Genomic DNA, 60,948 nt, shown 5'->3' on the forward strand with positions numbered 1-60,948 from the left:
TGTTTTGGTGCATGAGTGTCCCTGATTACCTTGATGTGAGATGTGATTGGCTCATTAAGGTCTGCATTAAACAGATCATCTGAGAGTACAAATCATCCTGCATCAATGACTTTCTCAAAGTTAGTAGCCTCATTATGGGTGTAGTTGGGGTCCATGTGTTGCAGCTGCTGAACTATGGTAAGTCTGGCAGCCTAAGGAAGACCTTGCCAGAAGTACCAGTCTCATTCTTGAACTGAGATCTTTGAGTTAGTGACGAGCCATATGGCTATAGGGTGGAATTGTCTATAGTATTGTACCAGTTCTGTTTCTGTAGAGATGTCACTTTCTGCCGCACTGAGGATAACACATTCAAGGTTGCGGAGGGTGTACCTCTTGCCTTTATCTGCCCTGGATACTGCCTGACAATGTTCATTTTGAAAATGCTGAAGTCCTTGCTCTCATATCCTATAAGTGTTACCCAGAAATGTTTAGTTTCCAGGTTGACATAGCGTACTATCATTTTGCACTTGTCTGCACTAGTGAGTCCACTAGACAATGCAAGGTCTTCAAATAGTTTGAGGAACTCCAAGAGTTCTGAAGTTTCACCACTAAATGAAGGTGCTTTGCTGGATCCAGGTCCTGGCATTGCAGATACCCCTTTGGTGGTAGTTGACATGGGTGGCACTGGCATAGATATTTAAGCATGGTGTGTGGGAGGGATGGGGAGAGTCTGAGATGAAGCAGAGGGCAGAGCTGTAGATTTTGGGACTGGGGGGTTGGCTGCAGAACTAGGGACAGTAACCTGGATCACTGGGATATTAATGGGGTTCTTCTAAGATTGACTTAGGTGATGCACTGAGAGTGTGGGCATGGGATCTTTGTTTCTTCAGAGGTACAGCATTGCTTGAGGATGCTAGCACAAATGGCTTTTGTTGCAGTTTGAGACATAACTGCACATGGGGGTGGTAGTACTTAGAAGTTGTTCTGTGAGAGTTGGTCAAATGACCAGATTTTTAAGAGAGAGACTAGAAGATTAAAAGAAGATCAGCAAATCAGTCTCAGGGTGCAAGGGATTGTTCAAAAACAATTCCTTCATGGTGGACTCCAATATGTAATGCTGCAGGAGAGTTCAGCAGGGAATTGGTAAACAATTCCAGACTGAATATGAGTCGTGTCAGTGTTAAGAACCATGTTGCTCAAGGGAGAGAGAGACTGACTCAGAGGGGCTTGGCCTCAGCTTGTATGCTGTGCCCCTTACCTGAGTATGTGCCCTTCATTTCAGAGGAAGTCTGATGAAGGTCTGATGAAGTCCAGAGGAGCATGGGAGAGTTCTGGAGGAATGCAGGAAGTGCTCAGGAGAGTTCCCACTGCAAGGTAATACTTCTACAGGAAACAGGATGGAAGGATAGGATGTCTGGAGGTCCGGAAGTATGGAGGTCTGGAAGTATGGAGGACAGGAGGACTGAAGGTCTGGAAGACAGGATGCCCGAGGGTTAGGAGGATGGGATGTTCGAAGGACAGGATGCCTGGAGGTGCACAGGACAGGATGTCTGGAAGGAAATAGGGGCTATATTGGATAAAGTCTGATGTAGAAGCAAACAGAGGTAGACTACCCTTAGGTAGAGTCGGAGAGACAGGAAGTGGACCAAAGTCTGGAAAGAGGGTAAGTGCCAGAAAGGCAAGACTCCAGCCTAGGGAAGCAATCCCTAGACTTGGCACTTTGGTCACCCCATTTTAGACACCTCTTAGGTTGATTGTGACCTATAGAGGTTTTCACCTAAGAGGTACTTTTATGGTGATCTACCCAATGTTCTGTGGTCTTTCCCTGTAGTCATTAGGGACCAAAGACCATGTACCATATATGAACTAAAGACCATTGGGAATATGTTGTGGGAGTACCATATGATGATTTGGACCACTTGAATTCCCTCTAATGTAGGGGTGTCTGGGGTCTTCAAATGATGATTTTTTGGCAAATTTTCCTACCTTTGTGGATTGCATCTTTGCCCTGTGCCCTGCCTCCTAGACCCCCTTAGACTGAATGAATCTTTTCTTATATAATTGAACAATATATATCTGCGAGCTTGAGATGCAGCTCCATAGTGGCCGTGTCCCTGACATTGTCAAGTTCAACCTGCAGCTTGCAGACATCTGCTCACAGTAAGCAAAAACTGCTAACACTCTCCGATGACATTGAGCTGTGCTTGGAATGGAGGACAAGGTCAACCTGGAGAAGATGAAGAAGGATATGTATCTTACAGTTCACTTGAATGCCCTTGCAGTCAAAACTCGTATTCGTGACCACCTTCATCAATGCAAGTTTGAGTTGGAGAGACTCAAGAGATCATACAGAGCAACAATCAATGGTGTGTTGACAATTTGACTGGACTGGTGCACATCTCATAATTTTTCAGCTGAGCACAAGCTTCATGCCAATACTCAACAGTCAATCAAGTGGCAAGAGCCTGGCATCCTCAAATTAGTTTCAATGTACAATGGTCTGTGTTCTCAACTACAATCTCTTATATGCCAGTGTCAAGCACCTCCTTATGCTATTATGCCTCACATCATCCCACGTGATGGCATCTTTCTGCTTGATGTTGGGCTTGATGATGACACTATGGTGCCACCAGCATGGCTATCAGATGATGCCATCTGAAATGGCATCCACTTGCAACTTGAGGTTAATTGGTGTGTGGAGGAGGAAGCTCAACTAATGCATGAGAGGGCTGTCATTCAAGAATGGATGTTGGCAGAGTGGGGGGCAATAAGAGGTGCCTCTAACAATGCAGGTAAGTGTGTCCATACAATGTTATCAATGGTGGTTAGTGATGTTGCAGTGACAGATGCAGTCATGTCTTTCCACCTTCAGTCTTGTGCAGATGAACTCATCAACATATGTGTAGTCTGGAAGAAAAAGGTTCAGTGTATTCCTTGCACATGGCCAGTTGGTGAGAGCTGGGGACCCTCTGATGGAGCATTGCTTCAGGCTGCTTGTGATCAAGCACAGTCATCCTTTCGTGATGAGGATGATGCCGAGAGTGTGGAAGGGGAGGAAGGTGATTGTGAGGAAGACCTGGAATATGGTGAGATTGGAGACAAGGAACTGATGGATGCTATTGAAGACATTGCACTAGTGGACGAGTACAGGTATGATTACAGTAATGAGTTAGTGGATGACACTGATGACATTGATGATCACTATATGCCTTCCTTCCCTATTAAATTGTCAAATAAATGTTCACACATAGAATTTATAGTTGTCACTTAGTTTTGGCTGACAGATGTGTGAGAATATATTATACAGTAGCAACCAATGGAGTACTTGTGAGCTACATCTACATACATATTCATTAATTGAGAGAAAATGAAGGTAGTAGCTGAGTGACATACTTGTTCTTCAGGAAGAATTGGACATGGTGTCTTCCTAATAGAAATGGAGTAATTCTAGTTGAATTAGTCTGTTGAAGGAAGAATCAGACATGGTGTCTTTGCAGTAGAAATGGAGTAATTCTAGTCTGTTGAAGGAGGGGTGGTGGTGTGCCACAGTGCAGTCTTCCCTATAGCATGCATATTACACCTATGGTCCCTCCCATTATGCCTGCGGTCTTCCCTATAGCATGTATATTACACCTATGGTCCATCCCATTTAGCCTGTGGTCTTCCCTATAGTGTGTATATTACCCTATGGTCTGTCCCATTAAGCCTGTTGTCTTCCCTATAGCATGTATATTACACCTATGGTCCATCCCAATAAGCTTGTGGTCCTCCCTATAGCATGTATAGTACACCTATGGTCCATCCCAATTAGTTTGTGGTCTTCCCTATAGCATGCATATTACACCTATGGTCTGTCCCATTAAGCTTGTGGTCTCGCCTGTTTATCTTTTTTGCAATGCTGTAGTATGCCGTCCCTGTTCATTTATCTATGTGAAAGTCTGGAGTACTATAGACAAAGGTTGTAGTAAAACTATTAGGTCCAAAGGTAGGTAAATGGCCATGAGGTACTGCAGCTCATGTGGTTAAACAGGGAGGAGCCCCTATGGAACTGCATGAGTAAACCCCCAGGTACCAGAGCCCATACCCATTTTGGTAGGTATGATGAGTTCAGACCTGGACCCAGACCCATGTGGGGTATGGGTTTAAAGTACAGGTCTCAAAATCTCAACCCATACCCATGCAGATGCCTAGCTGAGCCCCCCACCAAGATGCAAGCAGAGTGAGCATTGAGGAGTGGGTGTAATGAACCAACAGGTGTGTGGTTTGAAGTGTACATACCAGTACTAGTGTTAGAAGGAACCGGACTGGGCATAGGACAGTTTTCCAGAGGATGTGAGCAGGTCCAGTGGGTATATAATGAAATCTGCTGTGGTTATGTGCTGGGCATGTTGGAGATGACTGTAGGGTCATCTGGACAAAGTATATAATTTTGATATATTGTTCAATTATATAAGAAAAGATTCATTCAGTCTAAGGGGGTCTAGGAGGCAGGGCACAGGGCAAAGATGCAATCCACAAAGGTAGGAAAATTTGCCAAAAAATCATCATTTGAAGACCCCAGACACCCCTACATTAGAGGGAATTCAAGTGGTCCAAATCATCATATGGTACTCCCACAACATATTCCCAATGGTCTTTAGTTCATATATGGTACATGGTCTTTGGTCCCTAATGATTACAGGGAAAGACCACAGAACATTGGGTAGATCACCATAAAAGTACCTCTTAGGTGAAAACCTCTATAGGTCACAATCAACCTAAGAGGTGTCTAAAATGGGGTGACCAAAGTGCCAAGTCTAGGGATTGCTTCCCTAGGCTGGAGTCTTGCCTTTCTGGCACTTACCCTCTTTCCAGACTTTGGTCCAGGGGTAAATCTGGAATGGAATTGATCTTACTGAGGTGTGGAGCACATAGCGGAAGGGGATCTGGCAATGGGTCGGATATGGGGTCTGGACATAGGCTCAGAAGGCGTGGGAATATTATGGAATGTGAGTCTGGATTGTGGGATATGACAGTCAGTAGATGACACAAAGATAGAGATAGGACTGGGTTTTTGAGAGAGGGGCTTTCTAGGAGGCATTCAGTTGTACTTGGAGCAGGAGTCACACTATATGATTCACTATGGTATGAGTGTACATGGGCAGTGTTAAGGTTGCATGCTCAAAGGGGGTCAGATCACAAGGGCTTGGCCTCAGCTTGTATGCTGTGTCCCTTTCCCAAGTATGTGCCCTTAATTTCCGGGGGCTAGAACAGTCATCCAGAGTTTCTGGGATTTGACTAGGGTGGACAATGGATGTCCAGATGTGAAACATGAGGTAAATCCAACAGACATCTGGATATTACTTGGACAGGCGGATAAGACTAATCCAGATGAAGTCTGGACTAGAAACTAACAGAGGATAGACTACCTTAAGGTAGAGTCAGAAATGTAGTCTAGGATGCAATCCTAAGACTTGGAATATGACAAGAGACTTATCTTGAGTCCAGAGGACACAGGAATGAGCAGGAACTAAGATGATATTCAAACTGGAGTATCTCCAAGAGTTACAGGAGGTTTATATACTGTAGGTATCATATAGGAATCAGTCAGCAAAACACAAAGGCTATGTACAAAGCATATGCAAAGTCTATTAGTAAGTAGGATGGATCACCAATAATGCATATCAGAAATGAAATGTATGTAACAGATCAATAATCAGAAGGGAAACATAGTTAATTGGAGTCCAGAGACAGGGGAAGTCTAAATGGGGTTGGGCGCTGATATAGGGTTTGGATTCCAGAAGGAAGATAAAGATAGATCAGATCATTGGAGATCCAGATCTTGGATCCAGTGTAGAGAATGAGATTCCTCCAGGCATAGATCGCCTATATTACGACTCATGACAATTGGTATAGTGTACAACTCACCATCTATGGCTTTCCCATGAAACGTGCCAGAGGCACGATACATTCCTGCACACACACTTAGCACACTCTTCCCATGCTCAGTCGCACTATGTTGCACAGTGTCCTGGAGCATCCATCCATTGTCCAACCAGTCCCCTGGTGTGTCCCTTTCCATTTATTCTCATGTCTGGCATCATATGATATCTTATGTCATCATGGACCCTTACTTACATCATTTACATACATAGAGCGCTCCCTATTTGCTTCCAAGCCCTGGGAGTGCACCTAGGCACAGCTTACCTGTTGCCTAGGAAAGTTTTCATACAACAACCACCATCATGTCACTTAGTTTGGAGAGTTAGAATTTATCATCTTCAGCCAGCATCCATCAGTCATCACCCCAGTCATCACTCAGCAGTCTTAGTTTGCACCTTCATGACATTCACCAGTTTCTTATATGTTCACACACTCCTTGTGCTCTATTCCCACACTTCGCACACCTATGCACTCCATATTCCCATGCATGCACTCCCAGTGTGCTTCACCAGAGTTGACCCAGTGTCACTTCATGGATCTTGCTTTCCTTGCTTCCCTTAAGGGTTGAACATATCACTTGGCACATTTCAACCAACACCTTAGAGAGTTAGCAGGTTTTCTCTCTCACCAGAGTGAGAGCCCTCTTTCTTTCTATAGCTCTGCAAGCCAGCAGAGTTGTTGAACATTCACCAGATATCTGGAGAAGTGGATTTAGAGTTGAGAGTCCAGAATGGCATATGACAGGTGGTTTATATACATTTCAAATACTTTGTTAACGCTGGATCCAGCATGAAAATAGTTGAAGGCAAAGTGAAAATACTTCTGATAAAGGAACAGAGGTGGTGTGATATGAGAGTAAGGAAAGGTACTGAATGTTAAGATGAAAGGAGAATGTATCTGTGTGACTCAAATGCAAAGAGTAACACTTCTTCACATCAGTGAGTCACATGGCTTACTGGACAGGTCTGAGCATAGTTGATATGAAGTTATGGTCAGGGCATAGAGGATATGTGATCCTTACATAAACATGACATACAGCCTCATAAGGCTCACATTGTCATATCCGCATATCCAGATCTCAGATCCAATCCACATCTTATCCCCCTCCAACATCTCATCATCCAATCTGTCCACTGATCTGGTCCGGTCCACAATTCATCCGAATCCACAACCAGTGCTCATCTCCTTTCAGTAATCCCCTAACTCTGGTATTTCAGCTATCTGTATATCCATCCTGCTCCCTGATCCATTACCTATGCTTCATTTCCATTTCATGATTTGTGATCTGTTTCTACTTACCAATAGACTATCCATATGCTTCGTACATAGCCTCAGACTCTGCTGATTGATCATTCCGTTAGATACCTATAGTATATAACCTCCTGTAACTCTCTGTAGCACCTCAGTTCAAATATCAACTTAGTTCTGCTCATTCCTGTCCTCTGGACCTGAGTATCTCTACTCTCATCATCTTCTGAGACTTAGGATTGATTCCTATAGTCTATCCGCATCTGCCTCTGTCTAAGACAGCCACTACTGCTAGTTTCTAGTCTGGACTTGTCTGGATTAGCCTTACAATACTTATCCCACATCCGGAAGTCATCTGGATCCACTACACTACTTGTCTGACCCTCCAGACACATTAGTCTTGCCTTCCTAAAATAAGGGGCAATACTCGAGTAAGGGGCACAGTGCACAAGCTGAGGCCAAAGCACTTCGGATCCAGTTAGCCCTTGAGTATGACCTTAACACACATAAACTGTAATGATTGTTTAATAAAAACATGGCACATCAATCGGAGCATTACTAAAGTATGATGTTAACATCCTCCATGTTGCACTCCCAGTTGCATACTCAGAGTCACCCATGCCAACCCTAGCCCATTGCTCCAACATGTCTTCAAGCTCTTTGCAACACTCCAGAATGTTGAGCAGTATGTCAACTGATTTCCATAAATTGATAAAGTGGGTCCTGCATTGCTCAGCAGTTAGATCAAGAACCTTGTTAGTGCTGGTCTCACAAATGCCAGATATAACACCCTTCAACTGTTGAATCATCAGTGGTAAAAGGATAAAGAATTAAAAACATACCACTGCTGCTACAAGAAGCATAGCATTGACAGGGATTGTTTGGTGGAATTCGTCCATGTTCTTTAATGCTTTCTTGCTGTTGCTGTAGTTAAATTTGAGACAAGCATCCTTGAGAGCCTGCGCTGTAAAATTCTTGAATTTTCCCTGTGAGAATCAATTTTAAATGACACAATTACCAGGTGTTGCAACCTACGTCAGACAACTCAGGGAGCCAGAGGTAATCACCACTCTTGAGGAGCTTAGTGGCAGCTGTGGTGATCTGCTTTTGAGTCTCATCCATTCGCATTGTTGAGCCCTGCAGGAAGATATTGTGTGCCCTTTTTGCAATAGATATGATAATTTTTTTGAGCTCTGTGTGGAATGTGAACAGATCATCACACAGCTCATTGATGTTGTATCAGCAAGCACATTTGCTATCAATAAACAAAGAACTTACCAGCCAGCACATCTGTGTGTCATATTGTGGAAAGTAACCTTGAAAAAATTGATGTGAGAAGGATAGATGGTGGTGTAGGGAGAATATACCTCTCTCAAGTTTAATATTCTTCTTGTGGTATGTCCATAGCACGGTGTCCAAGACTTCTCGTGCAAGGTTGAGGGCTTCCTGGGACTCTGGAATTGGATAAGCTAGAACAGCCTGAAACCACATCTCTAACTTCACAATCTGCAGAAATGCTTGCCAAGTGGGCAGATAAAACCCTAGCTTCAAAGGGTTATCCTGGTTTGTCTTGACCATCTGTTTGCTGTTTCCAGATTGACAAGTATCTTTGGGTGTAGAACTACCAGAACATTCATGGCTTAAAGCTAGAAGAGTGTCAGATGGAGAGCGTGACAGAGGGTGTCCACAAGAGGTGGGCTGTGTGTGACTGCAACTTGAGGAAGTAATTGGTTGAGATGGGTGCCAAAGAGGAGACTGCATGCATGATGAAGTGCATACATATCTGTCATGCTGTGATAATTGTTGATGTGGAGACTTTGAACAAGAGGAATGATGTGCAGGTGAAGGTCTATCCACTCGAACAGCAGAAGCTCCTCCAGATGATGGATATCAATGAGTGGACTTTGAGTGCCTGACATGTTGGGGAGAGTGTGGGCAAGGAGATTTAGAATGAACATGCTGGGATGGGCATCAATGAGAGGATTTTGAGTGATGGACAGTATGTGCATGTTCCTGCCCATTTGACAAATGGGTCAGTGAAGGAGCTTTGTGCTACCATTCTTTGCATGATGCTCAAGAACATTGTAAACCTCAAGTACAGACAATTAATGTGGGAATGGAACAAAAAAAATGTAAATACCTCATGCTGCTCTATATCTGTGGGCTCGTCATGTGGATCTGCATCTCCTCCAGCTTCAACATCAAGTAAAGGCCAACCCAGATTTTTGTTAAAATCATTTGCATCACTTGTGTCATCCGTTCACTGGCGCATGCACTGACCATCATCTCTGTCCCTGCAAAGAGAACATAATATCAGGGAGAATGCAAATAACAGACAGAAGAATATTCATACCTGCATACCACTGTCAAAATCATCATTGTGGTTAGCACCATCATTGGACTCATTGCATTTGTGAGAGCTGAGCACAAACTCCTTGTCATCATCTGTGTCCTGCCTGTCCTTCTCACAACCACTACCAGGTTCTGTGGACTCCCTCTCATGACCTGTGTCTCACTGACCTGCATTCCATCCAACCATTTTGTGACCACTGGACTATGTGTCCTTCTGTATGGGCTGTCCCTCTCTGGCCCTCTCATGACCATTGGACTTGGGTTCCTTGAATCTGAACCTTTTGGAAGAGCGAGCCACATGTGGGTTTGGATGGGAAGTGTCATATGCCATTCCAGACTCTCAACTCTAAATCTGCTTCTCCAAATATCCAGATCTCCAATAATCTGATCTATCTTTATTGTCCTTCTGGAATCCAAACCCTATATCAGCGCCCAACCCCATTTAGACTTCCCCTGTCTCTGGACTCCGGTTAACTATGTTTCTCTTCTGATTATTGATCTGTTACATACATTTCATTTCTGATATGCATTATTGGTGATCCATCCTACTTACTAATAGACTTTGCATATGCTTTGTACATAGCCTTTGTGTTTTGCTGACTGATTCCTATATGATACCTACAGTATATAAACCTCCTGTAACTCTCAGAAATACTTCAGTTTGAATATCATCTTAGTTCCTGCTCATTCCTGTGTCCTCTGGACTCAAGCCAAGTCTCTTGTCATATTCCAAGTCTTAGGATTGTATCCTAGACTACATCTCCAGCTCTACCTTAAGGTAGTCTATCCTCTGTTAGTTTCTAGTCTGGACTTCATCTGGATTAGCCTTATCTGCTTGTCCAAGTAACATCCAGACATCCATTGCATTTATCTCACATTTTAGATCCGGACATCCATTGTCCGCCCTAGTCAAATCCTGGAAACTCCAGACAACTGTTCTAGCCCCTGGAAATTAAGGGCACATACTTGGGAAAGGGGCACAGCATATGAGCTGAGGCCAAGCCCTTGTGATCTGACCCCCTTGAGCATGTGACCTTAACACATGGCCACCAACACCATGGCCAGGTCTTGAGCTTTGCAGAGCAGTTGCCTGTAGATCCAGTGAAGAATGTCTGGGCTTCTTCCTTGGAGGCATGGTACCAGACAACTTCAATATGTATGCATGTAGTTCTAGTTATGGCACCAATGAACATGACATAATCCATGTTACATAATCATGATTGCATGTCAATAGTAATCTGAGGAGACATCCATGATTTGCATACTAAGGGAGGTAGCATAAGAGAAAGAAAAATAAACATATAGGAACACATGAGTGAGTTCGCCTGAAGAGGAGGCATCAGAATTGCATGAGTCCATCAAGTCCACTGGCTTGTGCTGAGCCACAATGAATGACAGGAGGTGCACCGGTATGATGAGTACTTGGGGCACTCAGGGGAGCTACTAGAAGGTATGGAGAGGGAAATGGGTTTGGTTCTTCATTGTTAAGTTTCATAATGAATTTGACAAGCATTTGGAAGATGTGGTTGTAGCTTACTACACTACAATTCTCACCTATGCATTCTGAATGTTCACACTGTGGGAAACACAACAAGAAGAAAACTGTAAAGTAGACTTCTAATGTTGAGCTAAATGTGCTATGCCTAGCTGCTATTCATGTTACGGTTCCATCTTTTTCCTTTCACCTTTTCACTTATTCACAATTACTAATCATTCTTAGACATTCTATAACATTCTATCATACGATTCTCATTTCTTATTTCTGATTCATTATCTACTTTTCATCTCCAATTCATTTATTAAAGCTCTGCTTTAATCCCTTTATATATACTCTATCTCTTATGCTTGTATTCTCTAACTTGACCTATGCAGACCAGGGCCTGCAATATACTGCTTAACTTGCATGACTCATGAATAGGTTCATGCTTTAGATCATTTGTTTCCATCTAGTTGTTCTTACGAATGCCGAGCATAACAATTCAACCCTAAAGGGTTTCTGGACTAAGCTCAGTGCTCAGAGAGGATAGGAAACCATGCTAATAACTCTCAGTCTCAGACTGGTGCTGGTAGGTGGTGAAAATTATAATCATTACATAAGCACCAAAAGTGCGAACATAACACTAAGTAATATCTGCCTATACAAGCCCACAGTAAATGAAATCCCTACAATGCACTATGATAAAACGACTGCAGTACATATGAATGAGTAGTCCCTTTTCCCCCTGGACTCAGCTCTATTGGAGAGTCGCTCTCACATTATTTTTGTAGACCTTGTGCAATCCATTCTGTTGCTCATACTTGACAATTGTGCACAATTCAGCCACTCTGAAGTTCCATACCACTAGGATCTTATACTTAGGATCTTGCAAGAACATCTGACCCACAACTGGTAACTTGGTGCAGTCCTTCTCTTGCCCTATTTTTCTTGTGTCTGGCCACTCTATCAAGTGTGCCTGATTTTGTGCATGTTACATCTACCACTCCAGCATCCAGCATCCACTGCACTCACATGTACCCTCTAGTGTTAAACCCACACTTGTGATACTAACACTGGTCAATTTTTGCTCACACTCACAGTTGATTCTTTGACATAGGAACTCAAGGGTATACTTACTGCCTGCACTCTAGTTTTAGGCTGCTACAGATTCTAATTCCTTTGCTCAATTGCTTCCCTTGCATATATTTGAAGGAAGTGCTTCAATAGCAGTCCTCTCAGTGTAGAGAATGGGATTGCTCTAGGCTTAGATCACCCATATTATGACTCATGATGATTGGTACAGTGTGCAACTCACTAGCTATGACTTTCCCACAAAACACACCAGAGGCGCGATGCTTTCCCGCACTATGCGATGCATTCCCATGCACACACTTAGTGTGCTCTTCCCACACTTGGTCGCACTATGTTGTGCAACATCCTAGAGCATCCATCCATTGCCCAACCAGTCCCCTAGTGAGTCCCTTCTTGTTTATTCTTGCTATCAGATTATTTCTGGCATTGTACAATACATTATTCCATCATGGACCCTTATTTACCTCACTTACATACATAGAGCACTCCCTATTTGCTTCCGAGCCCAGGGAGCACACCTAGGCACAGCTTACCTGTTGCATAGAGAAGTTTTCAGACATCAACCACCATGATGTCACTTAGTCTCTAGAGTGAGAATCTATCTTCAGCCAGCATGCATTAGTTGTTGCCTTAGCCATCAGCATCAGTCTCTGCATCACCAGCCTCACTTCAACATCTTCACACCATCTTTCAGTCATTTATATGTTCACACACTGTGTGTGCCCTATTCCCACACTTCATGCTCCTATGCACTCGACATTCTCACGTGCATGCTCCCAGCGCACTTCACCAGAGTTGACCTGGTGTTACCCAGTGGATCCTTGCTTTCCTTGCTTCCCCTAAGGGTCAAACATATTGCTCAGCACATTTCAACCAACATCTAGAGAGTCAGTGACTTTTCTCTTCCCCCAGAGTCAGAGCCCTCTTTCTTTCTTTAGCTCTGCAGCCTAGCAGAGCTGTTGAACCTTCACTAGTCTGGCAAAACTAGTTATGCCTAGTCCATGGCAGAACTCATGTGAAAGGAGGGTGGCAGAACCTGGCAAAACTCAAGTGTATCCGACACTCACAGAGATCTAATAGCACAGTTCAAATTCAATAGAACATGAAAACCAACGTCCCTAAAGTAAGATAGTGTATGCCCCCTCTGCATCACAGATCAATGACAATTTTGATACTGCTGTTGAGATTGCACAGAATCTTGAAGCCTTGGGTTCCTTCCTATGGGCATCTCCACTCTCGATCAAGTCTTGTGATGCAGATGATCTTCTTGCTGGTCCAGAGTGTCTTATTTGACGACATTGCTACTGAATTTGCATCTCTCAAAAAGTTGAAGAGGACAGAAAAAAATGAAAGCTTTGACAAAGTTGAAGTGCTTGAGGGAAATGCTTTTGATTTCAGTGAGTTGGATTGAGTCATCCACAGGCTAATAATCTAGATAGGGTTGAGGTGGTTAATTACATTGGTGAGGATAATGGACGGGAGGCAATATTGATATCGTCATTAAGAATTAGGCACATGATGTTGAAATGGTGAGCTTGCTGTTGCACACAGTGAGTGTGAAGATTACTAGTGACAAGCATGGCTTACCCACTTTGGTTGATTCAATGTTCCCCAACTCCACTTTAGTGGAAGAGGGTTCTGTTGCATCAAAATGCCTAGCTTCCTGCAAATGCACCCGTGGGAAATTCCCACGCACATGTGTGGGAATAAAAGAATAAACTGTGGGAATACTTTGAGCTTGTGGGAAAATAGTTCTCTATGACTAACATAGCTACCTATATGGACTCGAAAGAATCTGGTCATGTCAATGAAAGTAACATGACCAGTCATATATATATGGTTCACAGGGCCTTAAGGGCCTAGACTGCAAGAATCACACTCTGCCATTATATGTAACCCATACATAGAGACCCTCATTTGTTTAAGGCCAGTCATGAGTCCATAAAAAGGCTATCACAGCCTGCCCTTATCATTAGGGCACAGACCATTTACTCCTGTCAAAATAGCTTAAAGGGAAGAGTGCCTATGTAGAACTAGAAGTACAAGTGATCAGGGCAGCGTTCAAGCCCCCTGACAAGATCTTTCACAGGATCAAAACCGCTGCTCCCTGCTTTACTAGCCACTCCCTCCCAATATAGCAACACCCTATCTTAGGAGAAGGTGGATTGCAGCATGTGTGCATAGTGGTGGTCTGCCTAGTACACTACTAGTTGTAGACATATATCTAGCCAAGCTTGCGAGGCTAGATGTCCAACCTGCCTTTAGTTGAGTGCTGTGTATTATCCCTTCCCAACCCAATCCCATCCACCAAATGCTCTGCAGCTGGATATACTGACAAGCATGCAAGTATGCAAACTGACACATGAGAGTCAATTTGTGTCTCAACTCAATTTTCTTTGATTTGATCATGCACTGCATATAGTTGTTTTTCCTTCCCAAACACTGTGTCTATACAGTGGCTCAAAAAACTGTCTGCATGTTTTTGCAAATTTTACTATTTGTAATATTGTGTGAGAATACATAAAGACCTCAGTGACATGCTGATACCATATTGTAGTACCACTTCAGGGCTTTTGATTGAGCACCACATTGTGAGAATCAGGGGAGATATGGTGGAGATACAAGGCTTACAAAATTATGACTCATGCAGACAGTTTTTGAGGCATATTAAAACTATATAAATCATCATTTATGACACCATAGCAATCATGCCACCATTAAATAAATTATAAAGTGATGTCATTATGTCATTTTAAAATCATATCTAACTATACAAACCAAAAAATTTCATATGTCATGGTTATATTCACTATGAAAGCCACCCCCCTTGCTCAAAGGGATAATATCCTCTCTCTTTCCTATTCTGGCCTCCCTGCTTGTCAAATTTTCTCTAGAACTGGAGTATGCAAGTCTACTGTGGCCAAGTTCATCAAAGAGAGTCACACAGACAAGGAAAACTTCTGTGAAGGGCGTCCATCCAAGCTCACCTCTACTGATAGGAGGGCTATTATTCAACATATTGCTACAGGAAAGGCTGATAATGCTGTCCAGGCCACCTATCACATCAATTCCACCATCACATTCCCTGTCTCTTCACACACTGTGAAAAACATTCTCAAGGCAGCTCATCTCAGGTCAGTAACAAAGAAAAAAAGCCTCTCCTCTCTATCACACATATGCAGAGAGGACTAGCACCTTTTTTTTCCACATATATACCTTGCCATCTGACCCAATCCTATTTATTTTGGTCTTATATGACCATATAACATGCTTCCAGTCCATATAGTCCAATTCTGATGGGCTAAGGCAAAGGTTAGTCATCTCTGCATATGTGTGATAGAGAGGAGAGGCTTTTTTTCTTTGTTACTGACCTGAGATGAGCTGCCTTGAGAATGTTTTTCACAGTGTGTGAAGAGACAGGGAATGTGATGGTGGAATTGATGTGATAGGTGGCCTGGACAGCATTATCAGCCTTTCCTGTAGCAATATGTTGAATAATAGCCCTCCTATCAGTAGAGGTGAGCTTGGATGGACGCCCTTCACAGAAGTTTTCCTTGTCTGTGTGACTCTCTTTGATGAACTTGGCCACAGTAGACTTGCATACTCCAGTTCTAGAGAAAATTTGACAAGCAGGGAGGCCAGAATAGGAAAGAGAGAGGATATTATCCCTTTGAGCAAGGGGGGTGGCTTTCATAGTGAATATAACCATGACATATGAAATTTTTTGGTTTGTATAGTTAGATATGATTTTAAAATGACATAATGACATCACTTTATAATTTATTTAATGGTGGCATGATTGCTATGGTGTCATAAATGATGATTTATATAGTTTTAATATGCCTCAAAAAACTGTCTGCATGAGTCATAATTTTGTAAGCCTTGTATCTCCACCATATCTCCCCTGATTCTCACAATGTGGTGCTCAATCAAAAGCCCTGAAGTGGTACTACAATATGGTATCAGCATGTCACTGAGGTCTTTATGTATTCTCACACAATATTACAAATAGTAAAATTTGCAAAAACATGCAGACAGTTTTTTGAGCCACTGTATATGCTGAGCTCGCAATAATACAGACTGACACATGTGAGTTAAGTGACTTGATGATTCTTTCAATGTAGTACAACTCATACATTTGCAGGGTTTTTATTATGAAGTTGCCTTGCCATTTGGCTTGCTTCCTTGATGAAGGACAATGTCCTCCTTGTGATAAGCCCCATGATGTGACACAGTATCCTGATTATTATGATGCCCTTTACTATCTGCAATATAATCTCGCATTCTTTGAAACATCTGAAAAAAATTGTGCCTGGTTGAAAATTTCGCTTAAATCTCATCATTCGTGTTGCTCAACGTGCCACAGGTTAAACTTTCATGGTTGTCTCATATGATGGTGTTTGCATCATTATATGTCAGCAGCAAAAATCATTGTCTATGGCACCAAGTGAATTTGCTGATGTGGGTTACTGTCATTGTATTGTATTGCGTAGGCTTTCATCTCGCAAATCTCTAACCATTGAGAAGTGTATGCCTTCGAGACTAAATGACTATCCTAGATGGTTCTACTACAACGAGGAAATTCAAGAGCAAAAATTATCGGTCCTCTTGGATAATGTCCTAGTCGAGTGTGTTTCTCGACTATCTGTTTCACGAGGAAGATCGAAAATCCTGTCTCAGTGTCTTTGAGCGGAGTCGGGGATTGGCGCTTGCGCCGTTACGATATTAATCAGAATGGAAGATTTTGAAGTGATTCCGTGTGCAATTCAGCCTGAGAAAGCGATTTTGATAATCGGACCCGATGCCAAATCGTGCCAAATTGTCGAAGCGCCGAGGCGCTTCACGTGATTCTGAATCGGATTTTAGATTGTAAACAGCTGTACCCTCTTGTTTCAAAATACAAACGTCTAATTAAATAAACTTGTCCCGCAACTTGCAAGCAAGCACCTGAGCACCCTCTCCGCACTCGAGCAGCATGGCACCCAAAGGAAAAGGCGTCCAACAAGCATCTCCGCTGACTCGGAAAACTCTTAGTAAAAAGCACTCGTAAAAGAGGCGAAAAAAAGCACAACCAGGATATCAAGTGCGTGAAATGTATGTCAGAAAACAGATCAAACATATATATAACTCACCTTAGGAACTGTTAGTTTTAGTATACATGCCTATTCACAAATCCAACCGGAAATCACGTTGAGAATCCGTTCTCGCAGCTGCTGCGGGGTGTTCAAAGTGGGTGGCGATTTTCACGCGATTTTCGAACTCTGAATCGGCTAGTAATCACACGCAAAATCGCTTCATGATCGTTCACTCTGACTACCACTAATATGTGAGAGTCATAGGTGGTCCTCGGTATCGGTCCAGTATTTATTCATTTGGCTAGTAACAACCAGAAACACGTCGTTGTCGTATCTAATTAGAACAGGTATGTGGGAAATGTGGTCCAGGTGCCACGGCGCTGGCACAAATCGTCGACGCGTCAAGTGCAGCGTGTGACTAGGCCGCATCAAAATAGCTCGAGTCCGATAATATGGTCCTGTGATACTCATTTTTCTTATGTCCAACCGCACATTTAATTTCGTTCAAGGTCGTGACACCTGTGCCGTTCAACCTTGAACTACGGTCGCCCACAGGTCACTGATAGCGACCGTAATTTTCAATGGAGCCTCAACGATATTCCGAAATTCATCTGCGTGTGTCGGTCCGAAGATCGAAGCCTAAGGCTTCGCGAACCTCGAACCCCGGCAGAATTCGACAACTCATCTATACCTTTATCACACACAGATGCTGATATGAAGCTACGAGCCCATCTTCCTGTTGACATTATTCGTTCTTCAAATCCACTCGCTGCCCTCGTAAACGAAACTCTCACAAGATGACAAAAATTGCAGAGGCGCCATCTCCTGTAGTCGAGGAGGCCAACAAGAGGCCGGGTGCATCATGGAAAAAAGTCGAAGAGCATGTCATCCCAAAAAATCGCTTGGGCATTGTGTTCTTGGGCTTGATGTGTACCATCTTCTTGGTAGCTTTAGATCAAGTACGGAATTGTGTTATTTTATTCGTGAATATCTGACTCACACACCACGAGACTATCGTTGCGACCGCCTTGCCCACAATTGTAGCAGAACTTGGAGGAGGCAAGAACTATAGTTGGGTGGGAAGGCACGTATATGTTACATATGGTGTTGTTGCGTGGTACTATTTTCCATACAGTGCTTACATGTTGGTGTGCGCCTCTTTGAGCCCGCTATATGGCAAGCTATCCGACATTCTAGGCGAGTACCCTTTGAGTGCCATGGAACGTTGCTTGGAAATCAACTTATGACTGGGATCTGCAGGGCGTAAACCCATGCTATATGGATGCATCTTCATGTTTTTGGTACGTCATTGCTAGTACACGCGTCCGATCTGGCTTTGACCTCAGACTAGATTGGTTCAGCGCTGTGTGGTGCAGCTCAGAACATGACATGGTTGATTGTCTCTCGTGCCTTACAGGGAATGGGCGGTGGCATCTTTCAACTCGTACAGATCACTATATCCGACATTGTTCCATTGCAAGAGTGAATATGTGTTACCACCACCGAGTCATTATTGAATATATTTATTTTCTAGGCGAGGCAAGTATACTGGTCTCGTCGGCGCTACTTGGGGAATAGCAAGGTAAGGCTAAATGAAATACCCCCGTTTAAGCCTCCAAAACTTGAAACTTATTTATTTTTTAGTGTTATCGGACCGTTATTCGGCGGCGTGAGGTCCCATCTCTTGAAGAGATTTGAGAATTGATGTTTTGCCCCACAGATTTTGACTGATCATGTATCTTGGAGGTGGTGAGTTTGCGCGTGCTATTTGTTGACCGAAGGTTCACGATCGACGCTTATTAGGTGCTTCTGGATCAATTTGTGCGCCTAATATGTTTCTAATATTTGCTCCGAAATCAGAAGCTTGCTACTAACACGACTTATGGACAGACCAACTGGCGGCTTGGCTGGGGTTCTTTTATTCTTTTTCTTAAATTTAAATCCGCACCAAGGAAGGCCGTTCCGCGACCATATCAGGGAGTTTGATTTTGTTGGACTTCTTGTAATCATGGCAGGTGTTGTGTGTTTGCTTATTGGTCTCAACTCGAGTGAAACGACGTGTAATTTTATCCTCCTACTCTACAGAACCGAAGCTTATTGTTATTTTCTTTTAGGGAAAAATCCCGAAACTATTGCACTCCTTGCTGTGGGAGGCACATTGCTCATCATCGGTGGGATTAATGAGATTTTCACGAAGAAGTCCCCCATTATCCCTCCTCGTCTTTTCAAGGTGAGTCGTTGAAAAAGCTGCCCATATTTATATCGTCTCTCATGGTTTTCCAGACGCGTACGACTGGCTTTACATTGGTTTCTGTCTTCTTGCATGCTGTGCTATTCTTTGCAGGTGTGTCGTGTACGCAAATTTATCTCGGGAGTAGCAATCATTTATATCATTACTCCAGCCTCTTTGTGAGTACTTTGTAGACAGACCTTATACTTGACATCATCATGGATTTTCCAGCTACCTTCCAATGTACTACCAAGGTAAGCCTGTCTTATAGCCTTGGAGTCTGCATTTTGCTGAGATCGACACAAGTTCTTGGCGCATCGGCAACGGGTTCTGGCGTCAGGTGAGTATTGAATCCATGTATTGTTGTTATTCATGTTGCTAATATGAGCAGAATGCTTCCTTTCTCGTTATGCTCTTCGGTCACGTCATCGGTTTGTGGCATCATTGTGGCTCGCACAGGGTCCTACCGCCCTATGATGTGGTTCGGATGGATTGTCATGACGCTTGGTTGGGGCCTCATGATCATGCTGGATAATACGACCACTATGTACGTATTTAGTCAGTGTCGAAGTCACGCGGTCGTCCTAACTTTTTATTTAGTGTAGCGCAAGAAGTCTACCCCCTTATTGCTTCCCTCGGTATCGGTTGCGTGTTCCAGGTGAGTTTACCGCACCATCACGATACACGCTCATCGCCTCTGCAATAGACCCCGCTTATTGCCATACAGGCAGCCATGCCTATTAAGGACATGGCCACCAGTACAGGCGCTTTTATGTTCCTCCGGTGAGTATGACTTTACAATTTGTTTTTCATAGGTCCTTATCGGTCTCAAGAACTCTTGGGAGTACGGTGGGCATGACGATCGGGGAGACTATCATTTCCAGTGTCCTCCACCAGAAACTGCAGGGCATCAAAGGCCTCACAATCAACACCTCTGCCGCGGCTTTGAATGGTAGCATCAAGCAGATTTCTTCCATTTCTGTAAGCCCACTTCCATGGTCTCGGTTCTAGCTTGACGACCAGTCCCACCAGAATCCAACAGTGCGTAACGAGGTCATGCATGCTTACACACAGTCTATCAGCACGATTTGGTTGGTCAGCACGCCGCTATCTGCATTCAGTTTCTTTCTAGTTCTCTTTATTCGTGCCTACACGCTAAAGCGTACGGTCATCCGCAGCGGCGAGAAGAACCTAGGAGACGCTGAGACGGGTGCTGATCAAGCGGCTGCAGACGACTTGGTAGCCATAGAGTTGGAGACTTTGGAGACTTTGGAGAAGCATAAGAAACCGGCCTTCTTTGGTGATGCCACTAGATCAACAGATTCATTTGACGATATTGGCAAACGAAGGACGGAAGCAGAAGATGAGGGGAAAGATTCTCGCCTTGCATCTCGGACATAGAGGTGGGCGAAACCCGATCATACTTCAAAGCTTCATACTATGTAGAGATCGAGACGTGGAAGGATGTCTGGGTCAATGCCTTGCGGAGTGTCATTTCGACTGAAACAATGGATTCGGAGCAGGCTCTGGTCAAAGCGATAAGCGGGTACCTTCCAGACCATATTCTCTATGTAGAAGTTGGACGATTCACCTTGGTCAGAGCGGACTGATATCGTAGGGTCAGACTCGCCAGACGTACGACGGAATTCTGTAGAAACGAAGACCTGTTAATAGCATCCAATAATCGTCGATACCATAGGACTTGCAAAGCCTCGATTAAAGGTGAATGAAAAGCTTGCTACAAAGTGTGCACAAGAAACACCACATGATAGATACAAAAGGCAGCTGCAAGTCGCAGCGATATTGTGAAGGGTGGACACGATGTAGATTTTGGAAAAAAGTAGCTTACATTGTAGGCAAATGCTATCGGCACGACATTGACAGCCAACTTCCCCAACTCCCGCCACAAAGGTCATGACACCCACACTGCAGTCTAAAACACCAATGCACTTTCTTAACCTCAATAAAAATGCATTGGTCGCTGATTTTGTGGGCAAACCACTCGACGCTCTGAGAACGCCCGCCCTCGTTGCGGACCGCGTGGTGCTCGCAGAGAACTGCAGGAGATGCACGAGAATGCGAGAGACTGGGAAGCAACTTCTAGAGGACACTCGAAGACACAAGGTAGGAGGGGATGAAATTCACTGTGATGACTTCTATCAGACAGTCGAAGGAACGAAACTGCAGCTAGTTTCAGATATCGGCAGAAGTTCTGCGGTCATTCTATCGACACTCATAGAAGCTTGAGGAATCGTGCAAGGTGGTATCGTAGCCGACGCTGCAGTCAAAGATGTCAGTCCAGAAGCATGTAAAATCGTTCCGACTCTCACCTATTTTTCAGATTCTGTACGGTTTTCCAGTTGGACTGAACAAATTGGATGATCTGTCTGCTCTGCATCTGAGATGACAAGATACGGGAGAACCATTCTTATTCTCTTCAATCATTGAAATCAAGTGAAATTTCTGGAGGAATACGAGAGGGCGCAAGAACACCCGAAGAAATAGTCTGCGTGTATCAAAATGAATGCCAGTCTAAAGTATGTTCTTTGAATACCACCATAATAGATCACTCACAAACATAAACGAGCCGGGATACTTCCAGAGCCTATTTCAAAGTATTCATAAGGGTGTTTGCATCTTCGGCAATTTCGGTGATCGGATTTTACACCTACGTCGGATACACGTATAGAGTGACATAACTGGAGGAAGCTATCTCATATTTAACAGGGGAAACGCGTCTTACCAATGACGCAGCAGCCACGGCCATTGAAGTTCTGACAGAGTCAAATAACAGAGAGGTCAACAATCAGTCATTCGTCCTCTCAGTGGGATCCATTCCAACTGTTCTTGGCGCAACCACGGAAGCAAAGCTAGAGATGGCATCTACACTCAATGGAACACTGGAGTTCCATACAGGTAAGCGAACTTCATCAGGGAGGAATCTAGTTGGTATAAACCGATTCGTACAGGAAATTACACCGTGCTCGATCTCCAGCAGCTACACACGACCTTGATCGGCCGTCCACAAATCTCCCAGAATATTTTAGCCACCGTGATTTTATACTACCCCGGAAGAGGAAGTGACGGGCAAGACAAAGCCATGTGTAATGCTGGTGCCATGGCTATGAGTAAAGACACGGATCGTATTCCAGGGTTCGGGAGGTTGTTGGCAAGTCATGAAAGAATTTCGTAGGAGCGCAGGATATCGGTACAAGTTCCCCCACACCCAGAGTCAGGTCGCATAAATCCTACGTTGAAGATCGGAGATACTGTCTAGATTGTCGGGCAACGTATGTTTGATAGCCGCTGCTTACCCGTGGCACTATATCACCGATTCGCGAGGATAAAGGAAGTGACAAAGTGGTTGAGCATCTGGGCACCATGGAAGGGATGGCAGTACTAGACTTAGTGACATGCGGTGTACGACCGATTACTGTCTGAAGTACATAGTAGTAGGTGACGAAGAACTATCAACGATTTTCATTGGCTGACTACGCTAACTCAGGCATGCCGCGCGTCTAATAATGTTATGTAATCGGCAAGACACTGTCTGAATCTGTTCGTCGAATGTCATCGTTTTGCGCAAAAGGTCGTCGCAGGAGGCTGTTCGATTCGACCTCTGTTCTTCTTCGTGAAGCAAAAACCACTGTCCATACAACGGAATTTGTATCTACGCTCCGCACGGTGTCTGTTCGTTGTTAACGCTTCTATCTGGCCAAGTGCCAATGCACACATCTCGGTACCACCTTGAAAATGTACCTTCGACCAATCCGCCAAGCGAAGTCTCAACTCACCTGGCAAGTAGTGAGAACTAACATTGCGCACAAGTGGCATATTGCGAACACTCGTTTGGCAGCGCAAATTTGGGGAAGTTAAAGGTGTATCATGATATCATCAATCCAACTTGAACGGTTGGAAAAGCTCAACACTCTTTTGATTTACCCATGCATGTGACAACATCTCCATCCACGTCCTTGATTCTATGCTCATGATAGGTTTCATCTGCTCAATGAGCTGACAAGGTGCTTACTATATGGAGTACTAGTACCCAGTACACCGTGCCACTTTTGGCTACAATATTTCTGGTCGGTCACAATACCATATATCTATTTCTGATGCCTTATCTCAACGTGGATCGATCCTATCCTGTCTTCGAGAAGTATTAATGAGCCCCGTACTCTTCCGCTTCCAGGTCCTCCTTTCTCTCATAACCATCTAGTGAGTGGAAATGCCCAGCCTAACATTGCCCGAGTGTGGACGCTATATCCCGCCTCTGGCCACAGATGAGGACTGTGAGGAAGTATTTAATTAATATAGTATGTCTACTAGCTAATGACCCAGCGTGTAGTAGAGTTTGCGGACCTGGCTATCGTTGATCTTTCCAAGGCCCATACACCGGAAGGACGGGCAGAGCTCTATCCACAACTTCGAGATGCACTGCGCAGCTACGGCTTTGTTTATGCTATAAATCATGGTTATAACCAGGCTCAGGTGGGCCCGTTCCCGAAGCTCATACTAAGGGTTCTGAAGTACTGTTGTAGCGCGATAGGATTTTTGACATAGCTAACGTCCCTTTCACTGTGGTCCCTCCGGATGAAATGAAGACATATGCTGCAAACATCGAGAAAGTCGGATACTACGCGGGTTTTTAAAGGTCGTCAATTCTGGGTGTGTCATATTCTAGCAAGAAATGTATATGAAACTGGCCCTTATCGCTCAATGATCAGAAAGTCGACGCGGAGAATCAGATTCTCGATCAGATCGAGCACTATGGAAGTGGGTGCTACAACTTTCTGTGTGATAGGTGTTACCTACACTTTCGACAGTTAACAAGGACGTCACAAGGCGTCCGCACCCTCAGGCCTTGCGCCCGTTCCTACCAGAAATCGATGCCTTCGTCCGACATAATCACTTCAACGTTGTCCATCCAATCCTTCGGTTAGTTTCTTCGCGAGCCCTTGCTTTATGGTCCATCTCACGAGCAGTCTCATGCAGCTTGGTCGCTTTGAGCCTCGATTTGCCCGAAGAGACTCTGGTGGAAAAACACAACTTTGACGGCACAGGAGAGACATGTGGTTGGTCTTGTTTTACTATATCGAATTCTTCATTAATGGGAAACTGTACAGCCAGATTTATGAAGTAGTAAGTGACCCTTAATCGTAGCCGCTTGTTAACCTGATAAATATTTCTTAAGTTATAGGCGCACCAAAGAGGAAGAGGAAAAATCCAAAAATGTCTGGTTGAAAGGACATACAGGTATATTTTATTTTACTACTTGTCCTTATATGCCCCTCAGCCATGCAGACGTTGGCAGTGTCACCGTTCTGTGGAGCCAACCTGTCGGAGGCCTGCAAATTCAGGCTCCCGACGGCAGATGGAAGTGGGTCCGCCACATCGACAACGCTTTGGTGCGCAAATGAGTGGACCACTGTGACAATCGCAAACTCAACATTCCGTCCTCAGGTCATCAATACAGGCGACATGATGGATTTCTTCAGTGGCGGTTACTATAAGCCCACGATTCATCGCGTCGTCCAACCTCCTGAGGATCAGCGCAACTATGACCGTCTGAGCGTATTCTTCGTGTCGATGCCCGATGACGATGTTCGCTTATTGCCCTGTGTTGAGAGCCCCGTGCTCCACCACTTCGGCATCCAGCGCCGGTGCCCTGACGAGGATGCCCCACTGTGCGAGGCGTGGAGGAAGGGGAGGACAACGATGTATGGTAGGTCTGATCTCAAGAAGGGGATGGAGCACAATGTCGAAGAAGAGGTCATTGAGGGCATAGTGGTGAAACATTACAACTAAGGAGCCGCAGACTGCCCATATATGCGTGTCTCTCGAAATAGGTATGATGTTTATGATGCTGATCAGCCAACTTTGAAACCAAATAACTATTTGGAAAAAGGCCGTGGTGGTGGTACGGGTATAAACAATATTTCTACTTATATTTATCAGACATGTCGCCAAAAAGCGCAACAATCATCACACTCCACGAGCCTCAAGACGACTGCGGAAGAGCTTCTGGAACTGCGAGGCGTGATCAATGTCCATGAGCGTGTTATGCTCCCCAGGCACGTCAGTAAATGTTGGATCGCTGCGGCTGAAACCAGTCCATGGCTTGAGCTCATTGAGCCAGTTAACCTTGTCATCCGGGCCACGAGGCGGGACGGCATAGAAAACATCAATGGCCGCTGAAGAGAGACATGGCAATGTGAGCAAGCAGTGTTGAAGTGGGAAAATGAATGACTTACGAGCTGTGCCCGACGGACTGTATCCCTTTCCACAGCGCATGAGGGACACAGAGACTTCGACCCAGTGTTCGAGAGTTTCAGGTGTCAACTGGAGCTCGGCGAGACGTTCAGGAGGCGACATCTTCCACACGATCTCAAGTCTCTCCTTCTGCGTGAGCGGTTTAAAAGTAGGCCACATACTTTCAGATTCGTGCTTCGACAAAAGACCGAGGAAGAATGCCACGTTAAGCGTACAGATGAGTTCGATATTGTGCATGTGTTGGGCGATATAAGGAGGGACGTTAACAAGACCGAGAAACCTGACTTCTTCACCCATGGCCTCCAGGCGCTTAACCACCTCAAAGGCCATCAAACCACCGTAGCAGTAGCCAGCGATGGCATATGGTCCCGCCGGTTGGATCCTCCTGATACCCGTAGTATAAGAAGAAACCATCTCATCCATGGACGTGAAGAAGGGCTGACCAGGCTCGAAGCCACGAGCACGAAGTCCATAGAAGGGACGCTCATTCTGGAAGTACTTGGCGAGATTGAGGAAAACAAGAACTTCTCCGACTCCAGGGTGCACGAAGAAGATGGGCGTCTTGTCTCCGGTTACTTGGAGGGGGACAGCGGGGTCGTATTCCTCAGCCCGACTGTCTTTGGAAAGTAAGGAATCAACATAGTCGGCCAGGCTCGAGACGTCAGGATGCTTCAGGATTTGTATGGCGGGAATTTCAGGCAGGCCAAAGTATGCCTCTCCCTCACGCTTGAGCCTGTAGATTATATGAGTTAGTAAAGGTCACTTTACAGCAATAAATCATGTATTTACCTGAGAACACCAATAGATGTACCACCAAATTCGAAGAAGTTGTCGTTCGCCGACACCTCGTTGTCTGCGAAGTTCAGGATACTTGCATACATCTTGGCCAGAACCCTTTCCGTTTTAGTGGAGGGGGCTACAAAGGAGGCGCCGCGTGCCTCGCTAAGAAGCTCGTCAGCGCAAGCGATATGCTTCGCCAGCCCACCTTTCTGAAGGAGCATGAGGAGGTGCGCCCGGGAGAGTTTTCCCAGAGTTGTCTTTTCCATTTGCTTCACAGGGATGGGAATGATCAGTTGAGGTGGCTGGGTGATCATCTTAACAGAGATGTCACGTAAAGCACGATTCGTGGCAAAGAGCTTCATAGGCGCGCCTGCTTCATCGAGGTCGAAAGATGGCGAGTAGAAAATAACGAACCCTTCGGTTTCCTGGCCAGGAACACGGTAGGGAGCAGCAGCGAGGAAGGAGGGCGTGACGCCTTCCAAAGTCTGGAGATGAGTTTCAAGCTCAGGGATACCATATGTGACACCATGGATGATGACGGTGTCCTTGATCCGCCCGATAAGACGCATGACGCCACTTTCGATAATGCCTACATCACCAGTGCGGTACCAGCCACCCTCAATAAAGCTGGAGGACGTAGCCTCGGGATTTTTGTAGTAGCCCACAAAAAGCATCGGTCCGCGAACCTGAAGCTCACCACTCTCGCCATCCAGGCGCGGAGTGGTGCTATCGATAGGGTCAACGATGCGCATCTCGCAACCATTAATGGGACGTCCGAGATCAAGGAACTCGCGAGTAGGTTCGGCTGTAAAAATATCAACCGGATCATAAATGCATCCACCGCTGTAAGGCTAGTCACCTCAGATGTATCGATGTTGTGTAAATATTCCTACCAAGTTTCTGTCATTCCAAATCCAGCAGAGACTATGAAAGACACTGCGGAGGGGTTCTTGCTGAGCTTTTTCATGGTGGCAGCGAAGGTTTTTGCGGTCTTCGAAACCACTGCTTCACCTCCGCTGATGATCCGCTTGATGGAGGATAGATCGAAAGATCCAAAAAGGTCGGTACGCTTTTCAAGATCGCGAGTAAGCTTGGCCAGCAGAAAGTTTGGTGCGAAAGCTAGACCAATGGACTAAGAAAATAGCATGATGAATTGATAAGTGGAAGCCACGGCTAGATTGTGACATACATTTTCGTCGATCAGACGAAGCATGCGAACGGAATCGGACAGAATAACAGATGCATGCACATGGATTTGCGAAGCACCATACAGGAGAGGTGTGACGTGCATTTCCAAAGTCCCCGCGACGTGATCAAATCCTACCCCTGACGGTCATAGTTAATTCTAGAAGAAAGCTTCAACGATGGTTGTCTCACAGTTCAAGATCCGATACTCGGAAGGCGGACCGAAGCGTTGCTCCTTGGCACGGCAAGCAGCAAGAATGCTACGGTGCGTATGCACGACCGCCTTTGAGAACCCGGTCGAGCCTGAAGTCAGAAAGAGCATCGCGTGATCATCAGGCTTGGGCTCATACGCAATCCAGTCAGCTGTGACAGTGAACGTTTCTGCGGAGGCTTTCAGGTCAGAGAACAGGTGAACTTCCAGCCCGTCAATGGAGCTAATCTGCTCAGCACCAAGCTCGTTGGTGAGCCAAATTGCAGATTCAAACAGATTCTTGATGTGAGCAACATGTGCCTCCTTGTGCGCCTGTTGAGCACTGAGTGCGGGCTGCAAACAAGGGACATAGCCAGCTATGAGACAAGCCCAGATGGTAGCCATATTGTCTTCGTGTTCGGAAAGGTACACAACGATAATTGAACCGGTGGGCTTGCCCCACTCGAGCATTGCGCGTGCAAGGTTACGAATATGTTGGTTAAATGCGCTGAAAGTCTTTGTTTGGATGGAGGAGTCATGTGCGGAGGAGGTTACGAAAGAAAGCTCGTGTGATGGATAGCGGTTGACAGCTTGAGCGATGATGTCATGAATCGTGTTGAAATCGGGCTGTGCCATTGTGAGGTATCAGAATGATCAACCGTAAAAGCTGTGTAGTATGTTGAGGACGGACGTCCGACTTTATATACTTCTTCATTTGGCATCATAGAGTATTAGGTCCTCTCGTCCTGGCATGACTTTAGCATCATAACACTTTGCATGGTAAGCGTTCAACTTACGCCGTCACTTGGCCGCGTCACCAACTTCAAATTGTGCAGTGGCCAAAAATTATTGGCCCCTCCACACCCTATACTATGATGTGGGCAGATCTACCAGTTCATCCCATGAGTTCCGGGTAGTTCAGGATTATCACAGCGAGCTTTGATTGGCAACTAGGTAAACCACTTGTTACAGCTGAACATCCAAAATCGATTGACTCCGGGTCCGCACACGTGTGTTAGTATGGGAATTCGAAATTTGCATCATATTTCAGGTTTATTGGTCTTGCAAGAAACTTACACTGGAGTCTTTGAGGCGTCGATGTTGTCGCCTGCTTCCAATGCGGAATGCTCCTCGTCATCGACTCAGGTTAGTGGCGAGATGCTGACGCACAAGTGCACTTCTTTTTCATCGATGAGTCGATCATCTATAAAAAGAATCAGCGCACCAAGGGAAAGCTAGAAACGTTGGGTACCAGCCACGAGCACGGCCACGTCGGCAGTATCGATCAATACTGGCGCGCGAGTGGAACAATTATAATCGTGACGACACTTCGGAGAACATGTTGCGAATATGCCAACACATTCATTGCTGATGGTATCGCTAATAAACTGGACTCACTTTACTCCGCTTCAAAAATGGGGCAGTCCGTCACAGAAAAGCAAAACAACCTTGTTGATCCATGCTTTTGTAGCTTAATGACTGGATGGAGGAATGAGTGACATCCAGAAATGTATAGAAACAAAACGGCTATAGTATCCGGACCCATGGTTGCATGATGTGGTGAGCGGGTGGGAGCCAATCAGGTCATAACGCGTGAGGCTTGAACCTAGGACGCAAACGCAGCGCGTCGGACAAACGGTTCAACTCGGACAAAGCGAGGAGTCTGTACATGAGAATGAAAAGGAGTGGGCCACTGCGAGCGAAATAGTAGATCCTGAAGATCCCATTTATCCACTCCAAGAGGGAAAAGCAGCTGGCGGGTGCGAAAGGAATGGCGAAGAAATAGAGAAGACCGTCGAGACGCGGAAAGGTCACTGCAAGCTCACCCTGTTCCGCGGGCCCCCATGATTAATAGAAGCAAATACTATTCGCCACGAGCAAGTTACATAAAAAACGAAGTTCCAGCAAGAGTTCCTGGACCATACTAGGACCAGTTAGAGGTCTGTCGGTGATGACGATCACACAGGGCCGACTCAGTTCAAACGGGTGTTTTGATTTGTCATCTCTTGTTGTAGTCAGCCGACCGGACCTCTCTGGACGTCCAGCTTCGTCTAGCTCTAGTGTCGCTGACATGTTCTAACAGGTTGGGCTGGGCCGAGCGTCAGCTCGGGGTGGTACGCGAGCAGGTGGAGCCGCTCGGGAGGGCGGGAAACCTGCTCACGAAATTCGAACATGCCAATGACATAACAAGTAGCTATTCGACGCAACTGTAATGAAGGACTCCGCTAAAATTATGACTGCTCGAAGGGGCCACACTTTCAAAGAACTATGGTACGCTAAATGATCATTAAACAAATATAATGGGAGAGGTGGGCCGATTTTAAATATCACGAGCACGAGAGGCTTGCACCGTCAATCCACGTAGCATGTTTTGGAAGCCTTGATTTACGATTTCTCGAGCTCGCGTTCGTTTGGACAGAACCGGACTGGACCGCAGAAGAGGCTTCTCAGCGATATAACAAAGGGAATGTTGCAGTGAGAGTGCAGGATTCTACCAAATTGCCAACAATTGCCGCCTAGTCCTGTCGAATTGACACCTGGACCATGTGCGTCATTTTTGCTGGTCATAAGTAAGTACTTACCAGGCATACAGTTAAGTCAATGCAAATACGTGTCAGTCACTAAAAGCAGGGTGCAACGACTCATCAATTTGTTTCTGGAGAACAATCCGCAGTATCAACATGGCATGTATTGTATAGTCAAGAAAACATGAGTGCCTTGTTTGATGCTGCAAATGATGGTGTTGACTGTAGCGTTCCTCGGGCACTGAAGATATACCATCTTCCTAGAGATGGCGACGAGTTAGACGAGAAAAATGATAATAATCACCATCCGGAAGTTAGTGAATCTGTTGGCGTTGATTGGAACCGTTGAGTCTGTTTTTGCGGGCGTTTCTCAGCTGGCTAAAAGGAGAGATAGGATTGGAATCTGCTGGATAAGTCATGACGCAAACCGAAAAAGAGGTGCAACGAGGAGGAAACAGAGGATCCAGGGTTACCCGGGCCGTGAAAAGGTTCGTTCTATAGAACGGACCTCACTAGTGCAGCCACGGGGCGACTCATCATAACTTAGATGACATGCCTATCGATTCTATGCAACAAATCTAATCACATCAGAGACACCCAGAAAAATGTACCACACCAATCAGAGCTCACCAGCAATGCGCAAATGCATAAAAAAGGTAGTGGGCGCTGTCCCATTCCTCATGGGTCCTATAGAGTGACTACGTGGCCTTTTATCAAAATTATGCACATCCTGTCCAAATGATAGTACACCACGAGTACCGCGAAGTTATCCGAATGATGATTAAATGTAAAAAGGTAAAGTACCGTCTTCAGATTTTCGCCGATCATTATTTACCATTGGAAACAAATTTACTCGAAGCTTCCTGTCATCATAGTGATGTCTGTTCTCACTGTTTGTGAGCCAAGTTAATGGTTAAATACGAATCAGCGTCACGCACGCTGTGGCTCTTACATCATGAAATGAATAAGAGGGCCGAGTATTTTCTATGCGGAGCGTTCGCTGTTTACTCCCTTTTTGTGTTCAGACGACATACTAGCTATGGGAGCAGCGCTACCACTGTGGCTCAAGTTTCTAGATGAAGTATGCGCCTGCTTTCAGAACCGAGAACAAGTGCTGAGCCCATTCTGCAGACATCAAAAGTCGTGACTGTCTTGACTGCAGCAGCTCTTCTCTATACCCGCTCTGCAGGAGTCGCTTTCTTTGTGACCGGCGCATTGTTATGTTCAAAACTTGCTAAGGTCATCAAGAAAGCAATACGACAAAAACGTCCATCACAGTGCTCCGGCCGTAGAGTATCTTATGGGTGCGGAAACTTGATCCCCTTCCAGACTTCTGATCACATCGTCAACACAGGATGCCAAGCTCACATGCATCCACGTGCACCTTCTTCGCTGTATATATTACCTTTGCTTGCCTTGAGCTACCCACCCACCCGACCTTTCCTCATTTCGTTGTGTTCGCTCCAGTGGTTGTCTTACCGTGGACATATATGATAGCTGTGTCAAGGGTTCGGCTGGGCCATCACACATGGCCACAGATTGCGGCAGGAACCTTACTTGGAGTCTGCTGCGCTATTTTTTGGTTCAAATTATGGGTGACCGATGTGGGTGGCATCATGACAATTTTATCATCAGTAAACGTCGAGTTCACTGTTGTCTCACTTATCTCACTTTTTTGGGTAAATTAAGTGAAGCATGTCTTTGATTTTTACTCGCAAGTTGAGCAGATAGGCTCACCTTTTTTGCAATTACATTTTCAGTGAGTCTTGATTCAAAAAGGTAACATTCCACTTTGAATTGATTTTTACTCCACCAACAACTCCCAGCTTCTGGGCTGATAGGCGAAATGCTTGGAATAAGTAGTACTAGCGTCCACCCGAGCGGGCGGAGCGAGAAATGGACATAGACGGCACGGCACGGTTCGCTAGCCTTGGTACTAGTAGCAAAGGGAGGAGGGGACCAATCCGTCCGACTAATATAGGTATCTCGGGAAACAACCTATTCCGAGCGGCTGAGATGAGGCTGGACAACGCCTGCCGATGCTGAGTACACATTGAAGGAGACAACATCGGGGGTATTTTTCGATTTTACCTGATTTATACCCTTTATATGTGATCTTAGGTGCACTGTATTTTTGGGTACAATATCCAGGAATACCTACTCCGCTCGGTGGTCCTGTAAACGCCGACAAGAAGCGTTGACCGTATCACTGAGAATGATCGATTGAGGAACATGCATGTTGGAAAGACTGATTGACACAACTTTTTATAGAAAAAAGTAATGCTCGTTTGTAGTCCACCCTAGACAGGCCATAATAAGTCCCGTCTGTCCTCTACACTAAGAAGGAAATACTGTAGAGTTACGACCGTAGCTTCGCACCCTTTCGGGTGTGACTATGTCACACTTAGCTTCGCAGCTTCGTAGGCCCTTGCGACGTGTGACCTATCCAAGTTGGCTTCGCCCTGGCAGCTGCAATCCATGTGAGTTTGGCCTTTTCTCAGCATGTCCATCAATTTTGACCCTTCAGAATGAATCTCGTGTCTAACTGTCTGTAGCAATTTTTGGTTTTTTTGTTGGCGATTTTTCCTGTTTTACCATGTGTCACAAAATAGCTTCACTCCCCGAAATTTAGTGTGACCATCACATCAAATAGTTCGATTCGCTGTGGGGTGGGACATGTGATGAAGTTACGGTCATAACTCTACAGTATGGAAAGTATAGGTGTTTCAGATCGTGAAATCATGCACTGGCTTGAATTCACTTGTCCATTCATGGCTATTGATTGTAGTCAGATGGAAGATTCAGTTTCTATGCTTCAATACAACACTGGCAATGTAGTGGTTTTACCAGGCTACCCAATACCATACATTACAAGATGGGTGAATTATGCTTGTTCCAAACAGCAGATGCAAAAATACATAGTCCCACCATCAAACTACAGTCATGAGCAACCTCTATGATAGTGCAACCAGGCCTTTGAACACACCACTGCTCAAAAGTTGAGAGGACTTGAGGGTAGGGGTGACAGATTCGACTGCTAATGCTGGGCTGCACATCAACAGCTCGAGAGTCTGGACTAAAGATAAGAGATAATTCACTAAATATCATGGAACATAAAACAACATCAGTTGTGGCTACCTTGAATCATTGAAACACACACCTTCACAAATTTCTGCCCTTCAGATAACATGACAAGGCAGGACTGCACACCATTCAAACACCACTCCATTTCCAACCAGGGGATGATATGATCATTCCAAAAAGCCTGGAATATATGGTTCAGCATGTCATCCCATGGATGAGGGGCATGTGAGAGATGTACAGCCCAGTTGTGACAGGCATTTGAGAGTGTCGGAAGCTGATTGACTTTGTTCCTGTGCTTTGTTTGCAAACCTCTCAAAGGCATTCATAGCATGAATTATCTCCCTGTCTGGTAGAAGAAGACTTTCTGGTAATGCAGAGGTGGAATGATGGTGGTGTCTTAATGCCAGGAACACCAGAAACATCAAGAAATCTGGCAAGGTCTTGAACTGCCGAATTACTTGGAAAGCTGGCAGTAAAAGCAAGTCGCTAATAACAATATACTCACTGATTGCTTCTGATATCCTCATGAATTCTTCCATTGTCACCCAGACAGATGCTGCAGGAGTGGACTGCCACACTTGACCATGGGAAGTCTGCAGCCAGTCTCATCCTCCCTTGGTCTGCAGCCATTCTCATCCTCCCTGATCCTGTAGCTAGACCCATCCCCCCTGTGTCTGCAGCCAGTCTCATCCTACCTGGTTCTGCAGCCAGTCTCATCTGCCCTGGGTCTGGAGCCAGTCTTGTCCTCCCTGTGCCTGCAGCCAGTCCTGCCCTCTGTGGGTCTGCAGCCAGTCCTGTTCTGCCTGATTCTGCAACCACTCCTGTCCTCCCCAGGTATGCAGCCAGCCTCACCCTCCCCAGGTCTGCAGCCATTCCTGTCCTGGCCAGGTCTGCAGCCATTCTCATCCTCCCTGATCCTGCAGCCATTTTTGTCCTCCTGTCTGCAGCCAGTCTTATCCTGCCTGGATCTGCAACCATTCTTGGCCTTCCTGCATCTGCAGCCAGTCTCATCCTGCCTGGTCCTGCAGCCATTGTTGTCCTCCTGTATGCAGCCAGTCTTGTCCTGCCTGGTTCTGCAGCCAGGTGTGCCTGTCCATAGTCCCCAGCCAGGATTCCATGTCTGAAGTGCGATCTCCTCGAAGCCACAGCATACAGATTACAGCTGACAGTGGCTCTGGTGGCTGAACAAGGAATGCTAATGAGTCTTTTAACCTATGGGGGTCCTTGGGTTGCATAGCTTTGCCTTGCTCCTGCAGTTCTGTGAGTGCATCTAAGAGAGCTGTGCTTGCTAGAATTGCCATCACCATCAAGCAGAGAGAGGAACATGCAAGTAGGGAGTGAGGTGATGCAATATCACATACTTGAGGGAGGCCACAGTTTGAGGGGTTGGAGACATAGTTGTGAATGGACAAGTGATAGATATTGATGGGGAGAGTGTTGTCTGTGGGGATATCCATGACAGACCATAGCTGTACCAACATTGTCTGTACATCCCTTCCCAAACCAGGGCCAAGAAGTATTGAGATTTGCAAGATGGAAAGAGGGTCTACAAGGGCAGTGACAATGGACAAGTGCATGTAAGCCCACTTTGGGTTGGCACATGTGGAGAGGATGCAATTGTATAACTTGTACACCTCCATTCCTGGTAGCAGCTTGCTCATGAGCTTGAGCATAAGCTGCAACCAATCGCGGGGATCTTTGTCTATCATAATTCATCATCATAGATGCCATGATGAAGTGTCTGCCTGCTCAGCTCACCAGCTTTGCAAGGTCAACCTCTGATGGCTGTGGGAAATTGGGATGGTGACATCCCAGCTCTTTGAAGGAATGCCACAAGAAGATATGGATATCATTGTCAATGTCTGCGCTGTCCAATGAAATGATGCCACCTGCTCTCATGGGTATCTTGCGCACCAATGGGCATACCTTGTTATTCTGAAAGACTTTGTTGATATATGTTTCTGAGCGACTTGTGAGCAGAATGTGGGTCATGGGCAGATCAGGCTCATGAAGAGCCCATGCAAGGGAAATGATGAGATCTTTAACCTTGGGTTCCGATGTGCATTCATCAAGAGCATTGATGATAAACAACAAGGGCAGACACCCACGCAATCTGGATTGGAGTTTCTGGAGAGGTTGAAGAAAGAAAGCCTTCATCTGGTCACAGAGAGGCGCATCTGGATCTAGTAGAGCAGGATCTTCGTGGATAATTCTGCACACATCCTTCTGGATGCTTGGAAAATTAGTGACAAGCTGGTAGACAAACATTGCAAAGAAATATTCAGCTATGCAGTGTTTGGTGTGCTTGTGTGAGAAAAAGAATGTTCCTGCTAGCTACATCTTGACCTTTGTGTCTTTGATTACTTTTAGATCTTTCATCTTGTCAGCTACTGTAAACGCCACAGCAGACTTTCCAACACCAGTAGTGCCATGCAGCCAAATGAGTTAATTCTTCTCTGGGTTGTCTAGTAATTCATGGATGTATTTGAGGAGATAAACCTGTGTCCCTTGCAAACATTTTGGGTGGGGCTGACATTCATGGGAGTTGTGTTGGGCACCCTTGACAGCGACCTTGGACAGCCTTGCCCAAATTCCTTCAAGAACTGTCAAATAGGTCAGAGAGTTTGCGAGGGAAAAGAGATGGAAGCACTGACCTTGATCATCACCTATTGATGAAGGTTCAAGTTGCATACTGCAATATGCAATGAATCAACTGAAAGTACTAACTGGGTTTGAGGGTGTGGTTAGAAATAATCTTAGCAATAGCTAACTGGAGGGACAATGTATGAAAATTTGAATTATTGTAAGCTGTGACAAGACTTGGGTTGTGGAACGATCCAGGCTGCCAATTGATGGAGAGTGCAAAACATGATGAAGATGGGATAGATAGATAGATGTTTTGATATATTTTGCTATGGAAAGCTCACCGAATGGTTGTGGAATGCAGTTGAAGGATGAGTAGGCACTTGCTGTCTAGTGCTTGCAGGAGGACACAAGGCTGCTGTGGGGCCACACTACTGCACAGCCAGACCATAGAATCATGTTGGTAGACCGTCAGTGGTGCTCTAGAAATTGATCACACAAGAGAGAATGCACACTGTTGCCAGGGGCCAGGGGGCAGCAAGTCAAGATCAATGTGATGTGAACTCAATTCTGAATCTATATCGTGTCAAATACTCATCGTTTTACTGATGGAGTTGATACAATGATACTACCCCTTCATATGGAACTGCAAGTTAAAACTTGCAGTTTGATATGCGGTACCGCATTGTCGGCTATTCGGCTACTAAACAAAGACTGTAACACTGTTACACGATGCAGGAAGTCACCAATCTTCGAATAGTCCTAGCTGGCCAGCTACAGACGTAACTCAGCACCGCGCCGTTGCTTCGAAGATTCCGACTACACGGAACAACGAGAACGTATCATGCAGGTGCCAAGTAGGTTTCGTACGTATTTTGATTACGGAAGGGCACGAGGATAACACAGCTTATATAATCTCATTTAATTATTCAAACTCTTTTTCCGAGTCAGTGTCACGGTTGTGCACAGCAGCGAGGAGAGCTCTGGCGACGTTGAGCACAGCTAGTTCACAGGTGAGTGCCCCGAGCGTGAGTCCTGCCACGTGTGCTCCCGCGTTTAAGGTGTCTATGATTTGTGATGTTCCACAGATCTGTGCCTGTCCTGTCTTCTGATCTAGACTCTTGTCAGGCCGAACCTTGACAGAAACACATACTTACTCCTTTTTCTTCGTTTCACAGTTTACGATCGTCTACGACTGCAATTTCGTTTGACTGATATCCGTGGTATCCCTATATAACCAGTTACATACCCGGGAACGTGACACTGGCTCCGCACACCAACCAAAACGTCTGTTGCTCTACCTGAAAAGTTCTCATATTCACTGTATCCACCACCGGAAGCACCAACTGGCAGCGTATGGCTGCCCAGGAACTTGCCCGCTGGACACGCTTTGCTGCCAAAGGAGGCGTTGGGCGTTGTACAGCGACCGTGGATTGTGTCGCAAGGGAAATTGGTGATCTCATGTTTCTCAAGGTGAGCGCGAGTTTGAGTACAGCGGTTCATTTTCTTGTAGTGTTTTAGCTGTTTGGTTGAGGATCCAGTTGGGTCCAGTTTCAGCCAGGAGCCAAGATAATTTGACCGAGACATACAATCTCGTATTACTCGAATGGGGCCGTGAGGGAGCACCCATCTGAGTCTTAGAATCACTGTCTCCGTGGAATGCTTTTTTTCAAAATACTAATATATCTCGCCCCTAGGACGATGAAATCACGGTGTTGATGCAGCTTCCTGAAATTGGGTATTACTTGGTGCGTGTTCTTCTCTGTTGTTCCAGTCTATGTCTCCGCTTGTTTTTACCACATTCTCTACACGTTCGCCATGTTTTTAATGCTTCTGAATCTTTTCATACCCATTTATTTTATTCTGTCTTTTGGGTCGACACACCACTAACATCGGTTCACCACCAGGGCTTCTGCGAAGGTGTCGTGGGACGTTTCTCTGGCACAGACGTGAAATTTCACGGGAAGCTCAAGCGTCCTATCATGGCAAAACGAGGCTCCCTTGGTGTTGCAGATACACGTCCCATGTCACTTGAGCGAGCATCACCATCGTGGCCGGAGAACTCCAGCGGCGCAAGGGCAGGCAGTTCTAATGTAAATCGTCCCGGAAGTTCATTGGCAAGAGCCGACAGTGCTTCAGACTCACGTTCCGGGGGCTCGCCGGTCAGACAGAAGCCGCTTTCACCTGACATGTATCTATACTCGTCCTCCCCTGAGCGCTTCAGGGAATACGAGCGAACGAGGGGCCGTACACAGGAGTTGACAGCGTCTGGGTCTGGGTCGTCTGTGTACTCAACTGTATCAACGTCAAGCACCGCCTCGACCATGTTCTCCGATGGCGATGGGTGGCGTAGGAGCGAGGATTCGTTTTTGTTGAACGGAGTGGTGCCATCGTCTTCGTCTGGTTCAGTGCAGGCTTCGTCGAGCACAAAATCAGTGCCTACTTCGTTTTCGTCTTCGTCAATAGATTCAATGCCAACGTCTTCATTAAACTCCACCCCAGCTACCTCGAGTGCGCAATCCATTCCTTCTTTAGGCTCGACACACACTTCCTCCGCAGGATCTGTGGAGAAGCTCCTTTGGTCTCTGTCGAATCATTCACCTTCGATGTCTCAGTCTACGTCAGGTTCCATTTCTACATCCGCCTCTGAGTCCATGTCAGGAACATTTCTGAATCCAAGCTCGACGTACGGCTCCTTGACCTCAGCTCCCACTTCAAATTCGTCATCGTCTTCCACCAATTTTGCGACCTGCTGCAACGAAAGGGCTGACCGTGGCTCCGCTGCGCCTCAGTAAGTCGCCACGACTCCCAGCGAGCCCGATGCTCTCGCCGATGTCGCCTTCGCTTCCATCACCTGGATCGGGAACAACTTCGCGCGCTTACTCACCTCTCCCGTCACGTTCGCCACTCCTGGCATCTTTCACGCTCCCCGCAAAGAGCAGTCCACCACGCTCGCCTCTCCCGCCACCTCCAGGAGAAATACCACAATCTCCGCCATCCCCATCGTCCACTGCGTCCTCGGCACCAGAGTCGAACTCGGACGCAGATGATTCTTCGCTATATCTTGATGATGACCATGATCACGAACACGACGAGAGCACGCAATTTTCTGCGCTGCACCGCCATCTGGAAGGCGCGGAGGAAGAGGAAGACGGGGAGACGGGCATCGGGCTGAGTTTGCTTGGAGTCACTTGCGATGGACGATGAAGATGATGAGGATGAAAATGCAAATGCAAATGGGTATGGTGGCCGACCACGGCTGGAGGTAGGAGGGGGAGGACATGATTTGAGTGAGAGAGCGGAGGAGAGCACTGCGACGGATGCAAGCACACCCATTCCATGGACCAAGTATACGCCTTCTGTTTCTGCGTCCCCGGCTGTTGAGCATGAGGTGAATAGGAATGCGCCACATGCATCGTTCGAGTCCGGGACTATGCAAGACGACACTATGACGCAGGTCGATGGGCCAGGACAGTACCTAGAGAGGGAAGGTGAGATTGGTGAAGACAAAGGTGAAGAAGATGGGGAGGAGAAGGAGGAAGAAGGGGAAGAAGAAAACGATGACGATGACGAAGACGAAGACGAAGAGGGCTACTGGGCCCGTGCATCTGACATATACGACGACTACCGCTACTCCCGCCACAGCTTCTCATCTAAGCGCGTGTCCACAACTTCCGTGAAGTCGAAAGCACACATGTCTCTTCTCCCTGGTGGTGGCAAGGTCCCTCCCATACCGAGCTTCTCGCCAGACAGGCTCAGCTTCGATGCATTATCACGCTCTGGCATCTCGAGTGGACGGCCCAGCGTTTCAAGTACTTCGAGCCAAAGCCAGCCAGACCGGGCCAATACCTCATCTATGTATACCCATCCAACCGCCTCCATCTACTCACGGCCCTCCTTCGAGTCAACATCTTCTGTAGATCCAGGTTCACCTGTCTCCTCAGACCATACACCTCATGGCCCTGTCGACGGCCCAGAGGTGCGTCTTCGCCCGCCTGTTGCACGCCAGTTCTCTGCAGGCCACGAGTCCACGCGCACGCTCTCGACCTATTCGGTGCAAGCGTTGTCCCCACTCAGCGCGCAGTTCCCCCAAGTCCCGGCCGGAGTACCTAGCAGGCTGCGAGTGACGAACACGGATATGGAAGATGAAAGTGAGGGTGAGGGTGAAGGTGTGGGTTTGGGAGGGGAGAAAGCGCCCCCGCATGCGATAAATCCGGTGTCGCCCTTGCTCTATGCATCGTTTGGTGCTAACGAACGCCATTCGGGCTATACGGAAGAGACAGAAATGCAGTCATCTGGGTATTCAGAGTCGGATGATGGACACACGTCTCGTAAGTCGCGAGGGCTACAGTCAGATGCAGGGAGTCTGCGGTCGCCTGTGTTGCCTACAAATGGGTTCAGTGCCGTATCTGCGCCGCGCACACGTACGGAGAACGGGCACGAGCAGCGCATTGGTCTGGGAATGCGCCTTGTGGTGGATGATGACGATGAAGATCATTCTATAGTAGATGAGGATGTGAGCATTGAGGGGGATACGTCGTTTGTATCGAGCGAGACTGGGACTGCTTCCACAGGACACACTGTTACTCCAGCGTCGCTCTTGCCATCGACGACGGGCGTGCCATCTGCGCTTATGCCTCGGGCACCTGCAGCACTCACACCAGGATCACCATCTCCACCAATATCTGGTGTGTCACTTACCCCTGTCACTTCGTCACCACCGAGTCCAGGCGCACCATCGGCAGGGAACTCACCTTTAAGCCGAGACGCGCCACCATCTTCGACCCTGCGTCCCCAGCAGCCCAACCAGGCACCTCACCCCTTCTCACGTACATCGATATTCCTCCCTCATCCCAATGCTCCCAAGATAGCTCCAGGCAGCCAGGGGCTGGGTCCCATGTATGCACGAGCCCAGCATCCTACTGCAAGCCCTGGGTCAATGCCCCTCGTGCAGCTACCGCCCAATACCACAGCATTCTCCGTTCAAGTTCTCCGCCACCTCAGGAGTATTTCCCTTGGTCCTGGTGTTGGTACTGGCGTGCGCAGGCTGCCGGTGACGCTGTATGCTCGCTGTGAGCCTGATTTGAATTCGAGTACCGGTCCCGTACCTATCTTGTTCTCAACGGACCCACTTCCACCATTACAAGGTCGCGTGGCTCGTCCAGGCGTAACAGCTCCTCCGTCTATGGCCCCTGTACCGCCTGTTCGTGCTGCAACGGTCTCTGCTCCGATACGAAGGAGCTCGGCTGCATCTGCAGCTGTTGGACCTCTTCGTGGGCCACCACCACCTAGCGGTGCGAAGGATACCAGTCCAAATCCAAGCGCTCATCCAACTAGCACTTCACCACTGAGGCTGCCTCGGCGGTCAGCGGCGACACTTGCAAGTGTGCAAGAGCCAACTACGAGTAGTAGTACGCCCGTGGCTCCAATTTTGCGCCCGAATTTTGTTCCGCAGGTGGGCGCTGCCCGACCGAGATCAAGGTCATTTTCGGGCTTTGGGGAAACTGGAGATGTTGGTGCTTCGCCTGAGCGAAGGTGAGTTTATCTTGAACAGTGATGAGGAGTCGAAGCTGATGAGCGATGTAGCCGTGAAGAACCAGTGTTCAAGGCGCAAAGTGTATCTGTGACTGCCGCCTCTGTTTCCACCCCTTCCCCTTCTTCGCAGCCTGCATCTAGGTCTGCACCCACGCCAAATGGTCTCCCAGCTTCTTTGAGGGCACGTCACATTCCCTCACCTCTTTCCATACAGAATGGCAACTTGAATCGTGAACGAAGTCACAATACTGTTGTTTCTTCCACCGATACTCCATCACCCAATGCAGGCCAGCTCAAGTCACCAGTCTCCCCTGGTTTCCAGCAGTCATCCCCTATTCCAAGTGTCACGAAGTTCGGGTTGCAGCCTCCGTCTACAGGTGGCTCTTCGGCTAGCCCTGTGCCCAGCTTTAGTCCGAGTAACCTCAGCGATCGTGACAAGGACGCATCGCCGGCATCTGCGATGACAGGACGCACATCAGTGTCAACTAACAACGTTGCTTCGCCGCATCCCTGGGTGACCAATGTTCGTCAAGGGTCATCGGACACACCGAGGAAGAACTCTATCGATAGTGTGCCTCCTCGACAAAGTTCTGATTCTACCGATTCACGTTCTCAAATGGCATCTCCACCTCCCATTGCGGAATGGCACTCACAATCAGCGCGGTCATCGCCCCTTACACACGAAGTCCAACTTCGGGGAAAGCTCAGTCTCCCCGCACTTCGTGGTAAGATGAACATCAAATCGAAGCTTGACGATGCCGTGAGCGTGACGTCTTCGTTGGATAACCAGGAAAGCGAAACTGTGCAAGTACAAGACATGGACTTTGAACTTGTGAAACCAACTTTACCGCAAGCGTCGTTGGGTCGCTCCAGTCAAGAATCCTCGTATGCTGGACGTGATGCTGATGCAGTATACCTCGATTCCCCCAGTATCATGCAGGGCGATGCTGCGTCAATGCATTCGAGCGCTCCACGGTCCCCCCTGTTCCCCGATGCGATCTCGTCGGGTACCCCGCCAGTGGAGTCACCTATCTCAATAGATGCCCATCGCCAGCGTGAGGTCAGGTGGATGGCCCTCCTGCCTATGGTACCGCCATCTCAAGCACGCAGGAACAAGAAGGTCAAGCGTCTCTTGTTGGACGGAGTGCCTTCGTCAGTGCGATACTTGGTGTGGTGTCATCTCAGCGACAGTAAAGCTCGCGCGATTCCCGGCGTGTATGCGCAGCTGGGAAAAAGGCAAAGAGTCCCTGCTTTTGCAGATATCGAGAAGGATGCAAAAACATATTTCCCTGATCAGACGCAACTGCATCATTTCGATGGTCCTTTAGTATCACTCCTGCAGGCCTATCTCAATATGGTGCCAGATATCCAATATACCTCAGGTACATCTTCGTTGTGTCCGAGCGCCGTATCGTTGCTGATTGATATGATGTGGGGTTGTCAGGACTAACTTCCATAGCTGGCCATCTGTTGTTGCTATCACCCGAAGAGGATGCTTTTTGGATATTCGCTTCGATGATGGACGCCCATCTTCGTCCGTACTTCTCGGCCAATACCATTCAGTTGGAAGTCGATGCTGCATTGCTCAGCAAAGCCATTGAAGTTAATGATCCTGCCGTGTGCAAAAAGCTCTATGTCACGTTTAGTATCCCCCCCAGCGCGATAGCAAAGTCTTGGTTCGTATCAATACGCACCTCTGGGGTTCCATGTTTTCTGATCTCGCACAGGTTCTCTACCCTATTTGTCGGAACGTTGCCTGTTGATTATCTTCACCGTATCTGGGACGTTTTCTTGTATGAAGGTACGTGGCATACTTTTCCATCGTTCGTCCTATTTATACTTGTATTAGGCGTCACTCTTTTGTTTCGTGTTGGGCTTGCGCTCGTTCAATGCGTGCGACATCTGCTCTTACAAGCCACATCGGAAGAAACTGCTATGGAATACCTTGTTCATCCGCCTCTCGGATGTCTGCCCTCGACAGCAGACGCATTCCTTAATCAAGCTATAATGATGAAGCTGAAAGATGACGATGTCCGAAAGCAACGTATCAAAATGGAAGCACAAGTTAAGCGCCAAACTCAGTCCCGTACGAATGGTCCTTCAGGCATGCAGACTGCATCCATATCTCTCCCGAAAACTTCCTAGGCGTTCCGTTGTCCCGTACTGTACCAACTAAGTTAGTCTTCCATTTTATGATAACCCCTTCTCTTGTTATTATCGCCGCAAAATCGCTTTCGACAGTGTTTGTTTGCATAGTTCGCTCACTTATTGATTCCTCACATTTACATATGATACCGTAGTGAATTGTACATATTCCTGGCACTCTGCAGAGTATCCATAATGTTGTATTGCTTGTACTGTCTTGGTTCCGGCCGCTCAGTGGTGCACAGGGTGGCAATTAGATGTGGTTCTAGGCTTCTAGCTCAATAAAGACCTCACTCCATACACCAGTTCATCACGTGACTTAGTATGACATCTCAACAAATTTGCATATTAATACAAAACTAGCTTCACACCTGTTGTGCCTTTGGCACAGGAAGCAAATGGAGCGCTTCGCACTCCTTTTTGGCTTCCTGGCCTTGGCTGCATCCTAGCATGTGCAATAAATAATTGATGAAAAATTGAATGAGAGAACAGGGGAATGGGGGAATGGGCCAAAGGTGTGAGTGGAGCGAGCACTTTTGGTCTGTTCCCCCATTCCCCTGTTCTCTCATTCAATTTTTCATCAATTATTTATTGACATGTGCTGCACTTGAACGGGCAACAGTATTAAGTTGGAGCTCGAAAACCCATGACTGGGCCATGCAAGAAAGCCACGCGAGATTCCCAAAAAGAGGTTTAAGCGAGCTAAGCATTCTTAAGTGTATCTAAGTGTATCTATGCAAAAGCCATATGAGCTGGCAAGACAATTCCCACCCATTGCATCCTACTTTATAGACTAGCTTCACACCCGTTGTGCCTTCAGCACAGGAAGCAAAAGGAGCGTGAAGTGCTCCTTTTTGGCTTCCTGGCCTTGGCTTCATCCTAATACTCATAGTCACTGCCTTTGGCACAGTAAGGCAAAGGAGTGCAAAGCACTCCTTTGGTAGGTGCCTGTGGCACCTGGACTTAGTAATAACCATAGTGGATTCTGAAAAAAAATACATTTTTGAGCAGCAGTATTACAAATTTAAAAGTATGATCTGTTAGTTACTCAACAACTAATCTTGGATGCTATCTTGAGTCACATTTGATACCTCCCATTTCTTGTTTCCCATCTCCCATCTCCTCCTGTCTCCCATCTTCCATTTTCCCATCCCCTCATTCTCTCCTCTCCATGCTCTCCTGTCCTCCCATCCCTGCATCCTAATGATTATAGCAGATTTTGAAACAAATAACATGATTCTTAAAATGACAAAGTTCAGATTCTTTGATAGTCCAAATATAAACAATCTAAGAGAAACCTATCAAAAGAGTTTTCCTGAGGGTGGGGGAGGGCACTTCCAGCCTGGTGGCAACTTCCAACCTGGTGTTGGTGCCTGATGGAGTAGCTTGTCATAGGCATCAACCTGGGCCTGACAACTTGACCATGCCTTTTTATTACGCCACCAGTCCTTCCAGTCCCTGATGAGTTGCTTTTGTTTTGCCTTATCAACCATCTTCTGCAACTTCTTCTGCTCCTTACTCATCCAGTGCTCATGCTCCTCTTTGCTCCTCTCCAGGGTTTGTTGGATCCTTGCAGTGTCCTTGGAGAGATCATGCATCCTCTGCACTCTCGACAGGCTGTCTTACTTTAAGGATCATTGAGCTTGTGACACTGGAGCCAAGCATGAAACTGGTTGTGGTAGTTGTGGTGCATTTGGGCCTCCCAGTCAACAGAGTAGGAAGGCAAGGAAGGTGGCAGGGCAGCATAGCCATGCTGAAGGGGAGGAAGCAAGGCCTGGGTGCAAGGGGAACTACAGAAGGATTTTTTTCAATATTTGTCTCATTAGTACATGATGGAATGACTCACCCATTGTCTGACAAAGCAGAAAACTGCACCACAGACTATGCAGGCAGTGGTGGGCAGCCTGGAGCCTGTTGAGAGCTGCAGAGGGGTGGCTGTCAACACATTCAAGTCAACTTAGCAATGGGAACTCACATGTGGTCCCACAATATGAAATTCTGGCCAATGGAAGACATGCACGCAGTCAAATAAAATTGGGACAGTTGAACAGCGCATGCTTGGATCGGAGCAGAGGATGTCAGTGCTTGAAAAAACCACACGAGACTTCCAAACAAAGGATCCCATGTGGCAAAATGTAGCTTTCACATGAGCATGCCACACCCTCCCATGCCCTTCCACCTTACTTTATAGATAGGATGTTTTTGCTAAGATTTTTTTTGGAATTCTCATCATATAATATGATACTTCAGTTGATGTCATATAAGTATCAAAATGGGCAGTTGAAAATATCAAATTGATGACATTGAGTTAAGGAACATTCAAGTTGTGGCTGACTGCTCCATCTGAATGCATATGTTACACTTGTGGACAAGCAAAGTCCATAAATTTTGTAGGGCCTGCAGGTGAATTTTTTAAGGCCAAACCAAGGCCAGATTCAAACTCAGGTAGTGAAAATACATCTAAAAACACTTCTCTGGAAAATTTCCCACAAGGCTTTTGGTGCACCAGATTTTTGAGCAGTTTAAGCAATGTTATGTACCCCTTTTGGGGGTCCAAGAGCAGTCCAAGGTACCCTCTGCACCAGAATTTGGTCAGGATTATATTTTAGTGGAATCACATACAAGACATCAAAAGGAAGTGATTGGCATATTTTTCATGAATTTAGGAATTTTTTAAAGGGGTGCACCAAATTTTTGGCCTCTGAAACCCTTGAATGGAATCAATTTTTGGTAATGTCCAGATTTGCAGAGTGTGCTTGTCCACAACTGTACCTTGACTGTGTCATATGCCATTCCAGACTCTCAACTCTAATTCTGCTTCTCTGGATATCCAGATCTAAGATCTGGATCTCAAATGATCTGATTTATCTTTATCTTCCTTCCAGAATCCAAGCCCTATATCAGTGCCCAACCCCATTTAGACTTCCCCTGTCTCTGGACTCTGGTTAACCATGTTTCCCTTCTGATTATTGATCCATTGCATACATTTCATTTCTGGTGTTCATTATTTGTGATCCGTCCTACTTACTAATAGACTTTGCATATGCTTTGTACATAGCCTTTATGTTTGCTGATTGATCCCTATATGATACCTACAGTATATAAACCTCCTGTAACTCTTGGAAATACTCCAGTTCAAATATCATCTTAGTTCCTGCTCATTCCTGTGTCCTCCAGACTTGAGATAAGTCTCTTGTCATATTCTGAGTCTTAGGATTGCATCCTAGACTACATTCCTGACTCTACCTTAAGGTAGTCTATCCTCTGTTAGTTTCTAGTCTGGACTTCATCCAGATTAGTCTTATCCACTTGCCCAGGTAACATCTGGATATCCATCAGATTTATCTCACATTTCAGATCCAGACATCTGTTGTCTGCCCTAGTCAAATCCCTGGAAACTCTGGACAACTGCTCTAGCCCCCAGAAATTAAGGGCACATACTTAGGAAAGGGGCACAGCATACGAGCTGAGGCCAAGCCCTTGTAATCTGACCCCCTTGAGCATGCAACCTTAACAGACTGCTAGTACTGTATCACATCTGCTGTGTCCTTGTTGAACATGAATAACATAAACTTGTTCAACCACTCCTATCCCTTTCCACCAAATTTATCCACACTGTTGCTATCATATGAGGGATCTGCATGGGTAAATCCCTGGGTACCAGAGGCCATACCTGTAGTGATGTGAAGGGCCAGGGCTCAGGCCCACAGGCCCACCTAGTCCAGCCCTATGAGTGGGCTGATGAGGGCTGAGGGCCAGGCCCACAACTTCTGCAGGCCTGGGCTAAAGATAGACTAATGTACATATATATATCTGTAAGTCTCTCAGTCCATTCTGGCATTAACTGTACAGTTCATTTTTGCCCAAATTGAGATTCATAACTGTTAAGAACCATGTTGCTCAAAGAAGAGAGAGACTGACTCAGAGGGGCTTGGCCTCAGCTCGTACACTGTGCCCCTTACCTGAGTATGTGCCCTTCATTTCAGAGGAAGTCTAATGATGGTCTGATGAAGTCTGAAGGACTTCCAGAGGCTGGCTACTCTGGTGGAAAGTGCTAGAGGACTTCTGGAGGAGTGCAGGAGAGTTCTAGAGGAATGCAGGAAGTGCTCAGGAGAGTTCCCACTGCAAGGTAGTACTTCTACAGGAAACGAGATGGAAGGGTAGGGGGTCTGGAGGACAGGAGAACAGGAGGACTGAAGGTCTGGAGGACAGGATGTCCAAAGGATAGGACACCTGGAGGTGCACAGGACAGGATGTCCGGAGGTCTGGAAGGAATAGGGGCTACATTGGACTTCATCCAATGTGTTACAGTGCCCCACTCTTTTTCTCATCATCACTGTGGACTCCTATATGGCTGTACTTCTAACACTTCCTTTTCACTGTGCTGTTTCCTCACGGTCTCTCTTATCTCTGACTCATACCTTGTTTTCCCATGAACCTTCCATTTCCAGTACTAGTTACCCTTTGCCCAGCTTGGTCTGTGCACAATTCCTTTATGTATATAAACCCTAGTTACCACTTGTATTTTCTCTAACTTGAATCTACTCAGTTCTCTCTGATAACTTGAACTCTAGCTCCTTGGGAAGGAGGCTAGCCATTGTTCCATTTCAACTCTAGATCCTGTGGAAGTCTAGACAATTGCTCCTGAGGGAGGCATTGACTCAATAAGGCTTAGTCCTTGATTGACCTTGATCTTGATTCCTTTATTGGAACAACGCTCTATCTGAGTTCATAACACACTGTAGAAGCAAACAGAGGTAGACTACCTTTAGGTAGAGTTGGAGAGACAGGAAGTGGACCAAAGTCTGGAGAGAGGGTAAGTGCCAGAAAGGCAAGACTCCAGCCTAGGGAAGCAATCCCTAGACTTGGGACAGAGACATAGGGGACAAATCTGAAGGTCCAGAATTCTGGCCTAGGGAATCCATCCCTAGGCCTTATGGAAAAGGATAAGACTCAGATGGACTGAAGTCCAGAAGATGATTGGGCAGATAGAACAGGATCTAAGATGATATTCAAACTGAGGAAACTATAGGAGTATCTACAGGGGTTATATACTGGAGACTATCTGAGGGGATCAGTAAGCAAAGGAGCAAGGCTATGTATGAGCATGTGGAAACACATTAGTAAGTAAGATAGAACATAACTAAATGAACTTGGAGATGAAGACTCATACAAGGATTAATAAGCAAGATGGAACAGGAGGTAACCAAATGCTGGAAAGGCAGAGATGTCTAAATGGGGATAGGGCACAGGATATTGGACAGAGGGTGGGAATAGGTCCGGAGTTAATATCCAGAGGTCTGGAGATCTGGGGATCTGGAAGACAAGGTGGATACAGGACTTGGATATGAGAAGGTGGATATAGTCCTGGAATCCAAGACAAGGTGAAGTCTGGATGTCTTGCTGGATGGAGTGTGCATAGGGTGGATGAGACAGGGGGGTATGGATCAGGCTAACAGTGGAGATCTGATGGTCTGGAGCTTAGGGGTAAATCTGGAGTGTAGTTGATCCTGCTGAGGTGTGGAGCACACAGCAGAAGAGGATCTGGGAATGAGTTGGTTATGAAGTGGGGTCTGGACATAGGCTCAAAAGGCGTGGGAATATGATGGAACGTGTGTCCAGATTGTGGGATATGACAATACCCACAATGTTGGTGCTATCAGTCATGTAATGCTGCTGTCACTCAATCCAGTGGCCTCAGTGTGGCCCAAATGGATTTCTGCACCCTCCAAGAGGTTAATGGATGCTTCTAACTCTGCCACACCTCAACTGAGTGCTCACCTTGAGGCTGTTGCCCTCAAGTGAGCCAAGGATGCCAGGCCTGCATTGCAAGGCTTAATAGCAGCTAGTACCACAGCACCAGCAGTTTTAAGTTCCCACTCTGTCACCCTTGCCAAGAGATCTCAAAATACTGACTCTTTTGGTAGTGCAGATGACACAGATTGTTCAGCTGCTCCAAAACCACCAAAAAATAAGTATTATTGGCATTGTGACTTCATTCACTTAACAGTCTTTTCAGTGGTGAAAAAGTCTCATCAATCTGTGATCATTAGTTCTGACTCAGAAGAGAGCCATCCTGCACCTGCTGCAGAGCAGCCTACATGCCAGAAGAAGAAAAATAAAGGTAAGTTTCAAATATTATTTACATTAGTCACTCACTGTATGTTTGAAAATTCACATGCAGATATAGATCCTGTCAATGATGATGGATTTCTAGCTGCCATCAATATCACAAGCCTCTCTAATGATGAAATCAAGCCAAAGCATGATAGGAAGGGTCAGGATGTTGATCATTTTTTAGTGCAAAATATTCTATACCTGGCATTGATGGCAATCCTCATACCTATCATGATTGCACCTTGTGCTCAAAGAAGGGTCCACACAAACACTTTGTGAAGGACCTGTCAACATGCTGTTGACACCCTGAAAAGGACCATGAGGTAAGTGTTGATATGTCTAACAACTGCAATGCTAACTGAATGTCCATAGCTCACCTACAATAAATGGGCCCTGGACAGCAAGTTCAAATCAATGCTTCCCAAGGCTGTCGTGAAGCATCAAAGTGATGCCATCCAGGATGCTAGTCCTAGTAAAACTGGCCTTGATAGTCATCTGTATGAGCAACCACTAAAGGCAGAGCATGTGCTGCCATACACTGACCAGGTATTATATGAGGCAGCAACAGAATGGTTGATTCTACTGACCAGGTATGTTAAATTTACATAGTACTATTACACTCTCTCACTGACAACCATAGCCAATTCAAGCATTGGAGCACCTGTCCTTTCACCACATGATTCATGTAGCATCATGATCTACAAACAGCATTGAAATTCCAGATCAAAAGGTCACATGCACCAATATTATTGAGATGTTCAAGAAGCAGATGAAATATCTTTGGACACAGCTCAATGTGAGTTTTCATTTCTTGTTTGAATGATACTACCACTCATTTTTAACTAGAGTGATGCCATGAAAAGTGAAATCAGCAATACATGTGATGCATGACAAGCTTCCAATATTGATGGATACTTTGCTGTCTCTGGTCACTGGATTGAAGAGCCATTGTCTGGAGTATGGGTACTCAAAAGTGCTCTATTTGGCTTTACAAGGCTCAATAACTCCCACAATGGATGGCATCTAGGTCAGGTACTTTTCAAAACCATTGATCACCTTGAAATTTCACACAAGGTAATGTTATATCCTACCAGTGTTTGCATTACTCACCATGTGTTTAGATTGGACACATCACCTGTGATAATGCAACAAATAATGACTCAATGATGAATGAGTTTTCAAGTCAGATTACAAAGAAGACTGGTAAGGAATTTGATGCAAAGGGATGCTGCATCTGGTGCATAATTTGTCATAGCTTTAGATATATTCATTTTGATATTGTGCTAGGTGTCTTGCCCACATTATCAACCTTGTAACACAGGTGCTCATCAAGACTCACACAAAAACAAAACACTACAACCCTGCAAGCCCTGAAGACCACATGCCAAGTACTATTGGTCACAATTGGGATGAAGTTGGACTCATTTGAGTGATTTATTCAAATGACTAACTGAACAGAATGAACAGGAATGATCATTAGCCCAGCGCAAGCAGCTTTTCAAGGAAATTCAGATCTGAGAAGGTGCAAAATGCCCCCTGCAATTGCTGCTCAACATACCAATCCAATGGTCATCAACATACACCATGTTAGAGCATGCAGAAGTGCAGCAAAAGGTGAGTATTAATGTATTTGCAGCATTAAAATTTACAATGTGTCACCTACAGTACATCAATACATTTATCTATGAAATGTGCCTGAAGGAGCCAAACCTAGAGAAGCAGAAGAAGATTAGTAGTTAGAGCTATAGAATGATGAATGGGAACATGTCAAATTGTTCCTTGATCTCCTCGCTGTGAGTATACTTGTTCCTGTGTTCAAAACTTCAAATAATGACATTTATGCCCCATTTAAAGCACACCAACAATGATCAACAAGCATTTTCATCTGATTGAAACCCAAGCCTACACCTCGCCATTGCAGCCCTAGAAGCACTACATAAAGCTTGGAGCTTAAGACTCACAAGGCCAAAGTACACTTGCTTTAGAGCCCATTTGGTAACCAGTATTTGGTCCACTTTACAATAAATACATCACAACTGTATGATGGTGGCATGAGCAGCTATAGGCAGAGTCAGAAATTTCTTTGCTTCCAACCATGACCACATATGCTTCTGCCAGTCATATTGATTTCAAGTATTGAAAGTGTTGTGATGATCATGTTCAGGCTGGCCTGTTAGGACCCTATTCTGTGATCCCCATCCAGTCTGCACATCTCCTACCCACTCTGACACTTTCCTGCCATCTCTGCATCTCTAATGCATTAGACCCACCCAGAGATCCTGTGCACTTGTCCTACTGTGTCCAGTCCAGTTGTGCTTATCCCTACTGGTGCGTAGTCAGTTATTTCTCATTACTGATTGAGTAGACAGCATTATTACATGGATTCCCACTGGCCACAGTACCTCATGGCCTTTTACCTACATATTATCAGACCTGCAGTTTTTGCTACTACTTTCACCTATGGACTCCAGACTTTCACATAGATAGTTATATAGGGTTGGGCGACCAGAATCACAATCATCACTTAGTAGGAGAGAGAAATCCTTGATACTGGTCACCCCATACCTGTCCTTAGAGTTACCCCTGGCTAATATACCTGTTTACCTGCTCTCCTTGACCCAATATGATTGTTGTTCATTCACTTGATCTTCCTTGACATCTCCAAACTAGTCCTGATGCTTTCCCTTCCTTTCCCTTATCTTCCACCATCTTTGCATCTCCACACCTGCAGACCCAATTTCCCATGCATCTGTTAAGGTTGTGTGCTCAAGGGGGTTGGATCACAAGGGCTTGGCCTCAGTTTATATGCTGTGCCCCTTTCCCAAGTATGTGCCCTTAATTTCTGAGGGCTAGAATAGTTGTCTGGGGTTTCCAGGATGTGACTAGGGTGGATAATGGACATCTGGATCTGAAACATGAGATAAATCCAATGAATGTCTGGATGTTATTTGGACAAGTGGATAAGGCTAATCCAGATGAAGTCCAGACTAGAAACTAACAGGGGATAGACTACCCTAAGGTAGAGCTGGAGATGTAGTCTAGGATGCAATCCTAAGACTCAGAATGTGACAAGAGACTTGGCTCAAGTCCGGAGGACACAGGAATGAGCAGGAACTAAGATGATATTCGAACTGAAGTATTTCCAAGAGTTACAGGAGGTCTATATACTGTAGGTATCATATAGGAATCAGTCAGCAGACACAAAGGCTATGTATGAAGCATATGCAAAGTCTATTAGTAAGTAGGATGGATCACAAATAATGCACATCAGAAATGAAATGTATGTAACAGATCAATAATCAAAAGGGAAACATAGTTAACCAGAGTCCAGAGACAGGGGAAGTCTAAATGGGGTTGGGTGCTGATATAGAGTTTGGATTCTGGAAGGAAGATAAAGATAGATCAGATCATTGGAGATCTGGATCTTGGATCTGGATGTCTGGAGAAGCAGATTTAGAGTTGAGGGTCCAGAATGGCATATGACAGCATCGGACTGTGCCCCATACCTTTGGACTTGATTCCTGACCTTTGGACTTTTGACCCTTTTGCATAGTACTGATTATTGAACTTGACTAGACAGCAGATCCCTTGGGTTGAACATTCTTGCTTGCAAGTGTAGCAGCTAGGCAGGACTAGTAGACATATAATGGCTAGATATTCTAACAAGTATCTAGCCAAGTTGTGTTATCCACAGTGTGCATATAATATAAATGCCTTTGTGCCTGAGGTCATTGTGCACTTCCTTGAAAACACAGCAGCACTTCTGTGGCTGCAGAATGAGCTGGTGTTTCCTGTGGGATTCCCTTTGCCAGAGATTGTCCTCTAGCACAAAAAAGTGCGCTGTGTTGTTAACAAACACTGTGAATTCATGATCTGAAGTGTCAGCGGGTCATTCACACATGATAAGGAAATGTTGTGTTTTGTGCATTAGCGCATCTAATGCTTGCATGGTGTCTGTGTGTGGAATACTAGGCTCACCTCCTGTCTTGTTAACAACATCAAGGAATATGCACATAATTGGCATGTGTGCCATCTGTGAGACAAAGGTCATATAGTGCACTTGGTGGACTAGGTCAACTGAGCCGCCTGTGATGCAGTGTGTTCTGTCATTAAGAAGCATGACACCAAACAAGTATGTGCAATCAATCCAATCCTCATGATCATCGTCTTCCAGGAGATCATTATTTACAGGTGGCCTCCTTGAGAGGCCATCAACACCTTTGTGCTTAGTCGTGGGGATGTGAATGAGTTTGAAGGAGAATAAGAGGATGCCCGTGATCCATCAATTGATAGTTGCATTGGGTTGCAAGTCAGGATCATTGATCATACCTTTGACATACTTTGTGTCCACTTCGACCATAAGGTTCTTTATGCTGAATATGAAGATGTGCAGAACAGTCCATAGAGCTCTAGCTTTGCTTGCAAGTAGCAGCTCTCAACTTCCATCAGTGTGATAGAGCTGAAGCAATTTGGGTATCTCTTGCTGTCTTTGCCTACTTGCAGCAGAATAAAACCCACTGCAATGCTGGACATGTCAACCACTAAGATGACTTCATGGTTGCTCTCATAGTCAAGGTGCTGGAGCACAGGGGACTTTAATATCAAGTCTTTCAGGGTCTGGACTGCTTTGCACTCTTTTGGTCCAAATATGAAAGGCACATCTTTCCTGGTGAGGTCAATTGGTGGGCACGCAATACGTGAGAAGTTGCAGATGAAGATATGAAGGACACTGCAGGTTGCTAAGAACCCATGCACTTGTGACTGGTTAGTGGGCTCTGGCCAATCTCTAATCTTTTGGACTTTGGAGTCCTCAGGTATTCTACCTTCAAATGTGCACTTGTGCCCTATGATCACAGCTGTGGGCACGGTGTAGAGACTTGTGCCTCTGTATGCCTGTAGAGCCCCATATTGCAATGTATCTGCATACAGTTCACAGCATGAACTTGCAGCATCATTCCCTATATCATTCCTTCACTCAGCCTATACATGTGCGATCTTCTTGCACATTGCATGATGCGCACGCTACTCTCCTGCGACGCATTCCCACACACATTCCCACGCTTCATCGCCCATCATCCAGGAGCATTCATCCATTGTCCAGCAAGTCCTACTGGTATGTTTTTCGCATTTATTCTTATCATGACACCATATTCCATCATGGACCCTTACTTACATATACCTTCTTCATTCCTGCACCTTACTTGCATCGGCTCTGCATTGTGGGAACATGCTTAGTCGCCTTTTGCATGATAGCATTTGCATTTTTATTACTGAGTTAGCTACCACTTAGTTAGGAGTTAGTATCCCTTAGCATCTCTCAGCATAGTGCATGCTTTTTTGAGCCATAGTCAGTAGCATTTTGACAATCACACTCTATCATCATCGCATTTGTTGTTCTTGCACCCATCAGTATCAGTCATCATCTTCCCCCAGTCCCCATCACATTCCTAGCCCTTTGCACACTTTTTCCTATTAGTGCGCAACTTTCCTGTGCTTCACACGCCCTATGACTCTCTGTGTGTGCCTTCACCTTCGTGCATGTGACTTTCCCATGCTTTGTGCAACCTGTGGATGTGTTGCACTCGCTTCCCCTTGGGTTGAATGCACTTGCCTTTGCAAAGTATAGCAGCCTAGGCAGAGCTGAGACAACCACACATATACTCTGACTTGGCATCCCTTGTAGTGCCATAGCTTAGTAGTTGATTCCTTCAGTGCACTGGTAGTGCATTTGTACCAATTTGACCAGCATGTCATCTAGAAATGGAGATGTGTATTTCAGGATCTCAGGCTGCAAAATAAAGGCCATCTTGCCCTGATAAACCTGTACTGCATTAGTGTGCCCTTGTGGGAGAGTGGTAAGCTGATGTGGCCCTAGGGGCATCCCAAAGGTCATCAAATTGTGTGACTCCTCATGGAGTGCACACTGATCATACCCCAAATATAAATCCATCATGCCATATACCATGTAACCTGCAAACAATTCTGCAAGGTGTTTGACAAATGGAGGGAGCAATGTGTTACAAATTGTTACCATGTTGAGTGGCTGCAAGTCATGCACTAGGCAAAGTGATTTGCTGTCTTTCTTGACTATGCAAAACCATCATGAGCAATATGCGACCATCAAAGGCTCGTAAATGCCTGACAAGATTTTTTCTTTGATGATGCGTGTTACTTTGCTGAGTGTGGCTGGTGGATTGGGATATTCTACTGAGACCAGGGGGTATGCACCACTGTGGGGATCTTATATGGTGGGAAATAGGTTTTGTTGAGGTGTCCCATGTGAAGGCAAGCTCATGGATGCAAATAAGCCAGTGTACTAGCTTGAGCTCTTCTGGCCATAGCCATTTTGCTGGGTCCAAATCTAACTTCTCCACACACACATGCATATAGCAGACTCCTGGAACAAAATCAGGGGGATGAGTGGGTAAATTGGGCAATCCAGCTAGGGGTCAGTGGGTAGCTGTCATATCCACATATCCAGATCTCAGATCTAACCCTTATCTCATCTTAGATCCACATCTTATCTCCAATCCTATCCACATCTTATCTCCCTCCAATATCTCGTCATTCAATCTGTCCACTCGTCCGGTCTGGTCCACAACTCATCCGAATCCACAACCAGCACTTGTCTCCTTTTGGTAACCCCCTAACTCCAGTATTTCAGTTATCTGTATATCTGTCCTGCTCCCTGATCCACTACCTATGTTTCATTTCCATTTCATGATTTGTGATCTGTTTCTACTTACCAATAGACTATCCACATGCTTCATACATAGCCTCGGACTCTGCTGATTGATCATTCCATTAGATACCTATAGTATATAACCTCCTGTAACCTTCTGTAGTACCTCAGTTTAAATATCATCTTAGTTCTACTCATTCCTGTCCTCCAGACTTGAGTACCTCTACTCTCATCACCCTCTGAGACTTAGGATTGATTCCTATAGTCTATCCGTATCCACCTCTGTCTCCAACAGTTCATTACCATTAGTTTCTAGTCTGGACTCATCCAGATTAGCCCTACAATACTTATCCCTCATCCGGAAGTCATCCAGATCTGTTACGCTACTCATCCAACCTTCCAGACGCGTTAGTCTTGCCTTCCTGAAATAAGGGGCAATACTCAGGTAAGGGGCACAGCGCACGAGCTGAGGCCAAAGCCCTTCGGATCCAGTTACCCTTGGAGTATGACCTTAACAGTAGCTGGCATACTACTCTATACTCTGTGGGCATAGTAGTAGGCACTGTGTGAACCTTCTTCACAACTGACTTATACACCAGCATGTGAAGTACGGGCTCAAAAGAATAAATGGAATTAAAAGTGTTGATGGATGCTTAGTCTAGATGAGAACAGGTAGATGTTAGGTATGTGTAATGTGCCGCATTAGGCACTGAAAATGATAAGGAAAACTGATATAATGATACAGAGAATGATGCACTATTGCTCCTCAAGAGCTGATAATGGGCACCTGTGACATGCATGTGTAGTGGTGTGTGGGGTGTGATGCAAGAATGTGGAATATCATAAGATGAAAAAGAATGTGGGGATCACAAAGACATAAGGGCATCTCCCCACATATGGTGCAGATCATCAATAGCTAAAAACCCTGTTCTTCTTCCTTGGGTGCATGTGTGTGCATACTTTCGATGTACTGCACACCTTTAACAGGACAATGCTTAACCCAAGGTAAGGTTAGAATACACAATTCCTTGCGCATGTTTGGGTCAGTAAGTAAGACATCTTGCTCCCTGTCAGGGAAATTGAATGTGTGGCATGATGTGAGTTTAAAGAACAGGCACCCAAGAAGGATCTTGAAATTTGTGCACTCATTGACTTGGACTTGAAAGTACATAGGTCCTCCTCCAAAGTCAAGCAGTACATTCTTGATGACACCAAGCATTGAGTCTCTTGACATATTTACTGATTCCATATTCAGCCGATGGTCAGAGCACAGTGGAATGCCTAGTTCTTTCCATATCTCCCTGGGCATAACAATAACTTTCACACCTTGATCTAGGATGCAGGTAAGCATGCACCCACCTATCATCACCACACAAATACAATGTAAGGGCGTGTAGTGATCCATGATGACTTTTCCATTGTCACTTTGCATACATACTTTGTCATACTGGTGCATCCATTGGTCTGTCACCAGATGACCAGATAGCTCATGGACTGAGATGGCACCTACTGTGACATGCTTATTGGTTGTGAGGTCATGGAATTGCTTGTGAATGTCAGGGGATAAGGCAAATAATTCTCTGACAGGAATGTTGAGACTGGTGTCTAAGAGGCACTTGACAACACATTTGTCAGCCTCTTTATCCTTGAGCATGAAGGAGTATCAATATGTTCCTGATGCTGCTGGCATGGGTGTGGATGGTGGTGTTGTCGATGATGCTGCTGATGGAGATGAAGTGTTAGTATGCAGTGCAGATGATGATGAAGATAAAGATGATGCGCCTGCCAGCATTACTGATGGTGCATCTTTTGCTTTTGTGCTTGTGGGTGCAGTTGGTGGCATGATTTTAGCAACTTCTAGTGCCTTGCTCTTGCCTGACGAGGCTTGTATTGCAGGAGAGACTATCACCTCCTCTATAGTGGCCTGTCAGGATGTGGGGCCTGGATGTGCACATGCTTCACTGGGTATTTGAACACCATTGAATCACACACTCTTACCTTTGGTGTTGTTCCTTGTACTGTGTTTCTGATCATGTTTAGTGGTCATGTATGCAAGTGCTTATGTTGCACACATCACTTCTCTATTGTCTTCATCCATCTCTGACTTGGATTCTGTGGTATGGACAAATGCAGATGAGCCAATGTCTAATACAACCTCAATGTCTGGCAACACACAGTAGAAGAGGCCCATGGTAATGCTAGAGTTAGGCAGCACCTCTTTCACGGTGTGATTGGCATGATACTGATCTATATGTTCCTTAAGCAACCCTTCCCTACTGGGGATGTAATCACTGCTCAGTAGAACTAGTCTCTGGGTTGTGTTGCTGAGCTTGCATTTGCCTGCTTTGATATACCTTAACTTTTCTGGGCATTGGCTGAGAAAGTGTTCAAGACTGCCACAGAATATGCAGTCATCTCGTGGGGGCATGTTACCATCCCTATACTGATACTCACACTTCATTACAGAGCCTTGCACTAGTTGCTGTGTGGACATGGGCATTGCAACTAAGCTCATGAGGTCTGTTATTAGCGCACTGGTCTGTGTCACTGGTGAGGTGGCTGTGGCCAGTAGTAGGAACTGCCTGGCTTTGAAGACATGCATGTATGGGTGTGGCTCCCATGGGTGGTGGTCAGGATACTTAATTAGGCATGTGGATCTGCATCTGGACATCACTTGGGATTCCTTGAAAGAATATGTGATCCCATTCAGACCTGCCTATGCAGTCTTTATTAATGAGTGGCTGCATAATTCTTCTGAATGCATGAAGATAATCGCTCAGTTCTTTGGCTGAGGACATTGGCTTGCTCATGTGATTGTGCATGACTGCCTAAAAATCATCAAGCGCATAATGCTTAGGGCCTTCACAGCCAGGGTACATTACCTTGACTTCCTTGATGAATGCCTTGTAGTTGCTAAGCCTTGCTTCTGGCAATCCACTGTGAAAGACACAACCTGACTGAACACTTGATAAAAGCACTCAGCCAGTATAATGGTCAATGCTCTGCCTAGCTGCTACACCTGCAAGCAAGAACATTCAACCCAAGGGAATCAATGGACTAGGCTCAAGCTCAAGAGATAAAATGAGTGAAAGGGAGACACTTCAAGCCAAAGACAGAAACTATGTTCCAGGAGCTATCTGGGAGTTGAGAAGTTACAATTAGGAAGTTACAACTAGGGGATGCTACTAAATAACCCAAGTGAATGGGGAGCAACCAAGAACTGGAGACAAGGGAAAACTGAGTAGTGACTGTAGAGTCCTAGTTAAAGGGTAGACAATTATGTAAGCAGTAAAAATGCGAACATAACCCAAGGAAAGTAACAACAAGAGAAGTATAGTAAAAACTACCATCTGCAGGCTAGAGTCAATATGATTGTCACACCACCCTGTAGCTCCCTTTCACTTGGGGGTAGGTAGCAAATGATACCCTTGATGTGGTTGAGCCCAAGGAGGCCTACTTCATCAGTGTGTCCTTTGTAGATGTCGATGAAATCTACAAGGTTTTCTGTAGTCCCATTGAACTTCAGTGCCTTGTTAGTCCCATGTATGGGCATCTTGTATAGTGTAGCCATTATCAGTTGCTGATTTGCGGTGGTGATGGGGGTCAGTTTGCTGGAGGATTGCGGTTCATACTTGCATGGTAGGTTACCTACTATTGTGCTGCCAGGAATTGAGTTTGGCATGTGGAGTGTTTCAAACTCTTGCTTGATGGGTAGTGCCTCATGGATAGGATGTGTGCTTGCAAGAGTGGACATTGATGTGGCAGGCATGTTTTCGCTGAGGGTGGTTAGTGTACTAAGCGAAGAGAGAGTAGAAAAAATAGGCTGCTGTGGTGTGTTGAGAAACACTCTGGGGAGTTGGCTCCTAGGGTCATTGATTGCATCAAAGTTATTGGACAATTCTTCCTTTGCTGAGTCTTTAAATGAGGGCATTGAAGGTTCAACAACTCTGCTGGCTTGCAGAGCAGAAGAAAGAAAGAGGGCTCTCACTCTGGGGTGAGAGAAAGCCTACTGACTCTCTAGATGTTGGTTGAAGTGTGCCAAGTGATGTGTTCAACCCTTAGGGGATGCAAAGAAAGCAAGGATCCATGAAGTGATGCTGGATCAACTCTGGTGAAGTGCACTGGGAGTGCACATGTGGGAATGTCAAGTGCATAGGTGCACGAAGTGTGGGAATAAGGTGCATGCTGTGCACAGATGTATAATAGACTGGTAGAAGGTGTAAAGACGTGAACTAAGGCTGCTGAGAGGAGACTGATGATAATGGACTTGCTGCGAGGACTAGGGTGATGAGTGATGGATGCTAACTCATGATGATAGATTCTCACTCTAGAGACTAACTGACATGATGGTGGTTAGTGTATATAAACTTTCTAGGCAACCAGTAAGCTGTGCCTAGGTGCACTCCCAGGGCTCGGAAGTGAATAGGAAGCACTGTATGTATGTAAGTGAGGTAATGTAAGGGTCCATAATGGA

The 60,948-nt window shown here is 45.8% G+C and overlaps 14 protein-coding genes across 14 annotated transcripts; 9 read left to right on the top strand and 5 right to left on the bottom strand.

The window, feature by feature from the left end:
* Positions 1-2,188: 2,188 nt before the first annotated feature.
* On the top strand, positions 2,189-3,410 carry BJ212DRAFT_1300405 (uncharacterized protein; the record flags this gene model as incomplete). Its single annotated transcript, XM_041332980.1, has 7 exons — positions 2,189-2,345; positions 2,394-2,477; positions 2,520-2,602; positions 2,663-2,771; positions 2,886-3,129; positions 3,264-3,306; positions 3,384-3,410. 7 exons carry the CDS (start codon positions 2,189-2,191, stop codon positions 3,408-3,410), a joined length of 747 nt encoding a protein of 248 aa, XP_041191922.1.
* Positions 3,411-7,720: 4,310 nt separating this feature from the next.
* BJ212DRAFT_1300406 (uncharacterized protein) lies at positions 7,721-9,068 on the bottom strand (the record flags this gene model as incomplete). Its single annotated transcript, XM_041332981.1, has 7 exons — positions 7,721-7,843; positions 7,902-7,946; positions 7,992-8,135; positions 8,185-8,342; positions 8,428-8,439; positions 8,517-8,770; positions 8,929-9,068. The coding sequence occupies 7 exons, from the start codon at positions 9,066-9,068 to the stop codon at positions 7,721-7,723; spliced, it is 876 nt and encodes a 291-aa protein (XP_041191923.1).
* An 8,711-nt stretch (positions 9,069-17,779) lies between these two features.
* On the top strand, positions 17,780-21,119 carry BJ212DRAFT_341063 (MFS general substrate transporter). Its single transcript, XM_041342955.1, has 19 exons — positions 17,780-18,104; positions 18,156-18,229; positions 18,281-18,342; positions 18,406-18,446; positions 18,497-18,627; positions 18,680-18,727; positions 18,790-18,814; positions 18,866-18,894; positions 18,949-18,966; positions 19,036-19,205; positions 19,260-19,375; positions 19,429-19,493; positions 19,607-19,629; positions 19,682-19,715; positions 19,767-19,922; positions 19,976-20,033; positions 20,082-20,158; positions 20,209-20,356; positions 20,408-21,119. The coding sequence occupies exons 1-19, from the start codon at positions 17,943-17,945 to the stop codon at positions 20,774-20,776; spliced, it is 1,806 nt and encodes a 601-aa protein (XP_041191924.1). The 5' UTR covers positions 17,780-17,942; the 3' UTR covers positions 20,777-21,119.
* A 17-nt stretch (positions 21,120-21,136) lies between these two features.
* BJ212DRAFT_1360772 (uncharacterized protein) lies at positions 21,137-21,842 on the top strand. Its single transcript, XM_041335892.1, has 2 exons — positions 21,137-21,653; positions 21,706-21,842. The coding sequence occupies exon 1, from the start codon at positions 21,290-21,292 to the stop codon at positions 21,620-21,622; it is 333 nt and encodes a 110-aa protein (XP_041191925.1). The 5' UTR covers positions 21,137-21,289; the 3' UTR covers positions 21,623-21,653; positions 21,706-21,842.
* Positions 21,843-22,051: 209 nt separating this feature from the next.
* Positions 22,052-22,564, top strand: BJ212DRAFT_1360774 (uncharacterized protein; the record flags this gene model as incomplete). Its single annotated transcript, XM_041335893.1, has 2 exons — positions 22,052-22,291; positions 22,345-22,564. Coding segments are annotated over exons 1-2 (260 nt in total), but the record flags the coding sequence as incomplete, so codon positions are not given.
* Positions 22,565-23,603: 1,039 nt separating this feature from the next.
* Positions 23,604-25,183, top strand: BJ212DRAFT_1447478 (uncharacterized protein; the record flags this gene model as incomplete). Its single annotated transcript, XM_041338402.1, has 8 exons — positions 23,604-23,667; positions 23,724-23,866; positions 23,917-24,019; positions 24,202-24,313; positions 24,371-24,454; positions 24,570-24,631; positions 24,680-24,783; positions 24,839-25,183. 8 exons carry the CDS (start codon positions 23,604-23,606, stop codon positions 25,181-25,183), a joined length of 1,017 nt encoding a protein of 338 aa, XP_041191927.1.
* A 177-nt stretch (positions 25,184-25,360) lies between these two features.
* BJ212DRAFT_1273683 (atromentin synthetase) lies at positions 25,361-28,439 on the bottom strand (the record flags this gene model as incomplete). Its single annotated transcript, XM_041331109.1, has 6 exons — positions 25,361-25,569; positions 25,630-26,381; positions 26,438-27,271; positions 27,322-27,560; positions 27,618-27,754; positions 27,806-28,439. The coding sequence occupies 6 exons, from the start codon at positions 28,437-28,439 to the stop codon at positions 25,361-25,363; spliced, it is 2,805 nt and encodes a 934-aa protein (XP_041191928.1).
* A 2,863-nt stretch (positions 28,440-31,302) lies between these two features.
* BJ212DRAFT_1462953 (uncharacterized protein) lies at positions 31,303-32,016 on the top strand (the record flags this gene model as incomplete). Its single annotated transcript, XM_041338939.1, has 3 exons — positions 31,303-31,409; positions 31,460-31,632; positions 31,683-32,016. The coding sequence occupies exons 1-3, from the start codon at positions 31,368-31,370 to the stop codon at positions 32,014-32,016; spliced, it is 549 nt and encodes a 182-aa protein (XP_041191929.1). The 5' UTR covers positions 31,303-31,367.
* Positions 32,017-34,682: 2,666 nt separating this feature from the next.
* On the bottom strand, positions 34,683-36,446 carry BJ212DRAFT_1300411 (uncharacterized protein; the record flags this gene model as incomplete). Its single annotated transcript, XM_041332982.1, has 7 exons — positions 34,683-34,700; positions 34,774-35,088; positions 35,171-35,317; positions 35,339-35,697; positions 35,947-36,015; positions 36,067-36,104; positions 36,340-36,446. The coding sequence occupies 7 exons, from the start codon at positions 36,444-36,446 to the stop codon at positions 34,683-34,685; spliced, it is 1,053 nt and encodes a 350-aa protein (XP_041191930.1).
* Positions 36,447-37,229: 783 nt separating this feature from the next.
* BJ212DRAFT_341274 (uncharacterized protein) lies at positions 37,230-38,991 on the top strand. Its single transcript, XM_041342956.1, has 2 exons — positions 37,230-37,468; positions 37,693-38,991. The coding sequence occupies exons 1-2, from the start codon at positions 37,352-37,354 to the stop codon at positions 38,788-38,790; spliced, it is 1,215 nt and encodes a 404-aa protein (XP_041191931.1). The 5' UTR covers positions 37,230-37,351; the 3' UTR covers positions 38,791-38,991.
* Positions 38,992-42,485: 3,494 nt separating this feature from the next.
* Positions 42,486-43,675, top strand: BJ212DRAFT_1447480 (RabGAP TBC; the record flags this gene model as incomplete). The annotated part of the gene is made up of 4 exons (XM_041338403.1): positions 42,486-42,912; positions 42,975-43,206; positions 43,258-43,331; positions 43,380-43,675. The coding sequence occupies 4 exons, from the start codon at positions 42,486-42,488 to the stop codon at positions 43,673-43,675; spliced, it is 1,029 nt and encodes a 342-aa protein (XP_041191932.1).
* Positions 43,676-44,730: 1,055 nt separating this feature from the next.
* BJ212DRAFT_1300414 (uncharacterized protein) lies at positions 44,731-45,427 on the bottom strand (the record flags this gene model as incomplete). The annotated part of the gene is made up of 3 exons (XM_041332983.1): positions 44,731-44,868; positions 45,079-45,276; positions 45,302-45,427. The coding sequence occupies 3 exons, from the start codon at positions 45,425-45,427 to the stop codon at positions 44,731-44,733; spliced, it is 462 nt and encodes a 153-aa protein (XP_041191933.1).
* A 3,918-nt stretch (positions 45,428-49,345) lies between these two features.
* On the top strand, positions 49,346-50,472 carry BJ212DRAFT_1481801 (uncharacterized protein; the record flags this gene model as incomplete). The annotated part of the gene is made up of 6 exons (XM_041340317.1): positions 49,346-49,476; positions 49,729-49,799; positions 49,860-50,050; positions 50,107-50,115; positions 50,165-50,382; positions 50,433-50,472. 6 exons carry the CDS (start codon positions 49,346-49,348, stop codon positions 50,470-50,472), a joined length of 660 nt encoding a protein of 219 aa, XP_041191934.1.
* Positions 50,473-58,533: 8,061 nt separating this feature from the next.
* On the bottom strand, positions 58,534-60,243 carry BJ212DRAFT_1300416 (uncharacterized protein; the record flags this gene model as incomplete). Its single annotated transcript, XM_041332984.1, has 3 exons — positions 58,534-59,157; positions 59,357-59,411; positions 59,822-60,243. The coding sequence occupies 3 exons, from the start codon at positions 60,241-60,243 to the stop codon at positions 58,534-58,536; spliced, it is 1,101 nt and encodes a 366-aa protein (XP_041191935.1).
* Between the last annotated feature and the right edge of the window lie 705 nt (positions 60,244-60,948).

The sequence above is a fragment of the Suillus subaureus genome (assembly GCF_016647635.1).
Source record: "Suillus subaureus strain MN1 chromosome Unknown BJ212scaffold_20, whole genome shotgun sequence".
Taxonomy (NCBI): domain Eukaryota; kingdom Fungi; phylum Basidiomycota; class Agaricomycetes; order Boletales; family Suillaceae; genus Suillus; species Suillus subaureus.

Excerpts from the sequence above, each read along its gene's own strand:
- BJ212DRAFT_341063 (XM_041342955.1), top strand. The coding sequence starts at position 17,943 with ATGACAAAAATTGCAGAGGCGCCATCTCCTGTAGTCGAGGAGGCCAAC. Across the intron at positions 18,447-18,496 it reads GATGCATCTTCATGTTTTTG|ATTGGTTCAGCGCTGTGTGG; the intron begins GTACGTCATTGC and ends ACCTCAGACTAG. Across the intron at positions 19,206-19,259 it reads CAACTCGAGTGAAACGACGT|GGAAAAATCCCGAAACTATT; the intron begins GTAATTTTATCC and ends ATTTTCTTTTAG.
- BJ212DRAFT_1360772 (XM_041335892.1), top strand. The coding sequence starts at position 21,290 with ATGACACCCACACTGCAGTCTAAAACACCAATGCACTTTCTTAACCTC.
- BJ212DRAFT_341274 (XM_041342956.1), top strand. The coding sequence starts at position 37,352 with ATGGCTGCCCAGGAACTTGCCCGCTGGACACGCTTTGCTGCCAAAGGA. Across the intron at positions 37,469-37,692 it reads GTGATCTCATGTTTCTCAAG|GACGATGAAATCACGGTGTT; the intron begins GTGAGCGCGAGT and ends TCTCGCCCCTAG.